This window comes from Nelumbo lutea, chromosome 1, assembly GCF_056320005.1.
Source record: "Nelumbo lutea isolate HS-2025 chromosome 1, American lotus-T2T, whole genome shotgun sequence".
Lineage (NCBI taxonomy): Eukaryota > Viridiplantae > Streptophyta > Magnoliopsida > Proteales > Nelumbonaceae > Nelumbo > Nelumbo lutea.
In genome coordinates this window covers 208603469-208675557 of record NC_142684.1, presented here as the reverse complement: position 1 = coordinate 208675557, position 72089 = coordinate 208603469, and the positions used below count along the sequence as shown (strand labels likewise).

The 72089-nt window shown below is 40.3% G+C and overlaps 5 protein-coding genes across 5 annotated transcripts; 3 read left to right on the top strand and 2 right to left on the bottom strand.

Moving 5' to 3' along the window:
- The first annotated feature begins 13393 nt into the window (after positions 1–13393).
- On the top strand, positions 13394–15319 carry MTACP-1 (mitochondrial acyl carrier protein 1). Its single transcript, XM_088962659.1, has 2 exons — positions 13394–13678; positions 14879–15319. The coding sequence occupies exons 1-2, from the start codon at positions 13478–13480 to the stop codon at positions 15053–15055; spliced, it is 378 nt and encodes a 125-aa protein (XP_088818785.1). The 5' UTR covers positions 13394–13477; the 3' UTR covers positions 15056–15319.
- A 17642-nt stretch (positions 15320–32961) lies between these two features.
- LOC148880687 (putative invertase inhibitor) lies at positions 32962–33803 on the bottom strand. Its single transcript, XM_088973008.1, has one exon. The coding sequence runs from the start codon at positions 33783–33785 to the stop codon at positions 33204–33206; it is 582 nt and encodes a 193-aa protein (XP_088829134.1). The 5' UTR covers positions 33786–33803; the 3' UTR covers positions 32962–33203.
- A 2049-nt stretch (positions 33804–35852) lies between these two features.
- LOC148880686 (putative invertase inhibitor) lies at positions 35853–36669 on the bottom strand. The gene has a single exon (XM_088972676.1). The coding sequence runs from the start codon at positions 36654–36656 to the stop codon at positions 36078–36080; it is 579 nt and encodes a 192-aa protein (XP_088828802.1). The 5' UTR covers positions 36657–36669; the 3' UTR covers positions 35853–36077.
- Positions 36670–55731: 19062 nt separating this feature from the next.
- LOC148880685 (uncharacterized) lies at positions 55732–56615 on the top strand. Its single transcript, XM_088941271.1, has 2 exons — positions 55732–56196; positions 56299–56615. Exons 1-2 carry the CDS (start codon positions 55777–55779, stop codon positions 56503–56505), a joined length of 627 nt encoding a protein of 208 aa, XP_088797397.1. The 5' UTR covers positions 55732–55776; the 3' UTR covers positions 56506–56615.
- An 8854-nt stretch (positions 56616–65469) lies between these two features.
- On the top strand, positions 65470–65871 carry LOC148880684 (uncharacterized). The gene has a single exon (XM_088976872.1). The coding sequence runs from the start codon at positions 65470–65472 to the stop codon at positions 65869–65871; it is 402 nt and encodes a 133-aa protein (XP_088832998.1).
- The last annotated feature ends 6218 nt before the right edge of the window (positions 65872–72089 follow it).

Below are 72089 nucleotides of genomic sequence, written 5' to 3'. Positions count from 1 at the left end.
ATAGATAAATAGTTTCTCTCAAAGGAGAGACATGCTCAAATGGACAAATATTATATATATATATATATATATATATAGAGAGAGAGAGAGAGAGAGAGAGAGAGAGAGAGAGAGAGAGAGAGAGAGAGAGAGAGAGAGAGAGAGAGGATGGAACTTTAACAAACTTTAATGTAATAAAATTAATGGAATTTTTTGGAATTTAATTATTAATTACTTTTTAATAATAATAATAATTTTAATTTTATTTTATATTAACGTTATTTTGGAATAATAATAAATCGACATTTTATTATTTTCTATTAAATACTAATTTTGTTTAATAAATGTTATTGAACTTTATTTAATAAAATATTAATAAATTTGTTTTTATTAATTATTGCTTGATTATTTTTTATTAAATGTTGTTAATTTTATTAGTTCTTGCAAATATATTAATTATGAAGTTAGATTTTTTGATGTACTAATTTTTATTAATAAAAACATTTTTATTAAATAAATTACATTGAAATTAATTTTGTATGTAATAATGAATTTTAAAACAATAATTTTTTTTATCTAAGATCCTTAAAATTTTGTTTAATCGACACAAACAAGGAGCATGAATTTGAAAAAGGGTTTGGATCGAAGTACGGACCGATTTATCCAATATCCAATATAAAGTTAGAAACCCATTTACATGGATTGACAACGGATGAAGAATACATGTTTACTTTGTCGTCCTTACCCGAATGTATAAACGGTCTATACCTGCAATCAATTACTTCCAATTGCCCAAGCCCAATTAATCGGAAATCTAGGCAAGTTTTATTGTTGTTACAGTCATTGGTTGGCTTGTAAAAAACCGAAGAAAATTGAGAAGTGAGAAAAGGGACGTTAAAAAGGAAAGTAAAAGTAGAAACTCCTAGTCTCCTATTTTGTCTAAGCAAAATTCCTAGCAGTATATATCTAGAAACTCATCTCTATGGTTCTAATGGAACTACCATCACCGGCAACAATTTATTCATCTCCAATTGGGTAGGCAGTAGGCTATCCTCAAGGGGGTCCTCATTACGATCTATTCATCCATCGTGAAAAAAAAAAAAAATCAAAATAAAGAATTGAAATTGGAAGAAGATTGGCATGTCCAAACGTCTGGCGTTCCAACTTGTTAAACGAATTAATAAGGAGGGTGGAATACGTCTTGGAAATTCAAATGTCTCTCGCCTTTTATTTGGGTTTAATTACAATTACGTGGAATAAAAAAGTAGAAAATTCAAAAAACAGAAAATTAGGAAGGGGGTTCCTACAAGAAGACTATACTATTTTTTCTTTATTTTAATTGATATATTTTAATTTTCTTTTAATAATTTATTAATTTTTAAAGAAAACAAGTTGGATCGTATCGGATCCAAAGATCTGACTTATCAACAATATTCAAATTTAGATCAAGGCCTATCAGATCTTCAGATCAGATTCAAAGATCTCACTTACCAATAGGATTTGAATTCAGATCAAGGCCTATCAAATTCAACCGGATTTTTTTGGATTGGATCTGATTCGAATATATCCTGATTTGAATCCGATTCAATCCATTTGTATCCCTAATGATGGAGGGTGATTTGACCCGACCCCTTGAGACGATGACACATGGACATGACTCAGCACGAACAACAACTCAGCACCAAAGCTTGACCGCAGCTAAGTAACGAGCCCGCAGGATAGCTCGCTACGTCATAGCTCGCTATAGGAGGAGCTCGCTACAACGTGAGCTCAAGGTCCCCCGAGCTACTGAAAGGGAATACTCCAAGACTATCCCAGCTCGCGAGCTAGGGTAACCAGCTCACTCCAACACTTAGGTAGAAAGACAGCCCTGAAGACAATCTTGAGAAGGGTCATCTCGAAATACCCCTAGGAGCTCGCTACGAAGTAGCTCGCGATAGGATAGTTCGCTACACGACAAGATAGCTCGCTACGTGACAGGGTAGCTCGCGGCTAAGCAACGCGATGCTCTCAGGAAGCTTCTATCTGACAAGACCGTACTCGTCAAACTACGCCACGTCTCCAGACTGACGGCGCAGTCCCTGCCCATTCAACAAACTGCATCCACGTCTCTCGACAGATGGTGGCGTGCCTGTCTTCCCGGGATGTGTCACTCACCCGATTGGGTAGTACCCTACAACAGTTACCTGCGCAGCCCTGACAGATAATGGCTGCGACAGAAGCCCAGTGGTGGTTACACCCGATTTGACAAGAACGCCTATATAAGAGCCCCTTAGTCGAAGGAGAGGGGATCTGATTTGATTTTGGATCTTGAATCATCTTACTTGCTCTCAAGCTAATCTTGAACACTCAGTAATCTAGCGTGACCTACACTCTTAGTCTCTTTACACTCTTTACTATTTTCCCCAACGTTTTAACTTAAGCATCGGAGTATTCCCACTGGGCAAGTCCCCTGAGAATTCTTCACCGTCTTCTTCTCAGGTGCCGTCCGTTGCCAGCTAAGAGCCAGTAAACAGCCAGCTAGGAGTGCCCGGATTGCGCAACATCATTTGGCGCCGTCTGTGGGATACGCTTCAAAAAGCCTTCCGCTAAGCTTCTACAGTTTCCTTTTTGAAAACTCATCATTCATGGCTTCCTTTAGCAACGCCGGACGTGGTGCCAGCCAGAATGTTTCTAGGGAGCAACCCCAACTTCCTACTGTCTGTATTGGACAGTTCACTGTCCCCCTCTCTGTGGATGGGATTCCCAGTCTAAACGTGCCTCTTGCGGTGGCACCCGCGGTCGCTCCACTCCCTTCCACGGTGGGAGCAACTTTTGCTGAACCTTCGGTTGTGCCCCCAGTGGCCAACCCGAACTAGTTGGAAGACTTAATGCAATGCATGTGAGCCATGCAAGCTCAAATGCAATAGTTCCAGTAGTTCCAGCTCTACCAACAACAAGTGCTGCACCAGGTTTCCCAGTACCAGTACCATCAATAGTTTCCTTCTTTGCCTCAGGCCCAACCACCGCTTCCCCCTCGGCATCTGACCACGAAGTAGACCAAATCCTCCTGATGGAGCGAACGACCTCGCTAGGGAGAGGCCTCCTAGGCCCAGGATCCCGCCAAGAGCCAAGCCTCTTCCCATGGTAGGAAGGAGAGGCCAACCACCCCCGCCTTGCAGCCTGTGGGCAGGTGGGTGGCCTCCCAGCCAATCAAGCCCACCTTGCCCCAGTGTTCACAGTTCAAGCTCCCACTTGTAGAGAACCCGTTTGAGGTCCTAGCCGTAGACTACAGGCAGGGCCCTTCAGTTCAGAGTCACTACTAGCAGTCCGAGCCCATTGAGCTCGGCGACATTGAAGCAACGAGCACCAACGGCGAACCAGCAAAGCAGTAGCGAAGACACCGGTGAGCTCGCCGGACTGCTACCCGGGTCTCTCCCGAACTCAGAGGAAAAGAGGAGGTAAGCTCAAGTGAAGTGAAAGCCACCCCTCTCCTCTCAGTTTCTTCCCCACTATCTCCAGAACTCCTTGTTGTCCCCATGTCAAGGGACTTCAAGCTCCCTCCACTGGACAAGTATGATGGATCCTTCGATCCAAATGATCATGTGGACGCCTTTCAGTCCTAGATGCACCTGGCGAGAGCCAGCGAGTCCTGCATGTGCGTGGCCTTTTCCACCACCTTCAAAGGGGTAGCCTACACCTGGTACCGAAACCTCGCACCCGGGTCGATAAGAAGCTAGGCGCAGTTCATGCAAGTTTTCACCTCCCACTTCGTCACCAGCAAGAGGTGCTCGAGAACTCAGGAAAGCCTCCTCGGCATAGTTCAAAAGGAAGGGGAGTTCATTCGGAGTTACAACAAGTGGGTCAAAGACGCTTGCTTGCAGATACCCGACTTGGATCCCGCAGTCCGTCTCACCGCAGCCAAGCAAGGTATCACCCACAAAGAGTTCAAGTGGCACGTAGTTGTCAATCAACCCAAAACCGTGATCGAGTTCCTCAAGCTCGCAGATCCGTTCATAGGGACGGAGGAAGAGATCAACCAGAAGGGTGAGTAGGCCCTTGAGAAGAGAAAGAGGGAACCAGAGCCCCCATCTCAGGGCGACAACAGAAAGAAGAAGGACCCAACTCGGGGGGCAAGGCCAGTTCAGCCTTTCTGAGCTCCAATAGTAGAAAACACACCCCTCAACACAAAGCGGGCCGAGATTCTCACGGCGGTCAAGGATGCTCCATACGTGAAGTGGCCATCTCGGATGAAGGCCGACCCTAATGCTAGAAATAAAAATTTGTATTGCAGTTTTCATAAAGATCACGATCACAATACCGAGAATTGTAAAAACCTCCGCGACGAGATAGAAGAACTCATCCGTCGTGAATATTTGAGAAATTCTGTACAAAATAATAGTAATAATAATAAAGCGGGTCGGCAAGGGGAGCAGAGTAGAGACGCTCCCGAGTCCAGCAAGCAAGCGGAATAGCCGTAGAAGCAGTCCTCGAAGAGAGACCAGTTCGGGGGACCATCCACGTCATAGTTGGAGGTTCGATTGTGGCGGGCTGCACCTCAGCCGCAGCTTGCGCATCAGCTCACGAGGCTGCTAGGGAAGAGCAGAACCCCCCCAAAGATGCCAAGGATGGAAGACCCCATCTTGTTCACAGAAGACGACGCATGCGGAGTCCACTACCCCCATGATGACGCGCTCATCATAAAGGTGAAGATCAACGGCTTCGAAGTCAGGCGCGTCCTCGTTGACTCAGACAGCTCAATGGACATCCTCTTCAAAGCATCCTTCGACCAACTTCAGCTCCAAGAGAGTGACTTGAGGCCCGCGAACACTCCCCTGGTAGGCTTCAGCGGAGAGGAAGTCAGACCCTTGGGAAGGATTACAGTACCCGTGGAGGTCGGCACTTTGCCTAGCATAGTGAGGCTCAAGCACGATTTCCTAGCGGCCCCAACCCCCTCTCCGTATAACGCCATAGTAGGTCGGCCGATTACCCATGCCTTACAGGCTGTGGTGTCCTCCTACTACTTGGCCTTGAAGTTCCCTATGGGCTTCGGAATCGGTTAGCGCGAGGTGACCAGCTTGAGTCTCGCAAGTGCTACGTCGCCACCCTCAAAGGGAAAGCCAAGGTGGCCGATGACCTCGAGCTGGAGCGACCTACGGAGCAGAGTGAGGTGCGAGTTGCACCCACCGAAGAGACCGTCTCCATCCTAGCCTCGATGGAGGACCTAGCCCGAATGCTTCAGATCGATGCTTCCCTTGAGAAGCCTCTGCGATCTAAACTAGTATGTTTTTTGCTTGAAAATTTAAATGTTTTTGCATGGTCAGCGACAAAAATGCCCGACATAGACCCTAGCATTATAACTCATAAGCTTAATACTGATCCTATAGTTAGGTCCGTTAGACAGAAGAAATGAAACCTAGCCCCAGAACTATGGAAGGCAGTCAACGAGGAGGTCGGGAAGCTCCTAACAGTAAATGGCGCATGTGCGTCGACTACACCGACCTGAACTGAGCTTGCCCAAAGGACTGCTTCTCACTTTCTAGGATTGTCCGTCTGGTGGACGCGACCTCGGGGCATGAGTTGCTGAGTTTTCTAGATGCTTACTCGGGCTACAACCAGATCAGGATGGATCTGGCAGATGAAGAAAAGTCTGCCTTCATAGCCGAGCTTGGCCTGTACTGCTACAAGGTCATGCCCTTTGGGCTAAAAAATGCTGGTGCAACCTTTCAAAGACTTGTAAATAAATTGTTTGAGCCATTGATTGGCCAAAAAGTAGAATGTTATGTAGATGACTTGGTCGTTAAAACCCAGTATTCGTGCGACTTAATACAAGACTTGCATTTAGTTTTTGAAATCTTGCGTAGATTTAATATGAAATTGAACCCGAATAAGTGTGTCTTTGGCATCACATCGAGTAAATTCCTGGGATACATTGTAAACTGGCGCGGCATTAAGGCCAACTTAGACAAAATAAAGGCCATCCTAGACATGATACCATCCCGGAAAATGAAGGAGGTTCAGAGGTTGAATGGCAGAATAGCCGCTTTAAGCCACTTCATGTCCAAATAGGTAGACCACTGCCTACCTTTCTTCAAGGCAATTAAAAGCAAAGGGTTTGAATGGACCCAAGATTGTCAGCTCGCGTTTGACGAGCTCAAAAATACCTCACTAGCATACCGGTCTTAACCCGGCCTGAAGAGGGTGATGTTTTAGAGTTGTACTTCTCGACAAGTGATGAAGTGGTCAGCTTGGTACTAATAAAAGAAGTAGATTAGGTCCAACGACCTATCTACTATGTTAATAAAGTGTCGTAGGGAGCAGAGACAAGATATCCAGAGGTAGAAAAATTGGCCTATGCATTGGTTATTGCAGCTCGAAAGCTCCATCCGTACTTTCAGGCTCATACTGTTATCGTCCTCACCAACAAACCTCTAAGGCAAGTCCTACTCAAGCCCGAGGTCTCTGGTCGACTGACAAAGTGGGCTGTTGAGATCAGTGAGTACGATCTCCAATACAAGCAATGAACTGCTATTAAGGCCCAAGCCTTAGCAGACTTCATCGCGGAGTGCACTTTCAGCTCCGAAGTCCCCAGGTCGGTTGAGCACGAGGCCCCCAGTTCGGGCGGCCGGTTGAGTCCGAGCACTGTGAGGTAGCAGCCAGTGCGGCATCTCTCCTAGTTAGGCCAAGTGCGAACTGGGATGAGGAGCCTTGGATCCTTCACGTAGATGGCTCCTCGAGCTAGTAGGGCTGCGGAGCCGAAATAGTTTTGCACGACCCAAGTGGCACAAAACTGGAGTACGCACTACGCTTCGAGTTTGCGGCATCCAACAATGAAGCAGAGTACGAAGCGTCGATAGTCGGGCTAACTCTAGCCAAAGAAGTGAAAGCCAAGCACATCGTCATCTGCAGCGATTCCTAGTTCGTGGTCAATCAAATCACAGGCGAATACGAAGCTCGCGAACCGACTATGATAGCCTACTTAGCCAAAGTAAGAGAGGCTCTGCTCAACTTTCAGTCGCACTTCATTAGACAAGTCCCGATGTCGGAGAACGCTGAGACCGATGCCCTATCCCGGTTAGCCAGCGCCAGTGATAACACCATGAGAACCATGTACATAGAGAACCTACCTCGGCCTAGCATTCTCGGGGAGGGGGGCAGAGGAGGTCGTTCCTGTCAGTTAAGCAGAGCCGAGCTGGATTGACCCGCTCGCGAGCTTCCTGCTACACGAGACCCTTTCTGCAGATCGCAATGCCGCCAGAAGGGTAGAGCGTCTGGTAGCCAAATATGTCATGATAGACGAACGACTGTACCGAAGATCCTACACGCTCCCCTACATGCACTGCTTGTGACCTTCCGAAGCCGAGCTCGTACTCCGTGACACTCATGAGGGCCTGTGCGGCGGACACTTGGGGGGCAGGGCCCTCGCCCAAAAAGCACTTCGACAGTAATACTACTGGCCAACAATGAAAGCAGACGCTATTGAGCTATTCAGAAAATGTGACAAGTGCCAGAAGTATGCCAATATCCACCATCAGCCCGCTGTTGACCTCGAGTATCTCACCAGCCTGTGGCCTTTCACACAATGGGGCATCGATATACTCAGACTGTTTCCACCAGCGTCAGGCCAGAGGAAGTTCCTAGTGGTAGTAGTGGATTATTTCACCAAGTGGGTAGAAGCTGAACCTCTCGTGACGATCACAACTCGAATCGTCCAGAACTTATTTTGAAAGAACATAGTGTGCCGTTTTGGGTTAACTCGGGTGCTGATTTCTGATAATGATAAACAGTTCAAGGACATTAAATTCCAGAACTAGTGCCAAGACATGGGGATCCGATAGAACTTCACTTCCGTTGCACACCCTCAAGCAAACGGTTTAGTAGAGGTCACGAACAGAGCTATCCTTCGTGGACTGAAGGCCCGATTAGACCGAGCTAAAGGACTATGGGCGGACGAGCTACCATTGTCCTATGGGCCTACTAAACCACTGAGAAGACCGCCATAGGAGAAACTCCCTTCAACCTCACCTACGACACCGAAACAGTCATCCCAGTTGAGGTCGAGGTTCCCTCGTTACGACTGGAAGCATATGACGACAAGGCAAATGAAGACGAGCTACGTACCAACCTCGACCTACTTGACGAAGTAAGTGACCTCGCATATATCAGGACCGCAGCTTACCAGCAAAGAGTAGCTAGGTACTATAACGCCAGGGTCAAGAAGTGGAACCTCCGCGTCGGCGACCTGGTCCTTCGTAAAGTTATGGTACTTGAGCCTGGCGTTGGTAAGCTCGGACTGAATTGGAAAGGACCCTACCGAGTGAAATGGGTGCTCGGAGAAAGAATATACAAGCTCGAAACCCTTGAAGGGAAACAAGTACCTCGGGCATGGAATATTGTCAACTTAAGGCAGTATTACCTGTAACTGCTGAGTAAACCATGTGTCACTCTCAAAGCCTAAGGGCCAAAATGCCGAGCTAACACGACCTCGGCGCAATAAGACCCTATCGCATCTATGGCATGGGCGAACTACATAGTAGACCATGTGTCACTCTTAGAGCCTAAGGGCCAAAATGGCGAGCTAACATGACCTCAACGCAATAAGACCCAGTTGCCTCTATGGCATGGGCGAACTACTGATTAGACCATGTGTCACTCTCAGAGCCTAAGGGCCAAAATGCTCAGTGCAATAAGACCCAGTTGCTTCCATGACATAGACAAACTCCAAGGGCAGACTATAAGTCATCCCCTCAGCCTAAAGGTTAAAACACCGAGCTAAGTAAGACCTCAGCACTGAAAGATTTAGCCACTTCATTGGTAAAGGCAAAGTATGAAGTACCAGAGATGTAAGTAGCTCGGGTCTGAACCCTACGAAGCATAGCTCGTCTCAGTACATCGGTTGAACCAAAAAAGGAACAACCTACAAACATACAGTTCGGGCATCACGGTAACTACTTCGCGGTATACTATAAAAATGCCTCGAAACAATAAGGGATGGCTAGGGGTAATAATTACAAAAAAATCCTATTTCGGGTATGTAGCTCTAATAGTTCGAGTGATGAGATCGCTTTGGCAAAAAATAAAAGAGCACACCATACTTAGTAGAAAAAGGAAAAATTTCATTACTATTTCATAAATAAAAACCGATCTAAAAAGCTCGGGAAAGTTCAACAAGAAGTAAACAACTACCCAAGAAGAAGATTTTTGAAAACCGGGTTCTGGCACCTGAGAACCACTAGAAGTCAATCAGAAGAATAGAAAAATAGAAGAGCCGCCAACCTCAAGGGTCCACCTCCCACTTCGTCCTCGTCCTCCGGGAGTCAGGCTCCTCCTCCTCCGCTTGGTCCGTCGTCTCGGGAGCCAGGCCCTTCATTGTGATGCCGTCGAGGTTGAGCCCAGAGAACTTCTTTAGGACCAACCAGCGGCAGAGCTTGAATCTGGAGTGGTACAAGCTCGAGCCATACTCCACTTGGAGGTCGTGATACTCCTGGGAGTCCTTGAAGTCCCAGATCGCCTTAGCCCGCTCGGCCTTCACCATGGTGTCGAAGTTCCGAGTTCATTCCAGAAGTGTAGACTCCAAGTCTTGAACCTGCTGGCAAAGGAGCACCCTCTCAGCTGCCACCCTCGATGACTCCTTCCTGTAGCGCGCGCTCTCCTCAGAAAGCCTGGCAATCTGCGCCTCCTAGTCATGGGCAAGCAGCTCCTGGGCCTCGCTCCCCTTGCGAGCCTGAAGGATCTCACCTCGGGCCTGATCGAGCTCGCCCTGGAGCTTCTAGACATTGTCCCTCTGATTGCAAGCGTTGCCGGAGTGGATGTTGGTCTGGAGGGTCATGGCGTGGATGGCGGAGTTCACCTGCCAACAAGAGACTAAGGTCAGAAAATAGGAAAAGAAAGGAAAGAACGAGAAGAAAGAGAAAAGACCACTTACCACCATACAGTGAGAAGCGACGAGCGCCTTAGGCTCCATCTTCCCCCACCTAGCGATCTCCTTGTGGTAGATCGCCCTTTGGCTCTTCCACGCAGCTATGAGGTAGTCATTGACACCCTCCCAGTTCCCCACTGGGAACTGCGGGTAGGGGAATGGGCGGGAAGGCCCAGGAGGAAACACCCCTTGCCTCGGGAGCTCGCCCTCCTCGTGGCCACCTTCTCCGACAACTCCTTCAGATGGGACCGGTGGATCCTCTAGCGGTGGAGAAACAAAGTCTAGCTCAGTAGACTTGAACTTAGTGCCCCAGAAGTGGAAGCTCGGTCAGGACGCGACCTCTTCGCCTTACGCTTATGGTTGCTGGAAAGAAGGCGGTGCGCGTCAACACCAGACATGATGGCTGCAAAAAAATCACAAGGTATTAGTCCAGTAATATATATATATACATATGTATTTTACAAGGCACTACATGACCTAATGGGCAACCTATATATATGTTTTTGTACATATGTATTTTACAAGGCACTACGCGACCTAATGGGCAACCTACCCGGACTCAGGCCAGCCTGCACGAGATTTTCCTCGGTCAAGTAGTCCGAACAATGAAGGCCTATTGCTACCCAGGACTGTAGCATTTTTCGAACTTTAGGGTCCAACTCAACCCCCGAATCCTGGATGGCAGCCCTCCAGGTAGTTGGGAAGGGCCACCCCTTGGGGTTACGGACCACAAAATAATCCCACTTCCAGGCTAGGACCCTGTTCGGCAGCTCGTGCAAGAGTTTGAAGCCGCGGCGAGGAGAAAAGTAGTAGGAATGCCTTTTCGGAGGTGCTCCGGGAGAAGCATTCTTGATGTAGAGAATGGTAGAAAATATATCGAGATCAAGGGGAAGACAATACTCATAGCACAGAGAAATAGTCCAAACTACCTTCCGGATGGCGTTGGGGAGGAACTGGTCAATGGTGACGTTGAAATGATTCAACACCTCCACTATTAGAGGGTGTAGAGGAAGACGCATGCCAACCTCAAGATGTTCCTGAAAAATTACTATGTCATTGGGACCATGCTCCTAGGGAATGTTACCAGAGGGGAGACTGTAGATGAGGTCCCTAAGAAGGCTAAAATAGTGAACTAGAGATCTAAGTCTCTCCATCGTCATAGAGGAGGGACCAAAGGTGTCGGGCTATCTGCCCCAAGAAGTAGAAGCCAACTCACCGGAGGCCTCCCGAGCCTCCAAAGCCTGCCCCCAAGCTCTCCCTGAGCTTGAGGGGGCGTCGTCCTGGTTACCATCTTGGGGATAAACGTGGTACGAATACCCAAACATGATTGACAGAATGATTAGACTCACTTGAAAAGATGAAACCGTGTGAATAGGAGAAGAGCTCGGGCAGACTAGAAGGATGCGCGACCTAAGAATCCGAAGACAAAGCAAGTTAGCATGAAAGAAAATGAGGCCTAGGGGGCCCTCCTATTTATAGTCACTGTGCCCCTAGTTCGCAGTCAAGCCGACCACACATCTTCTGAAATCGAAATGTGACTGGCTGCACGTCTCTTATGATTGAGGTAATGATGGCTGCATGACATCCGGAGTTAAGAGCCACTTTGGCGCGTTTCTCAGCATTCGAAAAGTCAGAAATCCTCTGGTTCCCGTGCACACATTTAATGCAAGCAGTCAATCAAGTTTGAACTTCGGTCAAATCCACCCGTCACACTTCATGAACTCCTCACGCTAAGGTAGCACTCTTAGCCTGAGGAGTGGGGGGCAATTGATGGAGGGTGATTTGACCCGACCCCTTGAGACGATGACACGTGGACATGACTCAGCATGAACAACAGCTCAGCACCACAGACTGACCGCGGCTAAGTAACGAGCCCGCAGGATAGCTCACTATGTCATAGCTCGCTATAGGGGGAGCTCGCTACAATGCAAACTCAAGGTCCCCCGAGCTATTGAAAGGGAATACTCCAAGACTATCCCAACTCGCGAGCTTGGGTAACCAGCTCGTTCCAACACTTAGGTAGAAAGATTGCCCCGAAGACAATCTTGAGAAGGGTCACCTTGAAATACCCCTAGGAGTTCGCTACGAAGTAGCTCGCGATAGGATAGCTTGCTATGTGACAGGGTAGCTCGCGACTAAGCAACGAGACGCTCTCAGGAAGCTTCTATCTGACAAGACCGTACCTGTCAGATTGCGCCACGTCTCCAGACTGACGGCGCAGTCTCTACCCATTCAACAGACTGCACCCACGTCTCTCGACAGATGGTGGCGTGCCTATCTTCCCGGGATGTGTCACTCACCTGATTGGGTAGTACCCTGCAACAGTTACCTGCGCAGCCCTGGCAGATAAGGGCTACGACAGAAGCCCAGTGGCGGTTACACCCGATTTGACAAAAACGCCTATATAAGAGCCCCTTAGTCGAAGGGGAGAGGATCTGATCTGATTTTGCATCTTGAATCATCTTACTTGCTCTCGAGCTAATTTTGAACACTCATTGATCTAGCGCGACCTACACTCTTAGCCTCTTTACACTCTTTACTATTTTCCCCAGCGTTTTAACTTAAGCATCGGAGTATTCCCACCGGGCAAGTCCCCCGGGAATTCTTCACCGTCTTCTTCTCAGGTGCCGTCCGTTGCCAGCTAGGAGCCAGTAAGCTGCTAGTTAGGAGTGCCCGGATTGCGCAACATCACCTAATTAGATGTGGTTTTGGCCCTATTTGATCTGACAAAATTCCGAGTCTGACTGTGTAATATAATAGTATATATTTCTTTCTATATAATTTATAAATAATTAACTTTTCATTTTTTTTATTTCAATGATAATATAATGGAGCCGAATTAAATTAGAATCTAAAATATCAAACCCAAATTGGATTGGGTTCGGATGCAGCTGAATCCGATCAAATCCGACCCGAGTACAACACTACGTACGCATCTACTTCACATCTGGCCTCTGTCCGGTTGATTTAGCTTGAACTGTGTAAAAAACCAGTTCGGATGGATGGTCAGATTGTATTTTGCTGAATGCCAAAACTGTCCTTGCTCTCTAAATTTATTGATAGCTCTGTCAACGGGTTGGGTATGAGTCGGGTTCAGGTAGAATCAGTCCAGAACTGATTATTAATCGCGACAATATCAATACACCCAGTCACCCTAGTTAATAGTCGGGTCTATCGGCCTTGGACCTGATAGATCTGATTATACTGAAAATTATATTTATTTATTTAAACAATAATCTAAAATTTAAAATTTGATAATATAATCTTAATAAAAATGATAAAAAATACTAAATTATTTATATATTAATAAATTAAACATTTTAAATTAATATTATTTTATTTATTATCTATCAAATTTATCATTTTAAATTTTAAATATAATAAAAATTATAAAAAATTATATATTTAATAAAATAATCAGTTCTGGATCTGAATCGATTTGGGACAAACAAGAATTACAAAATCCTGAATCAGAAGCCTTATAATCGGATTGAGTTCGTCGGATAGACCCGATCCATTGACAACCCTATTTTATATTGACAACGCCTAATTTGGAGAACGAGAAAGTGAGCCGAGCCAGAGACAGAGAGGGTAACAAGGATGGCTTTGAGAGCTGCAATTCTTCGCCACATTCGGGTCCCTGCTCGAACCCTAGCCCTAGATGGATCGAGGATGGAGGCATGGAATCTCTTCAACTCCATTCGGTCTATGTCCTCTCACGATGATCATCTCGACAAGGCAGAAGTGATCGAGAGAGTTCTCTCCGTCGTCAAGAGCTTCCCCAAGGTTGATCCTTCGAAGGTCAGTTCCTTCTTCCCAAATCCTGTAATCCTAGTTTTTCTTCATCCATTTTCTGATTTGATCTTCTTTTTCTACTTTGCTCCCTTCCCATTGGTGTATCTGTTGTTTATTTCTTTCTGGGAATTAGTTGTCTTTGCTACTTAACATTTAGTTCTTGTTCAAATGCTCAGGGAAATCCCCTTGCGTTCATTTGTAATCCCTAAGTTTTGTTGGGAACGCAATTCAGCTCAGCATTTATTGCAAATTCCCTAGCTTAGTCGCAAATTTCTAACCGAAACAAACCTACTGCTTTTCTTTTATTTCTTGAGTGGATCTGTATCTTAGTAGGCAACATATACATTGATTCCCAGGAACGAAACACAGTTTCTTGATTGCCCCCTGGAAAATCTGGTTCTCTTCAACTACCACTACAAACTCTGTTTTGTCTTTTCTTCAACTAAACTTTTCTTTGTCTTCTACTTGGGAATTTCACCCTTCCTCCCATTTTGATCCGGTATATTGCTTTCTGTATCTTTATTAAGTACCAAATTTGTTTTTTTTTTTCTTCCATTAATGTATTCACTGATTCACTATTTTAAGCGTTGATTTCCTCTTCTTTTTGTTGGTTGTGAATCAAACCTTGCCAAAGGGAAAAGATGTTTTTCCCCCCTTCATCGATCTATTTCCCTTCCTTAATTATGCCTGAAGGCCTTTACTGAAAATGTACTCACCTTTTTTTTCCTGGATATTCTTAATCTATTTTTTTTTTCTTTCTTTCCATTTTTGAGTTATGTCAGAAGTATAAACTATTCTTTCCACCTCAACATTTATGTGTTGTATGCTTGCTGCCTATTGTTCATCTTCTTCACCGCCGTAATTTTTGTCTGAAATATAGTTTTATTATTTGTAGATTTTTTGAACATCTTACATGATTTGCTGTATTATTTTGTTTTGGATTCATATTTCAGTTAAAGCTTTTAGTTCATATATATCATGTGCCTCCGTATCTACGTCTGTCTGTCTCTGCATTGTGATCATTCCTCCACATTCATCTCATTTAATACAAATGGCCTCAGCTTCTTCATGTATGTTTTTCTGCGCCTATATATCTTAATGGGTTCATTTGCCAATTATCCACATTGTCCATCCATTTCTTTCAGCATTGCCATTTGCTTAGGGTTTATGTGCCTTATTCTTCCTAACATAATTATATATCTGCAGGTGACTCCTGATGTCCATTTCCAAAAGGATTTAGGTTTGGATAGCTTGGACAATGTTGAGATTGTAATGGCTATAGAAGAGGAGTTCAAACTGGAGATTCCAGATAAGGAGGCAGATAAGATAGACTCGTGTAAACTTGCCATTGAATACGTTTATAATCATCCAATGGTTGGCTAGTTTTCTTCAGGAGAGTGGGTTAATTTCCTTTTTTTTTTTCTTTCATCTCATTTCATGATTTAAGATTCCCTTTGGAACACAACAGTTGAGAAAATCCTGCGTTTTGTCTTTGTTCAGTGGTTAAAATCTGATCTTTGTAATGGTAAAAATAATCTCCATCTGATTCAGCAAGAGATGTTGGTCAAAGTCATTGAAAAACTGCAAGGTTTCTTAAATTTCTATGCTTCTCTGTGTAAATAAACATTCCACTCTGCTTTCTGCTTAGTTGTTGGGATTCCATGGTTTCCCTATCTAGAAGTTATATGTGGTGCTTTGGTTCCTTTTTGATTTCTAAAACTTTTAACATATCTCATATTTTCTATGGTTTTTTTCATGAATTCCTTAGTGCACTGCTTTTCATGTTACCATCTTCACCTTGTAAGAGATTCCACTTCAGAATTTAGTTGCAGGTAGCTTTGAGGTGGGCTTACTTCTGGATCCTGCTACATGAATCCTGTTTTGCCATTATGTTCTTTAGTGCCATATCCATTATTAAATTATGAGCACCTAAATCATTTCTTACTTTTCTGTATATTTAAGTTTTTAATATTCATGTTTTAAAATTTTAAGGGTAAAAGACTTAAACTTCCCCTGAATTTTCACATAAATACTGAAATCTCCCCTCTCAACATGGACTAAAACCTCCCCTATTAGTTGATGTCATTGGACAAAGGCCTCCCTTTGATTAGTAATTTGTTAAGATTTGCCTACCTGTAATATTAAATTTTTTCAAAAACCCATTTTTGCCATTTTCATGATGAAGCAAGAAAAAAATATCGAAACAAATCTGATGTTCTTATTTTCTAATATTTCCAATGAATGCTGAAACTGTTGCAAGATTTGATGATGCAAATAAGATTCAATCTGCAGATTCTTTACATCCTTGCAAAATTGGAATTTGGGTGTTTTACAAATGGATCTTAAAGTAAAGATCAACATGCAAAATCTAAGAATATAACGTTTCATATAATGTAAGAAACCAAATATTATATTGTTAATGCCAAACCATCATCGTCAACAGATTGTGAAAATCAAATATTGACACATTTGACAATTTGAGTTCTACGATTTAAAGCCAAATTAAGTTATACCCAGAATAAAAACTCCAATTGAATTTACACAAGTATTTAAAGCCAAACCTTCCTTGAAATCGCTAGATCTGAAATGTCAAAAACAAGCAAAGAGCAAATAGTGTAAAACTTTTCTAAGATAAAAAATTTCAGGAACCTAGATAAACTTGTGGTAAAAGTGTTAAAAAAAACATGGTTTTCAAAACTGGATCGGACGGGATGGTTGGACTGGAAAAATTGGGACTGGTTCCATTTCCCCCCAAAACTGGATTTTCTCAAAAAGCTGTTGATTTTGGTTAGCAAACTGTTAAACCAGGCGATTAAATGTTCAAATGGTTTTGATTGTTTTTTATTTTTTATTTTTTAATTTTTTAATTTTTTTGTCAGAATGGGTTTGAATGGTTGGACCGTTAAACCTGGTATCCGGACCCTGATCGGTTTGGTCTCCGGTTTGATTTTAAAAACCATGGAAAAAAAGTGACAGTTTCGAATATATAGCTGAAACCAAGGTCGTATCAAAACTAGTAGATGTTCTATTTTATGTTTTCAAACGATTCCATAATTTTAAAAATTTAATGATTTAATAAGGACACAAGAGGCTTTTTAATGCTTTCATTGGATATAACTAAGACAAGGGAATTATTAGTCCATTTTAAAATGTGAGAGGAGATTTCAGTATTTAGGAGAAATTTGGAAGGAGGTTTAAGTCTTTTACCCAAATTTTAATAAATTTCTTAAAAACAAATAATCTCATGATTTAAGGTACAATTCATGATTCCATTTGATTCAACCATAATTTACGATATGATTATAATTTTCACAATACTACTATCAAGAGCCATGAACATTTTCCGAAAGAGGGGAGGTCCGAGAACTTTCCAAACACAGATAGGGTGTTGATTTAATTCATCCTTCTTACTAACAAGGGTGATAGTTAAATCTTATATGGTTTTTAATGGGTGAGAGAGCATGGGTTCCAGCCTCCAGGCTTCGGGGATAGCTAATACTCGAAACTCTGTAATTTTGCTAGAGGAATGGCAATTATAGAGAGATTCTTCCAAATTTGCAATTAAATCTGCAAATTGGGTAAGCCTCCCACTAGCGAAAGAGGATCAAGCAGGAAGTTAGCAGTTCTAGAACATCACCTACCCTTTGTCAATCTTGGGTATTATGAGTGTTGGTGAAGATGGGGTCACTGTAACTTGGGAGGAGAAGCTCTGAGGCGCGTCTGAAGACATTGTTTTTAGAACGTTATTTGCCCCCATTCAGTTTTACTGAGTTTGCTGTTGGGTTATAGGCAAATTCGTTCCCAGGATACAACAGAGCCTTGGGCGAGAATCTGCAACCAGCAAAATTGAAGAGTCTCCAAAGAAACCTTCTGTGAGATTGTAGCAGACTGGACTGAGAGAGAGAGATAGTGAATTTCAAAAATTGTGTTTTTGCAGTCTGATTCATGCTCCTTAAATAACTTGTGAAGAGGTATGAGGAAAAAGGTAGGTGCTGGTTTAGAGAAGATACCTTGAACAGTCACAATTTCAACCATTGTGACTATTTAAAAAGTTGTTAACAGTTGGTGACTGTTAACTTTGAATTGTGCCTCTTGATCACACCCGATCGAATCGTGACCGTTGATCTCATTAATGGTGATCAACGGTCATCAACATACCAAAACCAGAGCCGCCCATCGCAAGCCACACGGGTGCGAGCAAAGTGCGCCTCTAAAGTACCTCATTGCGCCACACACATGTGCGCACACGCGTGCGCGCGCGTTGCGCGGTATCGAATCCCCATACTCTCCTCTATTAATACTAAGGAGTGTAAATCAGCTCCTATTGAAATATTGAAAACAAAACTTATAATTTTCCAATGTGGGACAAGTTGAAAACTGGGTTTTTGTAAGATAAAAACTGATTTTTTCAAACAAGTGTACAGGTGCAATTTCTCATGTAATTGACCAATCAAACCCATTGAATTTAATCTCTTATGAGATTAAAATCCAACAATCCTCCACATTGATTGATCAATTACATAGTTCTCTCTCAATCCAAACTACTATGACACAGTTATGCATACAAAAGGTGTTTATCAACTTAAACCTCTTGTTAGTATAGTTATCTCAAAGCCTTGTCAAAGTTATTGGTGGTAAGACCTTAAACTAACTACTCTCAAGACAGACCAGAGACACTTATACACATAAAAATGTTCAGTCTCTGCAGGAGTTTCAAATTTTGCTCAGCACTGTTATGACCATGTGCTTCTTTCCTAGTTTCATGAACAATCCCGAGAGCAAACCCAAACCCTCATGAGAAGCGGCACCACTTCTATGTTCACATAGGTGAAGTTCCACTATGTGCTCCGTTATTTGACATTTTTCAGAATTTCATTAAGAGTTTATCTCAACCTCTCATCATAACGGACAACACTGTTTATGTTGTGATGGAAAATTTCTCAATGTCAGTGCTAACAGTCACATTGCTGTAACTTGTTGTTACCCATTAAACCCAATACTGATGGCTTTTCAGTTCAGGTTGGGTTACTATTATAGGTGACTAAGTAAATGGTCTTAATCCCATCTCTTTGGTTGTCATTCTTACAAATTCTCTGACTAAACCCTTGGTAAGAAGATCAACCAAGTTTTTACTTGACATCACATAGGTTATAATGATGACTACATCTTGAATCAGTTGCTTAACAAATTCATGTCTCAGACTTATATGTCTGGACTTACCATTGTAGGTACCACTGTAGGCCCTTGACAGAATTGCCTCACTATCACAGTAAATGGAAATTGGAGGCATAGGACTAGGCCAAAGTTTTATATCTAATAATAAATTCCTAATCCATTCAGCCTCTTTTCCAACAGCCGCTAAGGCTATGAATTCGGATTCCATGGTCGAGTGAGATATACAAGTTTATCTCTTGGGTGCCCAAGAGGTCGCACCCCCACCAAGGACAAAAATCCATCCAGATGTGGACTTGTTATCTCCATTACCGGTAATCCAACTTGCATCAGTGTACCCTTCTAGTACAACTGGATAATCACAATAAAACAAGCCAAGTTCCAAGGTTCTCTTGAGATACCCAAGAACTCTCCCAATTGCCTTCCAATGCTCTGCACCGGGATTACTTGTAAACTGACTGAGTTACTTACTGCAAATGCAATATCAGGTCTGGTACAAAGCATAGCATACATCAAGCTCCCTACTGCACTAGCATACTCAAGTTGTGCAATTGCTCTACCAGTATTTTCTACTAGTTTTATACTAGAATCATATGACGTGCTATATTCTTTAAACCCTAAATGCTTAAATTTCTCAAGTACTTTCTCAATATAATGTGATTGGCTTAGTGCATAGCCCCTACTATTCTTTTTAACTTTTATTCCCAAAATGGTATCTACTTCTCCTAAATCTTTCATCTTGAAAACAGAAAATAAGTAGTTTTTAGTTTCATTTATGCCAACCATATTTGTACCCACACTAAGCATATCATCTACATAAAGACACAATTACTCCATAATTTTTAGTGAATTTTGAGTAGATGCATCTATCAGCACTATTTTGTTTAAAACCAAAAGCTAGAATGCAAGAATCAAATTTCTCATGCCACTGTTTAGGTGCTTGTTTTAATCCATATAGTGATTTAACCAGTTTACAGACTTTTTTCTCGTTTCCAAGAAGAACAAATCCTTCTGGTTGTTCCATGTAAACCTCTTCATTTAAATCACCATTTAAGAAAGCAGTTTTAACATCAATTTGGTGAACAGATAAGTGATAAATGGATGCTAATGCTAAAAGTGTTCTAATAGAAGTTGTTTTAGCCACTGGTGCATAGGTGTCAAAGTAATCAATCCCTTCCTTTTGACTAAATCCTTTGGCTATCAATCTAGCCTTAAAAGTTTGCACAGTTCCATTAGTGTTGTATTTTCTTCTAAACACCCATTTACATTTTATTGGTTTTGATCCTGGAGGCAGATCTACTAGTACCCATGTGTTATTTGACATTATTGAATCAATTTCATCATTTATAGCTTCCTTCCAAAAGGCAGCATCTCTAGAGGTCATGGCCTCACTATAGGTTTTTGGATCGTTTTCAATGCTTAGGACAATGGGTATTTTATTTAAAATCTTCTCTCTATCAGCCTCAACCAAAAATACAATTGACTGAGTAGAGATAAAATCTAAACCTAAGTGTTTCTCTATTCTTTGTCTTTGACTTCTTCTAAGTCCTATTGTAGGTGTTATAGTTGTGTCATTTCTTCTTTTAGTCTCATTATTATCAACAGGTATTGAGATATGAGTTTTTCTGTCATTTCCTGTGGATTCATTTTCTACAGGTTCAGAACACAGTTTATTTTCAAAGAATTAAACATCTCTAGTTTCAATTATTATGTTGGACTCTAAGTCTAGAAGCCTATAGGCCTTGCTATGTTCTGCATATCCAACAAACATACTTTTCTTAGCTCTGAGTCCTAATTTGGTTTTTTAGGATCTGGAATTCTATAATATGCTAAGCACCCCCACACTTTTAGATATGCTAAATTAGGTTTTCTTCCTGTCCATAATTCATATGGGCATTTGTTATTAACTCTAGAAACAATTATGTTATGTAAATGACAGGCTGTTAGGAGTGCTTTCCCCCACAGGTTTAAGGGTGCATTATCTTTTAACAACATGTAGTTTATCATTTCTATAAGTGTTCTATTTTTCTTTTCAGTCAGACAATTCTGCTGAGGGGTATAGGGAGCAGAACACTGATGTATTATTCCAAATTCTTCACAGAAAGAATTAAACTCATTTTTAAAGTATTCAACACCCCTATCACTTCTAAGGGTTTTAATTTTCTTTTCTAGTTGATTTTCAACTTCAGTCTTATATAGTTTAAACATGTCAAAGACTTCATCCTTAGTTCTCATAAGGTAGACATATGTGTACCTAGAAAAGTCATCTATAAATGTTATGAGGTATCTTTTGCCTCATCTAGTTAATACACCATTGAGTTCACAGATGTCAGAATGGATTAATTTTAGAAGTTGAGAATTTCTCTCAACACTAGGGAAATGTTTCTTAGCCATTTTAGATTTTACACATATTTCACATTTTTCAGTTGATTCATTACTATAAGCAATTATACCTAGTTTGCTCTTGTTCTTTATGGATTTAAAATTCAAGTGTGCTAATCTATAATGCCATAAAGAGAAAGAATCAACAATATAAGCAGAAACTTTTCTTTCATTAATACTTAATTTGAACATACCATTACAATCATATCCCTTTCCAACAAATATCCCATTCTTGGATATGATTAGTTTGTCGGATTCAAAGACAACTTTGAATCCCCTCTTACAAACAAGATTTACTGAGACCAAGTTCTTTCTAATGTCAGGAACATGGAGAACATTCAGGAGAGTCAGTGTCTTTCTGGAGGTGAAGTTCAACTCTACATTGCCTCTTCCAGCAACTTTGGCACATGTTTGGTTTCCCATCTGTACCTCCTGGCCATTAGTCACTTCTTCATATGTCTTGAATAAGGACTTGTCCTTACAAACATGGACTGTGGCGCCTGAATCAAACCACCATCCAGAAGACGATTTTGCAATGTTGACTTCAGTAATCATAGCCACGAGATTGTCTTCTACCATGTTTGTAGACTTGGTTCCGCTTTTCCGATGTCGGTAGACTCGGGCATAATGCCCATTCTTTCCACAAACATAGCAGGATCTTTTCTTATTATTGCTCTTTTTGAAGTTCTCATCCTTCCTCTTTACTTGTAATGCAGGGTTAGTCTTCTTCGATCCGTTTTCCACAAAATTTACCTTAGAGTTCAACATACCGGTCAGGGTCTTATCCCTACTGTCTCTAATTCGAGATTCTTCTTCAATACGAAGGTGTTGCTGAATTTGCTCCAAGGTAAGTTCTTCAGCCTTGTGCAGAAGCTTCTTCCTGTAATCCTTCCAAGAGGGTGGAAGTTTGGCAATGATTGCTCCCACTTGGAAAGATTAAGGAAAGATGATGTTAAGGGATCGAATTTTATTGACTATCACCTGTAGTTCATGAACTTGTTCCAGTATAGGTTTATGGTCATTGATGATGAAGTCAAAGTATTCTACAATAAGATACTTATTCGTACTTGCTTCTTGCACCTTGTATTTGAATTCCAGGGCCTTCCAGATTTCTTTTGGAGATGCAAGTTCCTTGTAGAAGTTGTAGAGCCGGTCTGATAAGGCATTCAGTATGTGTCCTCGGCACAGAAGTGAGTCCTCTTTCCGTTTTGCTCTTTCATTCTTTAGTTTCTTAGAGTCTTTGTCAGTGGGTTCAGGAAGTGATTGCAGATTCGGGTCCAACAGATAGTATAGTTTCAGTGTGGTCAGAAAGAAGATCATTTTGTCTTGCCATCGGCTGAAATTTTCTCCACCGAACTGGGTGGAGAAGCTCTGAGGCGCGTCTGAAGACACTGTCTTTAGAACGTTATTTGCCCCCACTCAGTTTTACTGAGTTTGCTATTGGGTTACAAGCAAATTCGTTCCTAGGATACAACAGAGCCTTGGGCGAGAATCTGCAACCAGCAAAGTTGAAGAGTCTCCAAAGAAACCTTCTGTGAGACTGTAGCAGACCGGACTGAGAGAGAGAGAGATAGTGAATTTCGAAAATTGTGTTTTTGGAATCTGATTCGTGCTCCTTAAATAACTTGTGAAGAGGTATGAGGAAAAGGTAGGTGCTGGTTTAGAGAAGGCACATTGAATAGTCACAATTTCAACCATTGTGACTGTTTAAAAAGTTGTTAACAATTGGTGACTGTTAACTTTGAATTGTGCCTCTTGATCACACCCGATCGAATCGTGGCCGTTGATCTCATCAATGGTGATCAACGGTCATCAACGTACCAAAACCAGAGCCGCCCATCGCAAGCCACGCGAAGTGCGAGCAAAGTGCGCCTCTAAAGTGCCTCATTGCGCCACACACACGTGCGCATTGTGCGGTATCGAATCCCCATACTTTCCTCTACTAATTCTAAGGAGTGTAAATCAGCTCCTATTGAAATATTGAAAACAAAACTTATAATTTTCCAATGTGGGACAAGTTCAAAATTGGGTTTTTGTAAGAGAAAAACTGATTTTTTCAAATAAGTGTACAGGTGCAATTTCTCATTTAATTGACCAATCAAACCCATTGGATTTAATCTCTTATGAGATTAAAATCCAACAATGAGTACTAGAAAATCCATCATATCCAGGAAAAGAAAAAAAAGAGAAAAACCATCATATCCGGAAGAAGAAAAAAAAGAGACAAACCATCATATCCATCAGTGACGGGGACGGTCGGACCGTTCTGTTTGGGAACCGTCCAGATTGGTTCTGATTCACCCTTAACCCGTTATTTGGCAAAAAACTGTTGACTTGGTCAGTGATCTGTTGATCCGGGTGGTCAAACCATCAATCCATTTGACTCGGACAATGGTTTTAGTTATTTTTTATTTTAATTATTTTTTATTTTTTAAATTTAGAATAGGTTGTCTGTTTGAATTAGACGGTCGAATTACTGACTCAGAAACTGGTGGGCAAAGCGGTTCCGATTATGATTTTGTTTTTAAAATATTGATATTTATAATTGAATCATTATCCATGCTTGCAACTGGGACTATTGGTGATTCCTTGAGAGTTTAGATTGGCACCCCACACATGCCCCACATGCACATCTCAACCTGCATTGGGAACATCTCTCATACTTGTCATGGGGAGATGTTTCCATTACATGGTTGGAATGTGCTATGGAGCAGGCATTGTTGGGTACCAATGTGAATTCATCCCTTGGACAGTTGGACTGACCACAACCCCAAGACTCCTGTTTCAATCATCTCAACCTCGATCAATAGTTTTTACTGTTGCTCTGCCCTAAGTTGTGCTGCAATTTAGTTCCAGTGTTCACTTGCTACTTTGGATTAATTGAATGTGATAGGGTGAAGTTGAAATAGCTGAACACAATGTTTATCTGGCTGTGTAACCAATGACAATGCCCCATGCTAGGCATAAAATACATAGGACACAAAAAAAAAAAAAAATTCAGTCTCCTGGGTTGTGGTATCAATGATTAAGCTTCATGTTAGCCATAAGACTATTCGTTTAGTGGTAAATAAAAGGTGAAAAGTTGGTCGATGGGTATCTCTTTCCCATTGAACAATTTTACAGTTTTTTTTTTTTTTTGCAACAAGTAATGGATCGCGTGGTAAAGAGAGTTTCATTTAATTAGGTAAAAATTATCCATCTCATAAGTGGAAAAGTTACTTATCCACTTGGGGGGAAAACTTTATAAAATATAATGAGACAAGTTTATTCATTTTAACATTAGCTTTTTATGGGTAAAAGGATTATTGGGTAAGTGTTATTTAGGGAACAATTAGTAGGGTAAATGAGAAATTTGTAAATGAATGAGGCCTAAGTGTTATGCGAGAAAATGGGTGGTTGTGGACCATGTATATTTCCTGACCCGTGTGCAGTGTTATCATTGATTTCACAGCCTATTACATAACCATTGCATTCAGATAGGGGTGAGCATAATTCAGTTAAAACTGAAAATTAGAATTGGGGTTTTGGTTTTTGTTTAATTGGTTCACTTTAATCGGTTTCGGTTAACTGAAAAATCTGATTTATTTTTAAAGTTATATAAATTTTTTAATATTATTTATAATTGAAACGTAGATCGATGCATACTTGCATAGGACTTAATAGAAAGTGGAAGCTGCCCAACCCAATATAAGGAAACTTAAATGTCAAAGACTATAAAGTTTAACTAAATGTCTGTAGAGTCCTTTTCTTCTTGAGCATGTCAATCTCTACTCTCTAGAATCTAGTTTATACTCACTAAACTCTAACCCTCTCCTCTTCGTCGTCTTCTTCTCTTCCTCAAGCTCCTCCAGTTCCAAGCCTCAAACTCTCAAACTTTCAAAGAATTCAAGTCTCCCAAGTCCTAATCGGTTTAGAGTGATGAGTGAAGATTGCAGACAGACCATGAACGAGAGAGGTTGCAACCTGCAACCATCTTCAGGGATTGTTTGTTTTGGTTGGGGGTGGATTTTTATTTCGGGTTTTAACCAAAATAACTGAAATAACCAAATAAAAATTTGGTTCGGTTTGATCGGTTTCAACCAATTTTGGTTTTGGTTCAGTTTTAGCCTATGATAGATCGGTTGTAAAAATTTTGGTTTTCCCGATTCAAATTTGAATCGAACAAACCGAATGCTCACCCTTACATTCAGCTATTCCAATTTTAGTTGTTATACATTATGCTCATTTTACTGTGGTCTGTAGAACCCTCCAGTGGCCCTTAATTTGCTACATATTCGCAACTCACAATTACACAAACTACATTTTGCTTTTTGTGGCCAAACAAGCAGATGTGACCTTACACTCCAGAAAGAATTCACATTCTTTTTGTGGCCAAATGGCAGAGAGCCATCTCCGCACAGGACCTCTATCTACTACACTAATGGTTTAACCTTTAAATCATGTCAACAAACTTGGAAATTTCACTGGAAACATCAACTTGTGAGTTGATTGTTTGAGGTGAGACTGAAACCCATTAAATTCTACAATCATGGTTGATTCCATTTTCTACATGTACATAGAAACCCAATAATCTCATGAAAAGTGCAACGATGGAGGTGCTTTAACTATCAATAAGGTGCTCTCAAACATTTTCCTTCTTTCTTATTTTTTGTGACAAACTAGATTTTTCTTGTCTACTTTTTCTCATGAAACTAAAGGACTGTCTTAGGCTTGGAGAAGTAATAAGATCAAATATAAATGTTATCATCATCATCATCTAAGCATTGTCCCAATTATATGAGGTTGGGTACACAAATTCTGTTTCGCCACTCTGTTATATTGTGTCATCCATGGGTGCTTATATTACTTTTTATTATTTTCACCCAAGTTATATTTGGTCCACCCCTACCTCTCCTCTTCAACAATATAAATTTTAAAAATAAAAATATAAAATAAAATAAAAAGGATTATATGTGTGTGTGTTTTAAAAGATAACCATAAACAAATTCGTGAGTTTTCCCTTTGTTTAACTTGAGTCTGAATGGTGCTCTAGCCAAGAGAAGGGACCCAAGTTCAAAACTCTCTTTTATATATTCTTATTGTTTTGATTGGAGAGATTACTATTTCAAATGTCTTAGGTTTTCACCAAAGAAATTAGGGCTTATTATAGATAATAAGTTCTTATCCAATTAAATATAAAACAAGGATGGGGAGGGCGGATTGATGGCACTATATTCTAGTCCCATAGGTGTGAGAGAGTCTCTAAGAGTTGAAATTATGGCTCTATTACAAGGCTTGAGATTGGCCCAATAATGGGGATTTCGGAGCTTTGAGGTGGAGGGAGATTCTAAATTGTTAATAAGATGACTACAGACAAAAGTTTGGGTCTATGGACTTTTAGACAACAAATAAGGGAAATACTTAGAGGTGTAAATGAGGCCGTGTAGCCCACAGCCCGACACGATTTTGAGCCGGCCTGACCCGATGGTCCATGGGTTGTGTCGCGGCATAGCATGATTGTATGGGTCGTGCTGGGTTTGGGGTTTTAGGTCGACAGGCTGAGCCGGCATAGCCCGCACTGTCGTGCCATGCTGCCTGTGGCCCATGGGCTGGCACGACTTGGCCTGTGCCTCAGCCTAGCCCGACATGGCCCATATATATATATTTATACATAATATATAATATTATATAAATTATAATTATATAATAATATATAGTATATAATAAATTAATAAAATAAACAATTTTTTCAATTTTATTATACTAATTTATTTAATTGTTGTATATATAAACAATTGTATACATCAAAATTCATATAAAATTTAAAATTAAATTTTTTTTTCAATTTTTTTAAATAAATAGCTTTGGCCTGGTTTACAGTTAGGCCTACGGACCAGCCTAGCCTATGGCATTCTCCATGATGATTTTACTCCGTAGAATGAACTCAAAAAATACATGAGAAGATTATTTTTGGCATTATGTAATATTTAACTAATGGAATACTAATGGATGGACCCAAGTGTCTATTTTTAAGGGTTCATGGTATCAAGTACTGCAATTAAAAGATTATGGTACCTATCTATCACTACCCCTAAAGTACAAGGTACCTATGTAATCTATCCAAAAAATTAAATATAAAACAAAATGATGACTATTCTTTAATCATGAATTAAAGAAAATAACAGAAAATACAACCGACTCACTAATCACCTCTCTATCAGATAAACAACTCATGAATTAATTAAAAAATTGCTCTCCTAAACAAAGATACAAAATTAACCAACCAATATTAAATGAGCTACTAATAAATTGCTAGGTATTAAGCATATAAACAAATCAAAGAGCTAAATCAGCAAACTTTTCTGCAATATCATTCTGTTTTGTCAAGGGGATCCTCCTGTTATTCTGTCTTCTATGAACTCATCTTCATATTCTGATGGGGTGTCAAAGACTGGTGTCATATCAGAAAGAGCTCTTCCAAAGATATTGTTTGTACTTTGTAGTGCATATATAATAACAGATTATATGCACTTTGTGTTGAAAAAAAAAAAACAAACAGAGGCAATACAGTAGGAAATATCTGGTGAATGAAAATAACTCACTACATAATTTCATTAAGGAATGACCTTTAAATAGGCACCTACATCAACAGATAGAAGCATAAAAAAAATAGGAACCAGTAACCACTAAGCTAAAGATTTGGTAAAATCACAACCACTTAACAAACTTGCTGAAGACTAGTTCAACAATTCTCCAACTAATAACTATCTTCCTAAAAACTAGGACAACTGACCAACAAATAACAAAAATAAAGATTTTTTTCAACAAACCCTCCCTTAAATTGATGTCTACAAACATCCAGTTTAAAACATTCAGAATCCCCTCAAACTGAGTCTTCCAGACTACAAACTCCAAGTAATTTTCTCAACTTTAGAAAAACAGCTAATTTGAGGGGCTTACTAAAAACATCAGCAACTTGGTCCCCACTTCTACAATAAACGAGATCAATGACTTCATCCTTTGTGAGATCACGCAAGAAGTGATACCTCACGTCTATGTGCTTGCATCTTCCATGAAGAACAAGATTTTTGGAGAGCTTAATTGTTGAATTATTGTCACAACAAATCTGGGTAGAACCTGGTTGCTCAAACTGCATCTCCTTGAGAATTTTTCTCAACCAAAGTGGTTGACAAGCACAAGAAGCTGCTGCTACAAACTCGGCTTCTGTTGTTGACAAAATAACTAATGACTGCTTCTTTGATGACTACGAAACAACTGCAGAATCCAACATAAAAACATATCCAGATGTGCTTTTTCTGTTATCCACATCTCTAGCATAGTCATTGTCTATAAATCCAATCAAGCATGATTGTTCACCCTTCTTGTATAAAAGCCCGAGTTCAGTAGTACCATGCAAATACCGAAGAATCCTCTTTGCAGCTAGAAGATGAATTTCCTTTGGTTGCTCCATATACCTGCTAATAACACTTACAACATACATTAAATTAGGTCGTGTTACTGTCAAGTACATTAAATTTCCAACCATTTGCTTGTAAAGAGTGCTGTCAACCCCTTTTCCTGCTATATTTTTCACAAGCTTTAATCCTATCTCGATTGGTGTAGTGGCTGAGTTACAGTTCTTCATATCAAACCTGTCCAAAATTTCTTGGGCACATTTCTTTTGAGACACAAAAATTCCAGCATCAGATTGCACTACTTCTATGCCAAGAAAGTAATGCATTATCCCAATATCAGACATTTCAAACTCAACCATCATGGATTGTTTAAAGTTTTCAAACATTGCTCTATTATTTTCAGAGTGTATCAAATCGTTTACATATAAGCACACAATAAGCAATTTTCCTCCATTTTCATTTTTTGTGTAAAGTGTATGCTCGTATGGGCATTTTTTTGAAACCTTCCTTTAGTCTGGGTAGAACTTGGTTGTTCAAACTGTACCAAGCTCTAGGTGCTTGTTTTAGTCTGTATAGAGTCCTTTTTAATTTGTAAACTTTATGCTCACTGCCGAGTTTCACATAACCAGGAGGTTGATCAATAAATACCTCTTCTTTTAAATCTCCATGTAAAAATGCAAATTTCACGTCCAATTGGAAAATGGGCCATGAGTTTTGTGCTGCTAATGCAATCATCAATCTGATTGTATCATGTCTGGCTACAGGAGCAAATACTTCTTTGTAGTCCACACCAAACTCTTGCTTATAACCTTTGACCACCAAACTTGCCTTGTACTTGTCAACTTTGCCATTCTCCTTCAACTTCGTCTTGTAAACCCACTTAACACCAATCGTCTTTTGTCCCTTTGGAAGGTCTGTCAATTCCTAGGTTTTATTTCTTTCAATAGCTGCAATCTCTTCATCCATGGCTTTTTGCCATTTTTCTTCTTTGACAGCAACTTCAAAAGCTGTAGGATCACAATCTGAAAATAGGGCAAAATGTGTAAGTGGATCATCAATATCATTTATGTTGGGTACTTCGTAGTCTGACATCCATGCTGGTCTTCTTCTGACACGTTGAGAACAAGAACCTGCTGTAGCATCAAGTTGTTCATTTGATTCTGTTGTTGGTGGTGAAGTTTTAGAGGCTGTAGGGATGTCATTTTGAGTATTTTGAGGGGCTGTAATTGTTGGAGCATTTTGTTGTTGCTGCTGTTGCGTTTCATCTGCATCTCCCTCATCAAAATCTGATGGAAGTTGCTGTCCACTTGTATTGTTGCTCCATAACCATGTCTTTTCTTCATAAAAAATGACGTCATGACTAATAACAATTTTCTTGGTGATAGGATTATACAATTTGTAGGCCTTTGAATGATCACTAAAACTAAGAAAAATGCATTTTCGCCTTTGTCATCTATCTTTCTTCTTCTTTGATTTGGAACATGGGCGTATGCTATACACCCGAACACACGTAAATGATCTACAACTGGTCTATTCCCACTCCATGCTTCTTCCGGAGTTATATTTTGTACAGCTAGTGTGGGGCTTCTATTCAAAATATAAACACTCCAATTGACTACTTCAGGCCAGAAACTCTTAGGAAGACCACTTCTTTGTTGAAGGCTTCGCACCATATTGAGAATCGTTCTATTTTTCCTCTCGCTTACACCGTTTTGTTGAGGCATATAAGCTGCGGTCAACTGTCTTTTAATTCCATGTTTGCCACAAAAATCAGCAAACTCTTGTGAGTTGTACTCTCCACCTTGGTCAGTAAGTAAAATCTTAATTGGACTGCCAACTTCATTTTCAACTAGTGCTTTAAACCTTTGAAAGGTTGCGAAAGCCTCCGACTTTTTCTGTAGAAAATACACCCAGGTTTTTCGGCTAAAGTCATCAATAAATGATATAAATATCGTTTACCTCCATTTGATGTTGGTATAATTGGCCCACACAAATCAGAATGTACTAGTTCCAGCGCCTTCTTAGCCCTCCAAGATTTTCCTTTTGGAAAAACATCTCTATGTTGTTTGCTAACAACACATTCTTCGCAGATTTCTGAAGGAGACTCAAATTTGGGAAGGCCTGCCACCATGTTTTTCTACTGCAAGGTCTTCAAACCACCAAAACTGAGATGACCATAGCGAAAATGCCATAGCCATACTGTGTCTTTTAGTTTTGCAGTGAGACGTTTGTGGGTTATGTGATGGAGATACAAAGGAAACATCCGATTTGCTGTCATCTGTACTTGGGCAATTAAACCCAACTTGTCATCTTGGATTCGACAAACTCCATCCTTAATTGAGATCTCATATCCCTTTTCTTGAAGCTTGCCAACACTAAGCAGATTAGTTTTTAGATTTGGAACAAATAACACATTGGAAATAGAATGAGACTTTCCTTTGGTTTGAAGTATAACACTTCCTTTTCCCAAAACAAATACTCTAGAGTTATCACCAAATTTAACAGTATCTCGGAATGATTCATCCAAATAAGAGAAAATTGATTTGTCTCCACACATATGGTTGCTGCAGCCCGTATCCAAGTACCATAAATTCGGGTGAGTTTCCTCCATAGTATGACACACCATTAGGAGAGAAACTTCTTCTTTTTCCTTTTCTGCAAAGTTAGACTTTTCCCCTCGATGTTTATTTAAATTTGTACAGCAATCTGAGTGATAGTGACCATACCTGTGACAACGATAACATTCCACCTTGGATTTGTTAGCTGACTTTGGTTTAGATCCTATTGAACTCTGAGCATCACGAGCCTTCCAGTTTCCTTGAGATTCAGCACCTTTCTTGTCTCCTTGTCTTTGGTGTGTATTCTTGCCTATCCATCCACCCTTTCCATGTCCTCTTGAGCTTGTTGCTGCCTGCAGTGCCTGTTCTTCATTGTCTTGCTGGGTTATTTTCTGCTCATGAACTAGCAAAGAGTTTTGCAATTCATCTATTGAAAGCGTATCAATGTCTTTAGACTCTTCAATAAAACAAATCACAAAATTAAACTTGGGTGTCATTGAACGAAGGATCTTTTCAACAATGGTCACATCCTCTAGCTTCTCTCCATGAATCCGCATCTTGTTTGCAATTGCCATTGTCCTCGAAAAGTACTCTGAAACTGACTCCCCTGACTTCATTTGAAGAAGCTCAAACTCTCTACGAAGAGCTTGGAGTTGCACACACTTCGCCCTTGCGTTCCTTTGATACTTCTTCTTCATGGAGTCCCATATTTGCTTGGAGGTGTCCTTGCAAAGAATTGTTTCCAAGATTGAACGATCAATAGCTTGAAAGAGATAATTTTTTGCCTTCAAATCTTTCAGCTTTTGTGCCTCCTGTTCTATCTTTTGTGCATCTATCAAAACAACTCCAGCTGTTGCCTCCTTTATGCCACTTTCGACGACCTGCCAATATTCTTTGGACCTTTAGAAATTCTCCATCAGCAAGTTCCAATGATCATAATGACCATCAAAGTGTGGGATGTTCGATTAAGGCAAGACCCTTTTCAGGTTTTTCTTTTTCACCATGCAAGAAGAGAGCCCGATTGAAAACAAGGAGAAATAGAGTGGGAGAGAACAGAAGTTGGCTCATGTTTACTTCAACAATCTAATTAACAGGGACTCTGAGTTGTGAACTTTGTTTGTTTTCTTTGTTTCTATTTTAAATAAGGGTTCATGCAAATTGACTTCTCCCACAAATCTCTCAACTAACTTGCTGTTTGAAGAGTCAATAGCAGGGACTCTTCTCTGCTGTTAAGTACCTGTAAACTCTGCTAAAACTTGCGATCTGTCGTCTATTAATAAGAAATTGGTTAAGACAGCATCAACATTTGAACATAACTTATTGCACCCTATTCTCTGTGAGTCGGTCTGGGTTGATGGGATTTATTGATTCTCCACTTCTCATCAAAGAGTTCCCATGCCATTCTGCTGATGAGCCCCGTTTTTTCTTTTTTTTTTTTTTTTTTCACAACACACCACAGCTGCACGTTGGAAATATCACTTCATGAATGACAAGGGAGATGATCCTGTTGTGCGGCTATAATGGAATGTGGGTAGGAGATCTGCCTAAAGCTTTCTTTTGCTGTCATTTTTCTCTCTTTGTAACATTCCATTTCTTTCATTATAGGCTATTAGGCCTAGAGTAGAAGGGTGCGAGTTGGGTTGGGTTGGGTTGCGAATTTGTTAAAATTTCAAGAAATCCGAACTTTATCTTTCTAACTGTAAAAGCAACCTCTGTAACTTGTTCATACCTTTATGGCTTTATCAACCTTTTAATGTGAAAAAAGAGCTGATTTGAACCAAAGTGCCCCTCAAAGAATATTTCCTAAAATCTATTCATATTCATAATTATTGTTTACTAAAATAGAGATTATCAAGTTATGAAAAAATAAAGAAAAAAAAAACTCACTAATCACCCACCTCCAATGCTGAATCCAACCATCGCTCAATAAACCCATCTGGTCAAGGAAAACACTCACCGAAAGAAAAAAGCAAAAAAACAAAAAACAAAAACAAAAACAAAAACAAAAATAGAGATATTAAATTGCTATCGAATCACAGCAGTAAACCAAATAGCTAAACCAGCCAACTTGTTGAGAATATCATTCTGTTTTGTCAAAGGAGACCCTCCTGCCCTACTGTTCTCACTGAATCCTTCTTCACAATCTGATGGGGTGTCAAGAACTGCTGACATATAAGCATTAGCTCCACCGTAATCCTTATTCTTGAACAACATCTTGGCATATTTTATGTTGTAAATTGCATCTGAGTATTGGTCTCTGCAGTCTTTCAACGCCATCTTCGCATATTTGTTGAACTTCTTCTTGTCCTTCAAAAGCTTCTTCACGTATGCCTTCACATGCGTCATGTTTGTCTTGGTTAGCTCCAGGGAGATTAAGCCCAGTCCTTTGAAACTCGCCTTGTAGCTCTTTTTGACGGATTCTAGAGTAGTGAGACAGAACTTCTGGGATCCATCTGGTACCCCTGGGCTCTCTGAGTATTGTTTGCAGGTTTCTTCGATGAGGGCACGCCCCTTGTGGGATTTTGCATTTGAAACATGCAAAAAGATAAGAGAGAAGGTAAAGAGAAAGAGAGGAAGAGAGAACTCGGAGAAGAATCGGTTGCTCATGGTTACTGCGACCTAATAATTAATGGGGACTGTGAGTTGTTCTCTTTCTTGGTTGGTTTAAATAATAATTCACGGGATTGGCTTCTTCCACAAATCTCTCAACAAACTTCAGTTTTCAAGAGTAAATAGTGGAGCCCTATCATCAATAAATCTTCTTTCTTAACCATTTTAACCCATGTTAATAAAACCTTATAAACTCTGCTATCTAAAAATGGCACATGTAAAGGTATGTAAGGCTCAGTTTGGAAGCAGTGCAAATGCAAATTTACACAACGTAAATACATACAAAATATAAGGTTTTGCACTTTCTACATATTTGCATTTGTACTCCTTCCAAACTCAGCCTAATCTTTTTTAGCGGCTCTCACTCAAACCATGACGAGGGGTGCAACTCCGATAGGTGGAAGTTAGCATTTTACATTGTTTTGGGCTGGGTCGGACCGGACTTTTAGGGATGCAAATAAATGGATCAATCCGATTCAAATCTGATACCGATCAATCTGTAAAGAAGTAAATTCGGATATTCCTCTTGAACCTAATAAATCGGACCGGATCAGAAAAGCTGATCGGTTAAATTAATGGATCGGATTCGGACATTGTTTGATCCGATCCGCTGTGACCCGACCTGATCCATTAATTATGAAATATTATATATTATATATTATATATTTTAATATATTATATTATATAAATAATATAATATAATTCATATTACATATTATAAATATAATTCTAATAGAATCAGATTCAAATCGGATATTGGATAATATGTTCGAATTCGAATTCCAACCATGCTTCTGAAAATCCGACGAATCCTTATTGGATTCGGATCAGTTGGATTTTCTTAACGGATCGGATTGGATATGCCTTTACTGAATCTGGTCTGATCCGTTTGCAGCCCTACAGAGGTCAGACTGAAAATGATCACCGACAGATTATTTGAAGAATTGTTTTTCCATTTATATAGCAATGAAAAAAGGAAAGCAAAGAAGAAAAAAAACTAAATAAATAAACAGAGAGAAGATGAATAGGGAAACTGTTGAGATTGGATCATATATCTCTCAATCGAACCCCACCCACCATTTTATAATTTACAAGACAGTTTGGAAGGAGTACAAATACAAATATGTACAGTACAAATGCATACAAAGTAATACAAAATGCAAGGTTTTGCATTTTACAAAGCCTAAAATGCTAGCTAAGTAGATGAATCACGGTTTATTTGATAAACAGTAAAACCAAACAGTTCTTTCATTTTACTTCATATGTAATAAACGCCAACGGAACCAAACACATACATGGTCTAATATGAATCCGTTACAGATGAACCAGGTCTAATCCAATCCAATGAATATTCTGGACTGGTCCAATCTGTTAAAATTGGTTGTTATTTAGATTTGTTCAAACCCAAATCAGGTCCATTGACACCTGTGTTCTCTCGTCTTCTATCAATGAATGAGATATTAATTCAATCCCACCCAATCCACTATAAATCCATTACGGATGGACCGGCTCCAATCCAGTCTAATAAATATTTTGGACCATTAAATCTGGACTTTACGTCCAATTTAATACGTCTTATTGATCTATCCAATCCCTCTTTCGATTTGAATGAGTCCAATCCAAAATCGGTCCATTGACACCCCTACTTGCCAACTGTGCCATCTCACGGTCTCACCTGTATCTATGGGTCCTTTTTTGATGATCAGCCGAGGGAAAGTAAAGATATACAGATATTCTTGTCATAAGGAACAACTGGCAAGTTATGGAGCCACAAACCCTCACTTATTTTTCCATTTTACCTTGTTGCGATCATTTAGGGCCCCTCAGCCAATATATTTTGCATCAATAAAATATATTTAGGGGGCCACAAACCCTCTAACTGTGTTTGGCATGCATTTAGAGATTTAATTTAGATGAATTTTATGATTTTAAGAATCAGTATTAGGTCTGAATTTATGAATAAAATTGCTAGCATCAATTCTTTTTTCTGGGTTCAGTAATCATTATGAGAATTTATAACCTCAAAAAATTGACATAGCTACAGGAAAAAAAATCAAATAACGATTTTTGGAATACCAAAGGGTTTTCATACATATCTGAAATTCTCAAACAACTAAATGAACCAAAATTAAGGAAACATATAAATCGTCATTGTCATACAATCTCAAACCCTATATAAATGATGAATTCAGGAAGAAATATGTTATTTCCTTCGTTGGTATACAAACAATTTTTGAGAAGCAAAAGGAAAAACCCAGATCACAAACCAAACATTACTAATAGTATCTCTTATAACTCCTCTTTCAAAATCAATTCCTTACTGACCATGTTAATGATAGATAGTGCTATTGCACATAACTGAAACATATCTTTATTTCTCTTCGTCAATGGAGAGACCCCACCTTTGGTCTCCTGAAAACCTTCATCACAGGTTGAAGGTGCATCCATGGCGGAGCTCACCTCAACGTTGGCCTTTGAATAATCCTTTGATTTGAAAGCCTTGACCGCAGCTTTTAGCGAGTCGGCAGCATCTGAGTACAGCTCCAAGCAATCCGTCAAGGGAGGCTTATCGCGAGGGTTGAGAGTTTTGCTCTTCGAGAGCTTTTTAACATATGATCTGGTGCGGGTGGCGTTGGTTTTGGCCAGCTTGATTGAAATGCGGGCAAGTGATTTGAGACTCATCGCGTTGTGGCTTTTGGGAACAGCTTCGAGGGAGGTCACACAGAATTTGTAGTTGATGTTTGGGTCTTTCTGTGCTGATTTTTTGCAAGTTTCCTGAATGAGATCGGCAGCAATTGCACCATTGAAGCAGCAACACAGAAAGAAAGAGAGAGAGAAGAGAACGAAGATGGCGAAGGGAGGAGTCATCTTTTGCCCCTTGGTTGGTGGTGTACTGGTGTGAGAGAATGTCTTTTAATCAAGGTCGGAGGTTGATTGAGAAACAATTAACAATCTTGTTTTGCTTGAAAGCTCATCCACGACTGTATCCTAGCTTTGCCATCAAACATACACAATGGGTCAATGAATAATGACAAATGATTTAAGTGCCCATGATGCTGCAGCAAAATGGGTCAATTGGTCAGGTTTGGCTCAACCCAAATCTGGTTTTTAGTAATTCCTATCTGACCCGGCTAAATAAAGAAGGGTATCAAATTTGACCTAACCCGTCCCGTCCAGTACATATACACCTGTACCCAATCAAGTCTATGTATACAGTTATATATCTCAATGCTGCAAGTGATGTCAATAAATCCCGTTTAACATGGATTCACCTCAACCCAAACCTAAAACCCGATTAAGGCTAACCCATGACTCCATGAGTGTTTACCACTTAATCCAATTCCAACCCACTGATGTCCCAAGATGTTGGCTCACATTTAGAGTCCATATATTAAACGAGAATTAATATATATAACCAGGTAATAAAAAAAAATCAAAACCAACGAAAAGGCATCATTTGATTAATACAGCTTAACTAAAAGAATTGATGATCAAATATGGTATTATGCCGTATTCATATGTGTTATTATGTAATTCTGTGTCTTACCATATATCTTTCTTGACCTGTTCTTAGGGGAAACCGAAAAATCGAATCGAATCGAGAAAATCGAATGATCGGTTCGGTTTTCGATTAACTTATAAAAAAATTGACAGTTAACTAAAGTGACCGATATATATATTTTATATATATTTTTAATATATGTCACAAATTTTCTATATATTATATATAAATATATACTTATATATATCTATAATGATCTATTTATAAATATATTATATATATTTCAAATATTTATAATATATTATATATCATTTATTATTTATTATATAATATTATAAATATATTTGTATAATATATTATAAATATAAAAAACCAAAAAACCGAAGAACGGTACTGGTCAAAAATCAAAACCGACAGACCGGTTAACCGGTGGTACCAGTTCGATTTCGGTTTGGAAAATTAGAAAAACCGGTACCACTGGCTTGGTTTACAAAAAAGTGCCCTGGTTCGGTTAACCGAACCGTGGACACCCCTACGTGCTCTTAATCAATCATGAATGAATATGCTAGTATTGGTAGGGGTGTCAGTGGACCTATTTTGGGTTGGACTCCGTCAAAATCAAAATCAATTTGGGCGAATTTGATAAACCAATAAGACATTGAATTTGGACGTACGAACTGGATGGACCAATGCAACATATTGGATAGAGCCAATATCTTGTCCATTGATAGAAACTAAAAACATAGGTGTCAATGGACGAGGTTTGAGTTGAACTTAAAACCAATCTAAATTAATAAGAATTTGAACAGACTGGACAGTCTCTGAACCAGTCCAAAATGGTCTAAAATATTCATTGGACTGAATTGAACCAGGTCCATTTGTAATGGACTCACATTAGACTGGATCGGATTGGACTAAATCCACTCCAATTGACACCCCTAATTACGAGATCCATATGTGGGTTTTTTATACACGTATTTATTTGTAGAAAATCCAGACGTCACTGTAAATCTACGTAACAAATCTGAGAATGATTTTGGAGGCCAAGGTTAATTAATTTGAGCTTTAGATTTTATGTTCAAGTCACAACTTTTTTAAAAAGGTTTTAAAATTTCCTTTTCAACTCTAGAGATTTTAATGGATCGGGCATACCCAACAGACTCAAACCATACCGGTCCAATTATGGGGGTTCTGGGTCTGCAGTATGCGTCCCGACTCCCGATCATAATGATCGAGTTTGGATCTGGTTCCAAATTCGGGTACGGGAATTTAAGTACGAATTTTCCACCTAGCTAATTTTTCCTGTACTCCAATTTCTCTTTGTCTTGTCCATCTCAAACAAGACATGATTCTTAATAGCTTTACATATTGGTTAATTGGTTTGGAAGCCTAATCTATGATATTAACCGCAGATCATAATAACCTCAATTCAGATCCATCATGTCTGTTTATAACATCATATCTTATTGGGCCTTATAATCCAGGCCCAGGCCCAGGCCATACGCAATTAATAAATTGGCCTTAAATCTAAGCCCATCCCAGAATTTAGGGGTGTTAATTGGACTGGATTTGGTCCAATCCAATCCAGTCCAATGTGAGTCCATTACAAATGGACCTGGTTCAGTCCAGTTCAACAAATATTTTGGACCATTTTGGACCGGTTTAATTTAATGTTCGGATCATTCAATTTGTTCAAATTTATTTTAATTTAGACTGGTTTTAACCCAAACCCGATCCATTGACACCTATATTCTTATCTTATATCAATGGATCATATATTGGCTTAATCCAATCCAATACAATATAAATTTATTATGGACGGACCAGGTCCAGTTCAATCTAATAAATATTTTGGACCGGATTGATCCAATTCAATATGTCTTATTGGTCCATCCAATCTGTCCAAATTGACTTTGGACTGGACTGGTCCAGTCCAAAACCAGTCCATTGACACCCTTAATTGTAATTTAGGCTCTAACAAGAACCCTTAACTGACTCGGTTAGGGAACATTTTTGCATATACCAAATTACTGGATATACCTCAACTACTTCGCTATTCTTCTCTCCAACTAATTTAGAGCAGATTATTATTATTATTTTTTTTTTGAGAGAAGAGAACAAAAAAGCAAGTCGTTAGATGGACCATGTCCAATTCAATGTTGTTCACTCCAATATGAGTCCATGATAGATGGACCAGGTCCAATCCAATCTGATGAATGCTTTGGACAATTTTGGACTAAGCCCAAGTCAATGTCTAGACCATTCAATCCAAGTTTTTTCAACCCATCATTGACCTGCCCGATTTAACCATTCAAACCGTCTTCCAGGCAAAAAAGCAAGTCAATTTCATCCTAAATCCGATATTTGAGAGAAAACCGTTGACTTGGGCAGTTAACCGGTAAACTGCTTGAACTGTTTGCGGGTTGTGGTCTATTCAGCCCAAAACATGATGTCTAAGTGCTTATGTTAAAAATAAGTGCTTATTAAAATAAACACTTATTTGCATCGATACCCAACTTTTTCAAGTGCTTATTTTAAAAGACAAGCACTTATTTCATATTAGGAGTTTGGTTAGTCTTTTTCTCCAATAAGCACTTAAATAAACATTTGTAACTATTATGTCCATTTTGTTTTAATTTTACGAAAACACTCTTATGGAAGTACATTTGTGAAGACACTTTTATGAAAGCACTTTTATAAATGTACTTTTATGAGAGCACTTTAATAAAAGCACTTTTATGAAAGTACTTTTATAAAAACAGTTTTACAGAAGTACTTTTATAAAAGTATTTTTACGAAAGCATTGTTATGAAAGCACTTTAATAAAAGCACATTTACGAAAATACTTTTATAAAAGCACTTTTAAGAAGCATTTTTATAAAAGTACTTTTATAAAATTTAACTAGGGATAGTTTTATAAGTGGTATTTTAAGATTCAACTAGAGATAATTTTGGAAGAAAAAGATTGAATAAGTGCTGATTGTATAAGCAGTTAAAAAAAAAAAAACTGAAAATTTGGGATTAAAAAATAAGCCTTTATTTTTAATATAAACACTTATTTCGGACTTACTTGCCAAACACCAATAAGTGCTTAATGATGTGGTCCCGACGCAAATAATCACTTATTTTTAAGCAACCAAACATGGCCTTCGTCTCTTTTTATTTTTCCTCTTCTTTCTCTCCCTTCCTTTCACACCAACATGTTGCTTCTTTTAAAGAAATAACCATCATATTTTATCTCATTTGTATCCATAATAATCTAATAATTATATTTTCCCACCACTGTAGATTTGTTGTCACTACCGATAGAATACGAGGGGTGTTGCCGGCGTGAGTTGGGCAGAAATGTCTCTAAGCATGAAGATACTTGGCTGTTGCTGCTTCTCTCTTTTGTCCTTTGCTCCTGCTCCATGAAGATACGAGGTGTTGTCCTACTACAATTGTAACTATCGAAGAAGCCATTCTGTTAGCTTCTGGCTGTGGCCTTTCTCCTCCCTCCCACCTTTGTTAATCTCTTTCTCCCTTCGATCTCCCTTCTCTTCCCCTCATGTTTTTCTTATATATTCAGCAAACCTAGCTAGATCGAGAGGATGATATTCAATGTTCCTAATCTAATGGTTATAACATAATTGCATGTTGAACCATCGATCCAGATGGTTGGACCGTTGATCTGTGATCCGGAGGGAAAGATGGTTCCATTTCCGGATTGGGTTTTAAAACACTGATTCAATTTGTTTAAATTGATTTTAATTTAGATTGATCCCAATGCAAACCTAGTCAACCGACATTTGTATTCTTATCTTGTATGAATAGATCAGGTATTGGTTAAATTCAACCCAATCCAATATAAATTCATTATAGATGAATCGGATTCAATCTAATTCAATCCAATAAATACTTTCGATCGTTAAGCCTGGACTGGTCCAATTTATTATTGTCTTATTGGGCCGTTGAAGTTCAACATTGTTAACTACCTGACGCACGCTTTTCTCATCTCTGTCCTGCAATGGGAGATGGGGTCTTCACTCTTCACGGGTATTTGATTCTATTTTTTAGTTATCTTGTTTTAATGTAATTAAATGATTATATATTAATGTAATTGTTTTTTGACGCCATTAATGTAATTAAATGATTTTAGATTCAGTAACGTTGTATGATATCAAAATAAAAAAACTAGTTGCTGCTGAAACTAGATTGTGTCTGATTGCGTTTTCAATGGAAGGGATTATTGACAACCAGCTATTTATGAAAAGTCATGAAAGCAGCCGGCAAGAACTCTGTAGCTCCAAAAGCTCCTACCAATATTCTGGACTCGGAATAGACACAAAACTGTTCTGATCACTGGGTCATGGGTCAAATGTTCCGATCCATGCCCAGGTAAGATCAGGATAGGAGTCACGCATTGCCAAATGCTACTCTTATAGTCTTATTATTCCAAAACTTGGAAAAAAATGAACAAACAAAGCTATCCGAGTTTGCTGGTATGTTGCTGGTTTGCTCCAGCACTACAGGAAAGTGGGGTTATAGCTACGGCACTTTAGTTACGGTCAAAAAACCGTAGCTAAAGCATAGAATATAATCACAGACAATTTGATGTTCGTGGCAAAAAGTTGAATTTTAACTATGGACAATTTGTCTGTGGTTAAAAGTTATTCTGTCCGTGGCTAAGAGATATTTATAATCACGGTTGTAATGTATCTGTGGTTATAAGTTACAAAAGTAGAGGTTCAGCTTTAGCTACGGACAATTTGTCTATAATTAAAAGTTGAGCTTTAGCTATGGACAATTTGTCCGTGGTTAAAAGTTATTCTATCCGTGGCTAAAAGATATTTATAATCACAGTTATAATGTATTTGTGGCTGTAAGTTATAAAAGCAGAAGTTGAGCTTTAGCTACAAATAATTTGTTTGTGGTCAAAAGTTATTCTGCCCATGGCTAGAAAATATTTATAACCACCGTTATAATGTATCTGTCGCTATAAGTTACAAAAGCAGAAGTCGAGCTTTAACTATGGATAATTTTTCCGTGGTTAAAAGTTATTTTGTCTGTGGTTAAAAGATATTTATCACTATAGCCACAGATAACTAAAAATTTCGTGGCTATAATTACGAAGTTAATCATCTTTAGCTACAATCATTTTATTCCTAGCTCATAAATAATAATCATATAATATTCATTTAAAATATTTATTATTTATTAATTACTTTTTATAGTAAATTAATAATTAAGAATTTATTAAAGTAAATAGATATAATTAATAATCATATAATATTCATTTTTGATGATTAATTAAAACTAATCATCAAAAAATAATTTAATTATTTAAGTAAATTAATAATTAATAGAAAATAATAAACTAAATATGAAAAGCACTAATAGTAAATTAATTAATTACCTATGAATAAAAATAATATTGACAATTAAACTAAATTATTTAAATTCATAAATAAATTATTAATAAAGTAATAGTTATTGATGGTGCGTGATTTGGAAGCTCCTAGCTGGAGAATTGCCTAGACGTACTCGCATGGCGAGCTAGATCAATCTACAAAATAGGGCTCAAAGAGACCGGGGTGGAAAACCTAGTGAGGCCGCTCCGATGCTTAAGTCATAACTCTGTTGTATTTGCGAACTAAGTATGAATGCTAGAGAGCTTGAGTGCAAGTAATCACACGTACCTTTTCATGTCATTGGGGTTGGTGCCTTTATGTAGGCTTTGTTTGGCGTGGGCTTCACACACCGCATCTGAGATTTCTGGGAGGTTGCCTAATTGGTTCGAGATCCCCGGAGGTAACTTCCACGCACATTGGCCATCCTCCAGAACACTTGGTATGTGGGCCAACTTCCGAGAAGCTTGGGAGTGTTAGGATATCCATACCAAATTTGTCGGCGAGTCCAACTCACAAATCGCCTCCTGGACCTCAGTCAGGTCGGCAAGCCCTTGAGGGAGGTCGCTCCTTGCGTCAAGGTCACATTGGCCAGTGACGAGGTGCTACAGGTCGGCCCTAGACGAGGTGCTCCTATCCGGCCTAAGTTGTGGTCGAAGTCGCTAGGTTGGTGGTAAAGGCATGTTGCCAGGTGGCATCTGGGTGTCGTCCAACTGTTTCGGGATGCCATGTGTCACAATGCCATTGGAGGGCCAAATCCACCCTCATCAATTGCCCCCCACTCCCAAATTGAAAGTAGCTCGACGAATGGAGTAGATCGCTCCTTTTGGCCCAGAATGACTGATTCGATAAGCTTGTAGTCATAAGCGTCGACCCAATTTGCTTCTTAGGTCGAAAGAGTCCAAGTATTTGCAGCCTTATGTAAGACCTTGCCGTCCTGATTATTGGGGCACGAGAGCGAATTCATCCACTCGAGGAGAGGTGGAGTAGGTGCCCTGAAGACATCTACCTTATTAGGGATGGAACCGTCAAGGGGTTCTACAATCCAACCGTTACCGCAAGAGCAAAGTTTATAATGCCATCCTCAATAGGGGGTTCTGTGTGACTACTTTATCAGGTCGCTCCACCTAGGTAGACTTTGACGCAGCATCCTTTGGGATGGTTCTCAAAAGAGTAGCCAGTGAGTTCGATGCGGAGCCTGAAATCGAGGTGGAGGTCTACTATGAAGAGATCAACTAAGTTTGTGTCTATCATGGTGCTGAAAGCGAATTAGTCTTTCCTTTGTTCTCTTTCTTGTGTTGAATGCGAACTGCTTTTTATTTTTCCCATGCAAAAGAGGCGACTAGGTCTTATGTGGTGCTGAGGTCTTTCATCAGCTCGACACCTTAGCCCTTAGGCTCTAGGAGAGACTCGCGGTCCACTCTCCTTATCCTTGATTTTCCCCATGCTGAAGAGGCGAGTAGGTCTTAGCACGCCTATGATGAAGAAGCGACTAGGACTTATCTGCCCATGCCGAAGAGGCGACTGCGTCTTTTATTGTGTCGATGTCTTTTGTTAGCTCAACACCATAGCCCTTAGGCTCAGTGAGTGACTTATAGTCCTCTCTCCTTATCCTTAGTCTTGCCCATGCTGAAGGAGTGATTGAGTCTTATGTAATGCTGAGGTCTTTTATCAGCTCGACACTTTAGCCCTTAAGTTCTGGGAGCGACTCGCAATCCACTCTCCTTATCCTTATTTAGCCGAGGTGTGGCCTGACCTTTCCACCTAAGTAGGTGGTCATTCTATAGTAACTTCTCATATGGTTGTTTCTACGTCATCCTGTGGGATTATCTTCTTGGATGAATGCTTGCAAGACCATGGCGTACATGTTCTGCCCCCCCCTTGTGAGGGCATAATGTTGTTGTCGGTGTGAGTTAGAAGTTTGGGGCCACGGCTGCACTGCATCAGCCTCGTAATGACGCCGTTCGTCCACTCCTACGGGAAGCCATAGGGAGCTCAACCTATGGGGGCAGCTCTACTAATTGTAGGTTGCCGACTCGCTTGGGAGCCTTGAGGGGCTTGACCCGCAAGGGCATTCACATAGTTCGTAGGCCGCTAATGCGAAGGGTTCAATCTATAGGGAGACCTCGTGAAGATGACTAATGAGGCTTATCCGAGTTAAAATAAAGTCGGTAGAGTTGCTTAGTCTGTTGGCCTTCAACTTCCTGTGGGAACCATGACTGGCTCGACTTGCGGGGATAGCCTTACTCTGAGGTGCTTGTCACCAGACTGTTGGTTGTTAAGGTCATTCTATTGCTGCCTATTTTGCATCGATATGAATACGTCAGCTGCTCGCTCACATATGGAAATTCATGCTTCATCTCATGGAACACCCGCACTTTGATCCGGTGGGAATTGCTAATGGCTCTTCCGCGGGGAGAGGGGCGTTAACATGTGGTAGCGGGGTATTTATCTGGGGCACTGGGGATGTTGAGTTCAGCCTAAACTTATTTGATTGTCATAGGAGAGTTCTCCAGGTTCATCACAGATGCTTTTGCCCCCTAATAATCGGTATTCGTTTTGAGTGTTGATGTTGCTCAAAAGTTCCTTTGAGTTCATAAAAATGGAAATTAGAAAGTGAGAACTTTAATTTCTAAAAGGTGAGATCTTTAGTTTTTTGGAAGATGAGGACTTAGCCTTTTAGAAGGTGAGAACTTAGCTTATTGTAGCATTTCCCACAGACGACGCCAATTGATGGTGTGCGATCTGGAAGCTCCTAGTTGGAGAATTGCCTAGGTGCACTCGCATGGAGAGCTGGATCAATCTGCGAAATAGGGATCAGAGAGACCGGGGTGGAAGACCCGGTGAGGCCGCTCCGATTCTTAAGTCAATATTCTATTGTATTTGCGAGCTAAGTATGAATGCTAGAGAGCTTGAGTGCAAGCAATCGCGCGTACCTAACCAGTCCGAGATCCTCGGAGGTAACCGCCATGCACATTGGCCATCCTTCAAAACACTTGGTACGTGGGCCAAATTCTGAGAAACTTGAGAGTGTTGGGATATGCATACCAAATTTGTCGGCGAGCACAACTCACAGGTCGCCTCCTGGACCTCAGTCAGGTTGGTAAGCCCTCGAGGGAGGTCGCTCCTTGCGTCAAGATCATATCGACCATTGATGAGGTGCTACAGATGGGCCCTAGACGAGGTGCTCTTAGCCGGCCTAAGTTGTGGTCGAAGTCGCTAAGTTGGCGGTAAAGGCAAGTCGCCAGGTTGGGGTGAAGACGAACTACGATCTGAGACTCCAAATCATCGCCTAGGTGGCGCCTGGGTGTCGTCCAACTGTTTTAGGATGCCATGTGTCACAATGTCATTGGAGGGCCAAATCCTCCCTCACTAGTTATAAAGTTATAGATAAATAATTATTAATTATTATTTTATTAATTAAATAATAACTATTTTTTTGCCTCAAAGTGTAATTTTTAACTTTTTTATTTGTGAAAGATGAAAAACTAAAATAAAATATAAATAAATAAATAAATAAATAACTTTCTAAACATTGGTTAGTGTTATATGTTTTATTATATATAGAGTAAATAATGTTGTTTCGAAATATGTAGAATATATATATATATATTTCGAAACAACATTATTTACTCTATATATAATAAAACATATAACACTAACCAATGTTTAGAAAGTTGGACGAGACTAGTAAGTTAGATTATTGTTAAACCATGACCCAACCCTTAACCAATTCAATCATACACCTAACCCTATTTACTCCAAAAAATAGCCAAAACCATCCATCAAACTGGTCTAACCCAATAACTAATGAATTGGTCTTGGGTAACTTTTTTGCTACCTATGTGTTTTAAAGTACTGAAGGCACCTTACCCTGCTATTTTTGCTATAAAACAAGGGTGATCATTTTAGTGAGTTGGAAAATTTCACTCTTGGACCTAGATTTTGTGTTTAAGCCCTGGTCGAGGCCCAGACCCTCATTAGAGCCCCAAAATTTAGGGTTGGGCATAGGCCTAATACTTTAAACCCGCCTAGGGCTAAACTTGACCCACATATATTTAACTATATGTATATTATAGATAATATATATGTTATTTTAAATTACAAAGAAATAGGGCATTCAATGGGTTGGGTTTGACCCGACGAACCCAATGTTCATGAACTGATGATTAGGTTGGTTATGGTTATAGGAATTGGAACCAATGAGTTGACTCTGGTTCCGGATATATTGTCCCGATTATTATCAGTTTGGAATTGGTTCCACTTAGTCTTGAACCGATTCAAACCTGACCCAATAGTCAGATTTCTTCTCTTATCCCCTCTTAGTGAAACCTTTTTGTGTTGCAGCATTATCTTATCCAGCTCATAGTGACCAAAATATAATGTTCAATCTTTAACACTGATGACCAGCCATCCCCATTGACCTTTATTCACTAATGACATAGAGACAACAAACACACTACAACCAAAGGCATGGGTCACATCATATTTGGTGTTTCATTTTTCATCTCAAAAAGCAAATGTCATGCCACAAACAATGAAAGCTTGGGGTACTCAAATTTGGTTACCGAAATGAAAACCAAATTGAACCAAACTAAATAAGCAAATTTAGTTTGATTTATTTGATTCTTGGTTTGATGGTGGCTTACTTGGTAGGATCTCTAGTTGTTGTAGCAAAGACCTAGGATCAAATTCTGTTGCCACAAGGGTTAGGGGATATGGTACCTCCCATTGTGTAGCCCCTTGAAGCATATATATATATATATATATATATATATATATATATATATATATATATATATATATTACGTTTATAAATAATGACATATATTATTATACGTATTAATAATAATATATTATTCACGTGTTTATAAATACTAATATAAGTGGGTCCAAACCGAACCAAATTATATTAAATTCAGTTTGGTTATGCCATCTAGTTCGATTCAATCTCATTCATAAGAATGGATAAATTGAAATGCTAGTTAGGTTCTTAGTTCTGGCCAAATTGAATTGAACCAATTGAATGAAAACCACTAGAGATTTGTAGTTAAAAATTTATTAAATAACTAGTAAAAATCATTAAATAATTAAAAAAATTAAAATATAATTAAATAATTAATAAAATGATAAAATAAAATATTCAATGAAATTGTTAAATAACTAAATGATGGAATGATCAAATAATTAAATAATTAACAAAAACTATTAATTATTGCTGAAATAATTTAATAACCATGATAAATGATTAATCAATTAATAAGACATAATATAATTAAATGACTAAAACATTAGTGGCTTAGTGCAATTATATTAAACAAATTTAATTTTTCTTTATAAATTATTGAGATGGAATGAAAGTAAAAAATTTGAAAGACCCGCAAAAATAATTGATGCTGAACTCTCTCGCGCGCACAAGAAACCCTTTCCCTCTCTATTCTGCTTCTCTCATTTGCACCGAAAACCTCCTTTTCATCTCCTCCCTTTCTCTCATCTGCCTCTCTTCTGCCCCTCCCTTTTCTCATCTCCTCCATCCCCCGTCTTTGTTGCCCCCTCTCTCTTCTTCGAGATGCTTCTTCTCACTCTTCTCAAATTCTAAAAAAAGTGGTTTCTCGGTTTCCCTCTCAAATTGTGGCAGTTCTCATTCTATTTCTAGGGTTTTAAAACTCTTATCTCTTATTTCAATTTCTGATCGGTTTCTCTGCCCATCTACGACTATGAGGATTTACTCATTGCTTATTTAAGATCCTCTTCATTTCCAGTTGCAGAGATTGAAACGTCGACAGAAGAAGGTTGCTTCCTAAACTCTACTGTATCTTTATGTTCTTCTGACGGATGGTGCCATAGCCATGCTTTCTGATGGGGAGGCGCAAGGAGCTGACTTAAAACCCATTCTTCAAGTTGTCAATATAAGGTTAGTGAACACCCAACAACAAATCAACAACGAGCGGTACCGGATATTGCTGTCGGATGCGACGCATTTGCAGCAAGGAATGCTTGCAACCCAATTGAATAGTTTGGTTAAATCAGGGAAACTGCAGAAAGGTTCGGTCATTCAGCTTACCCGGTTTGTCTACAATGTCATCCAAGGCCGAATGTGAGTTCAGAATCCTTTCTTTTCTCACTAGTGTTTAACTTTATGAAAGTCCATCAAGTTAGATTTTTTTCGTCTTTTTATCTAATTGTTTGTTTCTTTGTTTTCCTGCAACTTGCTCCAATCGTTTCTCGTTGTTAGCAAGCGCCCGTGGTTGTTAAATAATGGAGAAAAGTGAGCAAAGATAGAATGAAGAGAAGGAAAAGCTGTGTAAAATATTATTCCAGAAGCTAATGAAAAAAAAGGTCCTTCTCTCTACATATATATACAAGTTGACAAAAAAGAATGATGTAGAAAATAACAAACTCTCTAACAAACTTGCCACCTCACCCTATAAAATAAAACAACAATATAAAACTAATAACTAACTAAATGATGAGCTGAGTAGCGCTGAATATGCAGGAAGAATATACTGGTATTGTACATCCCCTCCTCAAGTTGGACTATGATGGAAATCCATCATGCCCAACTTGGACAGCATCAAATGAAATTGCGGAGGAGCTAAAGCTTTGGTAAATATGTCTGCCACTTGCTGTTTAGTAGAGATGTGTTGAGGACGATCATCCCTGTTTGAATTGATTGCGAACTAAGTGGCAGTCAATCTCCAAATGTTTGGTTCTCTCATGGAAAATGGGGTTGGCAGTGATATGAAGGGCGGCCTGATTGTCACACCACAAAGGAATGGGAAGGTGTAGTGGAATTTGCAAATCTTTTAGAATATAAGTTATCCATTGCAACTCACAGACTGTGGAAGCCATGCTGTGGTATTCAGCCTCTACTGAAGAACGTGACATTGTGGTTTGTTTTTTTGTTTTCCATGAGATAAGAGAGTGACCAAGATAAATACAGAATCCAGTGAGTGAATGACGAGTGTCAATGCAGGAAGCCTAGTCAGCATCACTGAATGCTTGTAACTTGAAAGAATTCTAGACAGGAAAATAAAGACCCTTACTGAGTGTGCCCTTTAATCATTTAACATGTAGAGCTGCTTCCTAGTGGCTTTTGCAGGGTAAATTAACGAATTGACTTAGTTGTTGAACTGCATAATTCAAATCCCATTGAGTAAGATTCAAATACAATAATCTTCCCACCAATCTACGATATTTGTTAGGATCAAGTAAAAGATCTCCTGCTTGAGAAGAGAATTTATGGCCTTTAGGTAGAGGATTTGCAGTAGGCTTGGCACCCAATAATCCAACATCTGTAACAATATCTAAGGCATACTTTCTCTGATTAATATAAGTGCCAGTATCATCTCAATTCCCAAGAAGTATCTTGCAAGACCAAGATCTTTGATGGTGAATTCAGTATCCAAAAACTTCTTCATAGCTAAGATCTGTTCTTCACAAGTTCTTGTAATTAAAACATCACCCACGTACACAAGTAGAGCTAGAAAATAGGTTAAAGATTTCAAAATAAAAAGGCAATGATCATGTTGTGATTGCAAAAAATCATAAGTTTGCAATTTTTTTGCAAAATTCTAAATTCCATTCTCTGGAATCCTGTTTAAGGCCATAAAGAGATCTCCTTAACATGCAAACTTCTCATTCTTTAGCCTTTGTATACCCTTCTAGAGGCCACATATAAACTTCTTCTGTGAGAAATCCTTGCAAGAAAGCGTTATTTATATCCAGCTGGTGAATTGGCCAAGAAAATGCAATTGCCACAGCTAAATAAATTCTGACAGTAACCAACTTGGATACTGGAGAAAAGCTTTCAAAATAGTCTATCCCAACAACTTGATTGTACCCTTTGGCCACCAATCTTACCTTGCATCTGTCAACTGTCCCATTTGGTTTCAGTTTCACCTTATAGATCCATTTAGAGCCAATAGGTTTCTTCCTTGCAGGTAATGGCATCAAATCCCAAGTTTGGTTTGATTCTAAAGCCTCTAACTCCTTGTTCATTGCCTGCACCCATTATGCTTTAACACTGGCTTCTTTGTAAGATTTTGGTTCCTGAATAGTTGTAACAATTGCTAGAAAGGACAAGTAATCACATGTAAACAATGGTGAGTGAATGAAAGGAAAAGTTTGAGGGGTGCGCTTGGAACTTGTGGGTGTGGTTCTGAGTAAGTAAGTATTGGCAGCAGTTGGATCAGTAAAAGATAGATTAGTAACAAAGTCTTTCATCTAGGTTGGCTTATTCCTGATCCTAGTAATGTGTCTGGTTTGTTGGAGGTCTAGATCAGGTTGAAGTGGTAGCATTTCAATTGCAGGTTTCGACTTGTAACGGGGGCATATTGAGAGTGTATTGGGGTGTATCGGTAGTGTATTGATGAAAAAGATACAACGAAAAACTAAAAAAAGAATTAAAGGGGGGAAACAAGCTTAATTTCCCAAAAATAAACCTTCTTTCACCCCCAAATAACTCTAAAACTCCAAACTTCATTCTTAGAATACTACATTTGCAAAAGTTTGCAAGAAACAAGTGTGAATTGTTAATTTTTTAAAGATTTTTTTAAAATTTGAAAAAACATTGCAAAAATTGGTAAAAGAATTGTTAATTTTTTAAAGATTTTTTTAAAATTTGAAAAAACATTGCAAAAATTGGTAAAACTTTTCAATCTTTTATAATATATTGTGATTTCTTTTTTTTTTCTTGAATGTTTAAATTTATCTTGATCTACATTTCTTACATTCAAAATCACAATTGTTTTTTGTGTTATTAGCAAATTTATGAAAATTTCATTAAGATATTTGGGGAAAATATAAATTAACAAAAAATTTGGAAATGTAATTTTTTTTTCTCTACCTATAAAGACTAAATATGTTTTAGATATATGGATTTATCTATCATATCCATAGAGCAATTGGAATTTCTTTTTTAATATTTTTTTTGATTTTTTATATTTTTGGAATTAAAAAAATAAATAATAATTAATTATATTTTATCATTTGATCACAGCAATTGAATATATTATAATTCTATGGATGATCTATCATATCCACAAACAAATTGAAATTTCTTCTTTAATAATTATATTTTTAGAATTAAAAATAAATAAATAAATAATTAAATTTTATCATTTGATTACAATGGTTGAATATATTATAATTCTATGGATGATCTATCATATCAAGAAAGCAATTGAAATTTCTTCTTTAATAACTATTTTTTGAATATATTATATAATGTATATTTAATTTTTATATTTTTTGGAAATGAATAATAAATAATAATTATTAATTATGTTTTCAAATAGAATTTGTGACAATGCATGTTTTATGGTTGGATAGGAGAGTTTGGTTTTTTAATGAAATTATAATTAGCTATAATATATTTTTTGATAAAACAATTAAAATATATTAATTCAATGTATATACATCTCATTGAAGTCATATATTTAGTGTTGTTGATGTATTTTTATGATTTATTAAAGTATTTATAGTGTTCCCAAGCATATCTACATGTATCTTAGTTTTTCTTTGATACGCATGTGTATCCAAAGCGTATTCCAATACGTCTCTTAAAAGTGTCTTTCTAATACACTTGGTGTTTCCGATACTTTGAACCTTGATTTTAAGCACCATTTTCTGGTGCTTATTTTTTGTTTGTAACCGGTGCTGCTACATAGGCATTTTTTGAGAAAAACAACACTGGTTTTGTTTAGTATTAGTGTTAACAGCAACATTTTTAATATTGATCTATATTATCCAACATCCAAGTTGATGCCACATTGATGCCACATCATTGCATTGTTGGCAGCAATGCATTGTTTTATAGAAAACATTGAATTTGGTGTTGCTCTAGACCACACTTTTCCGATTTCCAAGGTATGATTTGGGGCAACATTTGTTTTAGAAAAACTATGTACCAAACAAGAGGGTTTGTTTGAAGCACCGTTTTCTCAAAAAGCGGCATTGATGCTAAGCATCACCTTAATAGATAGTTTGCCTTCAACCCAAGGTTTAGAATATCGATACGCCTGATACACCGATAGGGGCGTATCGGGCATTTTGATACTTATTTTTTTTACTTATTTTTTTATTTTTTTCAAAACTAGTACAGGTGAGCCGGTCTAGGACCCCTCCACCCCTGAATCAGTTAGACCCCGATACATCCACTGTAAGAGCATATCGGAAGGATCCCAAAATGATACGGGCCAATACATAATGATACTTTGAACCTTGTTTCAATCAAATTACTATATACCCATTTGTTTCATTGAGGGAGGGGAAAAGTCGGTCAATGGAATTATGGTTTCCATTGACTGATTTTTTTTAATGTTATTTTGGTGGATTCATACAGGATTTACAAAAAAGTTATTGCCACATACGATAGGAAGTTATTGAGAAATATCATATTGAGAAATTCTTTTGGTTGTCAAGATGAATTAGTAATCAAAGATAAATAAGCAACTTATCCAGACACGAGATGAGGGAGAGAAATTAGGAGATAAAAGAGATTGCGGTGAAAAACAAATTATGGTTTTTCACAATATGATATTGTGGTTTTTTATTTTTTTATTTTTATTATCTATACATGTTTTATACGGGAAAGGGTAAATTTCTATTATGGATATAAATTAAACAGAAAAGGGTAAATTTCTAAAATGTCTACTGAATTTTGATAATTACTATTACCTCGCCTAAACTTTGTGACATAGTTGCAATTAGACCTGCTTTGTTAGAATACTCTACGGATAAAAATTGATGGAATCAGATTCGAATAAGGATATATCAGTATCCGATCTGACATTATTACGGGGGGATCCGATCCAATCAAATCTCATAAATGTGTATTTGAATCCGGATCTGATGAGACCATTGGATCTTTGGACATATTGGATTGGATACGGGTGATCATGATTTCTGATCAGATCCTATTATCTGATCTGATTCGAAAATCCAAATTGGGCAAAATAGGACGACAATGAATCATGATTTGATTTATTTGTACCCCTAAAATACACTAACAAGAAGCATGAAAATGTCCAAAATACTTCTACAGTTACTTTTATCCAAAATGTTTTTCTTCCATTTTTTTTTTGTTTATATCAATTATTACCCAGAGCCTCTGCATTCCATTTTTTCTGAAATTGATTTATTTTTCAATTTTATCCAACGTATCAATCAGTAAAAGGTAAGTATCATTTCTTTCATTATTTAAAAAAATTGTATTATTTTTTCTGTAGAAATCTATTTTTTTATATAAAAATCAACCTTAATGATAATTACACGGATATTATTAATGCAAATCTACTTTCACATGCCCCTAGTTTTGGCAACTAATCAGCGGCGTGTCCACTAATCACGTGCCATACCTTGATATATACCAAATTCCTTCATCAATTGACATTTTTTTTTTTTTCATTTTAAGGGAACGAAACGGCATCCAACCCTTAACTGATTGGTAGTCTCCTCTTAATTGCATGGGGCGTGGGAACAGTGCAGAATCAAATGACTGGTAGTCTCCTCTTAAAACTCATCATCAAAGTAAACTTTTAGGGTTTTTGTCATTTAGGATAAGTATACTGTACTCTTCATAAATGTGACAACTATCCATTTCCCGAGAGATCAGTGGACCTCGATGACCTTTTTCTTGGACATCTCTTTTGCTAATTTCACTACAAACCTAACCCTACGATCAGAGAGCTTCCTGCACAAAACCTTCAGACCCACTCGCTTTGCTGCCATAATCAAGAGTTTTAAGATTCCTAATGAGAGTGGCATGTGACTTTGCCTTTCTTGGAGCCGTTATCACTTTGATACGCTCCCAAACTGTTGCAACCGGCACCATGGATCCTTCTACTCCAGCCCTCTCTTTTGTGAAATAGGCCCCTGCCTGATCCAAACCTTGGACGTAGACCAGATGTCCATTGCCAGGCCCAGCCCATGAAGAGAGACGGGCACGACCTGCGAGTCTGTGACCGCTTCAGAGGCTCTTTACATCGGTTGGAACGACCTCTACGGACCATCCCCAACCTACCTCTTGTAACCTATCTTGAGCTTTCGAGTCTTAGATGTAGAAGATTATTTTCTTTTGAATTGGAGAAAATTCCTTATTAATATTTTGTACTTTGGTTTGACTGACAATTTAGTCCCCGAATTTTAAAATGCGACAATTCAATATCCGAAATTTCAAAATGTGATAATCTAATACCCGAAGTTTCAAAATGTGACAATTCAGTACCTGTCATTAAACATTATTAATCAACCGTTAAATGACATTTGAAAAGTAAAAAATGTTTTAAGAATACCATCTAATTCTCTTTATCAATTATCCAAACATTGACAATAAAATAACAGTTCCAAATTCTAGATTCTTCTAAACAATCACCAATTTTTTTGAATAGAAGAGGTTAGTATTTGGAATGTTCAGTATTTTGTCAATGATTGATAAAGAGAATTAGATGACATTGGAAAGACATTTTTGATTTTTCAAATGCTACTTAACAATGATTAAAGCAAGTACCAAATTGTCACATTTTGAAAACTAAATGTCACCGGGCCAAAAGACAGGGTACTGGATTGTGGCATTTTAAACTTAAGACTCGCGCCCTACTGTTAACGAGTCCCGATCCGTTACTCAGCCACAGGGTGCTCTTCCCACCAACCTCAGAGGCACAGACAATACATTGTGCAGTCTCGTTAAAAAATTACGTCCGATGCCCGAGACTGTGCAGCGAAAATTTTCCCCTGGTTTAACCGCTAACACTGAGGCCCAATGAGATATTCTGGTCTTTAATCCCTTCCGAGTCTGACATTATTATCATACACAAATCACTACAGACCACATTTTCTTGCGTTACGAAAAATCAACTATTTAAGCAGCTAATTCGTTGGTTGATTTACTTACCATGCACCATTTGGCGTATAAATAATAAGGACAAGTGGGTTGATAGATTATTAATTGAAAAATCATCATTTTGATGTTTATAGAGTATAAATAAGGGACAAACACAGACATACAAGCACATCACATTTTCAGAGAGAGAGAGAGATGGAGGAGATACGACAGGCAGCCTTGTGCTATTACAGAGACAGCGAACCAGATATTAAGATGAAGGCGGAGGAACAATTCTTATCAATGGATGGGGATGGAGATGGGAAGGTAAGCATAACGGAGTTTACAGAATACCTAAAGAGTGCGGGGTGCAATGTTGATAAGAACCTATCTCGAATCTTATTTGAAGAATTGGATCGGGACAAAAATGGGGTTCTAGATTTCGAGGAAGCCATAGTCTTCTTTTACATCTCAACAAAGAGAATGATAATCTGTGGTGGGTGCGGATCATTTATAAAGGATGTTTATTTTACATGCATCGAATGCTTCCGCAACAAAAGTCAAGATGCCTACAATCTTTGCTGCGACTGCTACGCCTCTGGTCAAGGCCGAAGCGATGAACACAAAGTTTTTCTCGATAACTTTACCGCACTGAAATTCATAAGGCAGTCCATAGAAAAGGGACAAACTTCCAAGGTAATTAATTAATTACAAGCCATACACAGTCTCAATGTTTAATTATTTTGTTAATAAGTCTTTAATTTCTTTCTCGATCCGTATGGTATTTTATGTTTGCAGAGAACTGGGGTCGTAGCTGCTGTAGCAGTATTTGTTGCCAAAGCTGCCGCCCGTCATGCTGCACTTCATGCGGCCGCTGGGGAGGCGGTGGTAGGAGCTGCCGTCGCCGGTGCTTTTGGACCCGCTGTACAAGGTGCAGCCGTGTTAGGGGTTGCGAAAGCTGCAGTCGTGGTTGCAGTCGCCTCTGCAGCCTGCAGCATCGTGTGATAGATTAGTGATGCTTGTGTAAAAATTAAAAAAAAAAATCTTGTTTTTTGTTTCAACTGTCTTATTAATTCAGAAAAAAAAGATGGTATGTAATTAATGGTGGATGTGTATCAATGTAATTAATGGTGGGCTACCCTCTGCTTCCACCATAGGTTACTATAAAATTTTACCTTCATATTTTTGTCATGAGGCACCAACACAACTAATAAGATAAAAAAAAAAAAAAAATTAAAACAACTCTTAATCAAGAATTTGCGATCATATCTCTTATATTAAAAAGAACAATTTAACTATGAACCGGGTACCTCCCTATACAACAACTTGGCCTACTTGTCAATCCTTCACAAAGAATTCGTTAGAGTGAAAATAATGAAAGAAACAACTATTGTCTCTTGTTAACTTAGATACACATAAGGCATTATCACATAGAATATGCAAGGTATGCTATGAAAGAAATGAGAAGGAGAATATAACTTAGAATAGAAATACAAGTATGATGTATAGACAAACCCAGCTTACACCATTCTCATAGTCTGTTTGGTTCAGGAATCAGAAGAATGGGAATGGGATTTCAATTCTGCCCAACCAAACAGTTGGAATCGAAATAGTCCATTTTGGTTCTCATTCTGATTTCAAACCTCTATTCCTACAAACCAAACAGGCCCTAAGTACATGTTACAACAAATCTAGGCTATTGGAGATTTATAATTATTGCCATTGCAAGTAATCCATGCAATCCCCATTGATTGGGATTTAGTGACTTAAGTGGCGTTTGATAACACTTTTCAGACCCTTGAAATCTAAAAGTATTGTTTTTTATACGCCAAAGGTGTTTGGAAGTGTATCTAAATTTGGGTCTAAAAATTATTTTCAGATCTGAAATAATAAGACAAGGGCCAGGCGCTGAATGCGTCCAGATGCATTTCAGACCTGGCCAAAAGTCCAAAGTAGCCATGAACTCTCTCTCTCTCCCCCCCCCCCCCTTTTCTTCTTCTTCTTCTCCTCTCGCCACTACAACTCCTCCAGCGAACTAGCGACGGCGAGTCCCAGCCTTTTCTCACCCTTCCTCTCTCTCTCTCTCTCTCCCCCTCTCTCTCTCCTTTTTTCTTCTTCTCTTGCTGCTACAAGTCCTCCTTCGACGAACTAGCGGCGGCGAGTTCTGACCTCTCTCTCTCTCCTTTCTTCTTCTTCTTACCTCACCACTGCAACTAAATAGTCTAATTTAGGGATAAAATTAGTGAATTTCAAATGTTGAAGGTTTGATCAAACATAAACAACATTCTTTATTCAGAGCCTCTAAAAAGTCAAAAAACAGCCGTATCTTTTTAGAATTCAAACCCTTTTAATATATTTTTTAACTTTTTTAGATTTCAAATTTCATATTTATCAAATACCACCTTAGTGAGCAATGGATTCAGATTAATGATTGCATTTATATATGGTCATCCGTAGCTAGGTACCTGTGAAGTTCAAGAGGCTGTTGACATGCATGATCAGAGATAAAGTAGAAAGAAATGAAGTTTACAGGGTGAGCATTCTTTGTTTTTGAATGATTTGTGTTATTGATGCAATGTTAGGATTAGGGTTGTCAATGGTTGAGGTCTGGGCTGGAATAAGTTAGAATCGGAATCGACCCAACATGAAATGTTGAAGATCTGAACTCGATTTTGGAGTCGGAAGCGAACTAATGGTTTCTCAGGACAATCAAGGTCTAACCCGATAGAGCCGATTATAATAAATAAATAAATAAATAACCACTTATGCTTAATATATATTAAATATCAAATATATATATATATATATATATATATATATATATATATATTATAGTATATATAATTTATTTAATACATCAGGTTGGGTCTGAATAAGTTTGGCACTAGGTCAAACCGCTTCCGAATCAATAGTAACAGGGACCCTATATCAAGACCCAGAACCAGCCAAATCTATTTTTGGGTCCGTCGGGTCAGACCCGACCCATTGACAGCCCTAGTCAGGATGATATTGGTTCCCATATATACAAGACGAGTATAAAAACATAAGGATAAAATTAACATTCAATCATAACCTATTAGTTAGGAATTGAAGATTTTCTTTTTTTTTTTTTTGTTTTGAATGTCCGAAGGCTAACCCATTCAACAGTTCAAGAGTTTTGCTGATGTCACGTCGCATGGGCGCATTACATGAATCCTTATCGAGAATGTGAATTACTTTTTGTTGTCGGTTTTAGAAATAAATCCAAACCATCTTGTGTGAAAATAGTTCGTTTCTTAAAATAAAAATACAAAAAACATGTTTTTGGTTGTCTGTACATGTTTTGTTTTCAAAAATCAAAACAGAAACAAAAAACATGTTATTGAATTTGGTTTCAAAAACATGTTTTCGTTTGATCATCTAAAAATATGTGTTGTTTTTTAAATAAAATCGACTTATTTTTTCCTTTTAAAACAAAAACAGAATTGAAGAAGATATTTTTATTTGCCCCATTAATTGTGATTAGTCATGAGTTCTCCTTCCCAATTCTCTGGTTTCTGGGTGAACAATTAATGAACAGTTACAAATTTACACTCTTAAGTGACGGTTAAACCGCTAAAACCGTGACCCAATGAACTTCCCGATCTTTAATCCGGCCCGAGTTCAATACATGATTTTATAACTGAATAAAGAAGATGGTTATATAACGGGTCAATAACAATATGGCTGTTATTTTATTTTATTTTTATTATTAATTTTTGTGATAATGCGGTTGTGGTCTTATTTAATTGATTCACGAAGGTAAGATGCTTGCCACTTGTACTTCTTTACACCAAAACATACTTCTTATTTTAAGTGGATTTTGGTGAACAGATTCAGGGAAAATTTTCAGCTTCCTATGCATGACAAGTGACTCACTCAGTTCCCTTCTTTTCTTTTTATTCAAACTATATATAAATCATTTGACTTCTTATCCAATTATCCAATTAAGTAGTATTTGTGATCTCAAATTTGCACCTTAGGCTGTGTTTGGAAACGATTCAAATAGAGTGTTAATCTCGGTTCAGGGTAAATTTTTACTCCCGTTCACTTTTGCTTGTGATTGGCAACATTACATTTTTGCAATGACAAATGAAAGATCAATGCATATTTACATTGATAATAAGATGTAAAAGTACATTAATAAAAAAGAAGTAAATTTGCATTCAAGTGGGTTTTTGATAAAAAAAAAAAGCATATGCTTTATTGAAATTCATGTTTGCATCCATTACAGCTAAAAGTTTATTTGGTAAGAAGGTAAATTTGTCGATGCAAAACTAAACCAGTTTTACAATTTATATGAACCGTTTTACACTCTACATATTTGCATTCACACATATCTGCATCGTTCTTGATGTTGTGCGATCTGATTGCTCCCTACTGAAGGATGATCTGGCTTCTAGTCAGACGACAAAATAGGTAAATCTGCAATATAAGACCAGAGAATCTAGGGTGGCTAGCCCGGCGAGGTCGCTCCGATGCTTATGTTAGTAAGCTGTTTGCAAGCTGAAATAGCTTTGAGAATATAGAGAGCTAGAGAGCAGAGAAATCACACGTACCTTGCGCCCTCAGGGTTGGAGCCTTAATATAGTTGAGTATTCGTGGGGCACACGAAAGAGATCCAGGATATACGGGATGTGGAGATGGAGTTCACTTTGCTTCCGAAGGAACAACATATAGGTAAGGCATATCTCGTTCCTCCTCCAATTCTAGTAGAGTGAGGATAAGTGCTTATCGTGATCCCGGAAAGGTCGGGGTCTGTTAACTTATCGTGATCTCGAGGGATTCAGGAATCATTGGAGAGACCTTTGGAGTTGGTTACGCGGGAGTTGGTTATGTATCAATTCGAGTTGTTGGTTCTGAACTGGTACTTTGACCTTTTAGTTCCGAACTGGCTTGAATACCAGGGTGCCTCGATGCCAAGGTGAGACCAGCATCGAGGTGGCTTTGCTCCGAGGTGAACCTTAAGCCATGGCCTTTGTGCCGAGGTGAATGAATACACGAGCTCCATTGTTGCGAACTAAACATGTCAGGCTGAATTGTGATCTCTTGGTTAGGTCGTTCCATGTGTCCCCTTTTTACTAGGTTAGGCCAAATCACCATTCATCAATTGTCCCCCACTCCCTAAGCCTAGGGTCCCTAACCGGTGCGGGGAGTTCATGATGAGTCTAGGTGGATTTGGCTCGAGGTCCAGGCGGCTTGTCGGGCAAATCACTGGTTGGAACTGTTCGGCCACTCGGCTCAACCAGGAATAACCCACATCGTGTCTAGTCTATGCGTGGACGTCACGTGATCTATAAACTCCACAGACGTCAAAACACATACTAAACCGATTTCAACCTCGGGGGTAGCGCAGCCAATTTTTCTAAGAGTCATTGGATCCCTTCAATCTCGACCATAGATTCTTGGACACAGTGGCTATAAATAGGGGGCCTGAGACTCATTTGCTCCACCACAAATTCGCTAGCCTTCGATCTGAGGTCGCATTCAAGTTCCTTATCTCGGTCTCTTCAGTTCGGTGTCTTCCTGAGGTCGTCTTCCTTCAGTTCGGTCTCTCGTTGGTGAGTCTTACCTATCTCTCCTTTTCGATTCCGTGTCTTTTCCATGTCTAGCTTTATTTTTGACAGTCTTTTAGATAGGAGCGGTGGATCCACTGGGGCCGAGGTGGGTACCTCAGCTTAGGTCGTAGATCGCCATACTGAAAAAGCTACTTCAGGTCAAGATGTGGTCCACGATCCTCCTGAGGTGGAATCACCTCGGGAGGCACGAGAGGCCTCAGGTGATCTAGCGTCCACCTCGCATCGAAGTCAGCAACTAGATAACTTTGTCTCGTCGACAATGACAGTGGACAGGCTCCTATCTTTAGTAACTCGGTATAGGCTTCTGGAAAACTTTTTCTATAGTATTCTCCTAGGTAACTTTCCTTGGAAGCACAATCACGACGAGATCGTGATCTTCGAGGAGCAGCTCGTAGATGGTCTTCATCTTCCACTTCACCCCTTGATTGTTGAAGTCATAAAACATTTTAACATTACCATAGATTAGCTGCACCCGAACTCCATTTGTAATGTAGTAAGAACCATCTCCCTCTTCCATGACTATAACCTTCCTCTTGACCTTGATATCTTTTCTTCCATTCTCTCAATAAAGAAGAACTCCTCTTGTGTTATGCTCGAACACAGGCAAACTTACTACCTCTCCCCTCGTCCGGGCTATAAACTCTTGCACGATCTCCCAAATAAGGTCCTGGCCTAGAAAAGGCATTACTTCATGGTCCGTAACACTGAGGGGTGGCCTTTCCTGACCTACTGGAGGGCGGCCATCCAAGATCCTGGTGTCAAGCTGGACCTGAAGACAAGGGAAGCGCTCTGATCTTGGGTGAAGCTCGGTCTCAAGTTCGTGGACTACGTGACTGAAGATAAGCTCGTGTAGGTCGGTCTGAGTCCTGGTAGGTCGTTACTTGTTGTGTTGTCTTTGTTTTATTTCAGTGTTGTTTCTGATAGTTTGATTTTATTGCAACAACCATGAAAATCCCTGTGACCGAACTCTTTGGTAGCATGAAGAAGGGAAAGAAGAAGTGAGCTTCCAAAAGAGCTAGTATTGAGTCTCCGTAGGCTGCCATTCCAGAACCCGAGTAGCCCTTCGCCAAGCAACCTCCCGTGATCGATCTGGTTGAGGAGGAATTCGGTAAGGTCTCCCTGCCCCACGCGCTCAAGGAGGCAACATCTTCAGAGCCTGCCCTTGCAACTGCTGCATCTTCAGGCAGCGATAAGGTAGCTCGGAACATACTGACTCGGAAGCATAGCCTTCTCAAGAGCTAAAACGTAGTATACACTGAGGAGGTTGCTAGTTCGGAGCATGAGCGGATACCCATTACATGGTGGTAAGTTCTGTCTTGACTTCTTCAATTTTGTACTTAATTGTTATTGTTCTAACTCTTGTTCTCTTCTCTTGGGAAGTGAACTTTGCTATACATGCCCTGGCTTACCAGTTTGAGGTACACCTGAAGTGAGCTCTTGCAGCTGAGTCTTCTTCTCGCGGGGCTCACGTCGAGCTAAATTTGGCCCGCAACGAAGTTAACCAGTTAAAGAAGGATGTGCGGCCTCAAAAGGAGTTGATCACACTACTAATGTTTGAGATGGAGGAGCTCGCGGGGCAGAAAGCGGCACTAAAGAGGGAGGTGGAGAACCTCGAAGCCCAAGTAGAGGAGCGAACTAAGATACTCCTTCAAGCTGTGGAGGAGGCCAAAGTCAAGGCCATTGAGGAATACAAAGCCTCGGAGGAGTACCAGAGGAAAATGATTGAGGTGGGGGCGGAGAGTTACCGCAAAGGCTTCAAGCTTAGTAGGTGGCTGACTCGACGTGAATTCCCTTAGCTCTACCTTAGTGCCATTACTACTTTGAGGGTCACAAAGGAAATGGCTGCCGAAGCTACTAAAGATCCGGACTCCGAAGCGGAAAGCGATAGCGAGCTGCTCAGTGAGTGTGTGGACCCTCCTGCTGAAGCCTCGGACAAGGGCGAAAAGCACCAAGATGAATAGAGGCTAACATCCAATATTGTATAACCCGGGCCTCCGAGCTTGGTTTATAGTGAATTTCTTCTTTTCTTTTTGGTACTCGAAGTTTGATATCAATGAAATACACTTTTTGACTTATCCTTGTCCAAAAATGTTTCAAGTGTAAATAATTCTCGAAGTGACAAAGTAAACCAAGTAGGAGTAGTAATGTGTAGGTTACCACAAACTGTTGAGCTACCGAACTAGACCACAAGTAGGGATAACTGAAATAAAATTTTTCCAAGTGTAGGTTACCCTGAACTACTGAGCTAATATGCTAGACTAGGAGTAGGGGTAACATCACATAATGTACGCCGAGGTGAGCGGACATTGTAGGGTATATACCCGACCTGTCTGCGCATGGGCTACTCGCTTAGATATCGGTTGTCCCTTAGAGCTAGTGGGTCCAACTTGTTATTATATGCCGAATTGGGCTAGACGTCGTAGGGTTTATACCCGATCTGTCTATGCCTTGGGCATGAGGGCTGACTTGCATGTGTTTTTGAGGTCACCTTAGGTAAATTCTTGGGATACATAGTAAACCGACATATCATCGAAGCCAACCTAGAAAAGATAAAGGCCATCTTAGATATGAGACCACATTGCAAACTAAAAGAGGTTCAAAGGCTGAATGGCCCCATAGCTACTCTGAGTCATTTTATGTCTAAGTCAGCAGATCGCTGCCTACCTTTCTTTAAGGCTATAAAGAAAAGTAAAGACTTCGAATCGACCGCGGAGTGTCAACTTGCCTTCGACGAGCTAAAAAGATACTTAGTTAGTATCCTGGTTTTGACCCGACCCGAGGAAGGGGATATGTTAAAGCTGTACCCCTCCGCGAGTGATGAAGTGGTCAGCTCGGTACTGATAAAAGAGGTAAATCGGGTCCAACGACCCATCTGCTATGTTAGCAAGATTTTGCAGGATACTGAAACAAGGTATCCAGAGATCGAGAAACTGGCGTAAGTGCTAGTCATAGCAGCTCGGAAGCTTTATCTATACTTCCAGGCCACACGGTCATCGTCCCCATCAATAAGCCTCTGACATAGATCCTACTCAAGCCCAAGGTGTTTAGTAGATTGACAAAATGGGCCATCGAACTTAGTGAGTACGATATCAGGTACGAACCTTAGATGGCGATTAAAGCCCTAGCCTTGGCCGATTTCATGGTAGAATGTATGTTCAACACCCCAATCCCCAAGCTAGACGAGCTCGAGCACATGGAGGAGACTTCAACCAGTGCGACACCAATCCCGATTAGAGGAAGTCTGACCTGGGACAAGGAGCCCTAGATCCTCCTTGTTGACGGCTCATCCAACCAACAAGGAAACGGTGCGGGAATAATTCTATACGGTCCAAGCGGGGTGAAGCTAGAATATGTACTCCAGTTGGGGTATGCAGCATTGAACAACGAAGCAGAGTACGAAGCATTGGTCGCCGGGCTCACTTTAGTGAAGGAAGTAAAGGCTAAAAACCTTATCATCTACAGCGACTCCTAGCTCGTGGTCAACCAAATCAGTGGTGAGTATGAAGCCCGCAACACCACCATGGCTACTTATTTGGCCAAGGTCAGGGAGGTACTACGCGGGTTCATCTCCTATTTCATCAGGCAGATTCCGAGATCCGAGAATGCAAAGGCCAACGCCTTGTCCCGGTTAGCTAGCACAAGTAGCAACACCATGCGTACCGTGTTCATAGAGGACTTACCTCAGCCCAACATTCTCAAGGGGGTAAGAGAGGTCGCTCCTGTAGCACAAGCAAAGCTGAGCTGGATCAACCCGCTTGTGAGTTACCTGCTTCATGGGACCCTCCTTATAGAATGCAATGTGGCCCGAAGGGTAGAGCGCCAGTCGGCTAAGTATGCCATCATAGACGGATAGCTATACAAGAGATCTTTCACGTTCCCCTATTTAAGCTGCTTGTGACCCTTAGAGGCCGAGCTAGTTCTCCACGATACCCATGAAGGCCTATGCAGTGGACATTTGGGGGGCAAAGCTCTCACCCAGAAGACATTATGACAAGCTTATTACTAGCCCATGATGAAGGCAGATGCACTCGAGCTCGTCAAGAAGTGCGACAAGTGTCAAAGGCACACCAACATCCACCACTGACCTACTACCAATCTCAAATACCTCCCTAGCCCATGGCCCTTTGCACAGTGGGGAATCAACATACTTGGCCCATTCCCGCCTACAACAGGACAGAGGAAATTCCTGGTTGTAGCACTGGACTATTTTACGAAGTAGGTGGTAACGGAACCCCTAACGATGATGACGACTCCCAACATACAAAACTTCTTATGGAGGAATATATTATGTTGCTTCGAGAAACCTCGGGTACTCATCTCTGACAACAGAAAGCAATTCAAGGACATCAAGTTTTAGAATTGGTGTGTCGAGATGGGAATACAACAAAACTTCACCTTGGTGGCACACCCCCAGGCAAACGGGCAAGCGGAAGTCACCAACAGAGCCATACTCCATGGACTGAAAGCTCACTTAGCTCAAGCAAAAGGACTGTGGGTGGACGAACTTGCCAATGTGCTATGGGCCTACCAAACCACTATCAAGACCATCACGGGTGAGACTCCCTTCAATCTCACTTATGGCATAGAAGCGGTGGTCCTAGCAGAAATTGAGGTGCTTACGCTATGCTTGGAGGCCTACAACGAGGAGACAAACAATGATGAACTCCGTACCAACCTTGACCTAGTGGAAGAAGTACGAGACTTGGCATACATCTGGACTGCAACTTACCATCAGAAAGTAGCTCGGTACTATAATGTCCGGGTCAAGAAGTGACACTTTCATGTCAGTGACCTACCCATAATTTTAATAATTATATTATTTTCATAATTATAGTATTTCACATGGGCTTGGTCCGTGCCAAGCCAATCCCCCAAAAAGTAAACTGAAATTCTCTATATTATTGTTTTTTGTTCAAACAAATAACATAAACTTTGCTCTTTTTGTTCCATTTGTAGTTATGCACATTATAATATTTTTAATTCACAACTCATTCACAACTCATTAATATCCTTTTAAAATATATATATGAAATGCTGATATTTTTGGGATAATTAAATGCACATAGGTCTTATATATATATACATATATATATGAAATTAGGTAAAATTATAAAAAATGATAGTGTTCTAACTCCCTTTTTTTTCACTCCTTTGGATATTGATAGAGGGAGATTTGGCCCAACCCCTTGGCCGCGCGACACGTGGAAGCAATCGGGTGTGACCTGGTAGGAAGAGCCCGAGCTTTCCCTTAGAAACCCGAGAAGAAGCCTAAGCCCCCCAAGGAAGAGACCGAGCTCCCCCGAAAGGAACCCACGCTTCACAGGAGGAAGAGCCTGAACTTTCCCTTAGAAACCCCAAGCCTTGCAAGGAAGACCGCAAAGGGCAAAAGCCCGAGCTGACCCACCTCTGGTCAGTTCGGGTCACACTTCTATCCTAACTCAGGACTTCACCTCATGCACCACTCCGGCACTTCAGCTCTAGGTCGCATGAATGAATAACCGTACTTGACACCTCCGTATTCTGAGGTGGTGCGCCTGACTGATATGGAGTCTAAAACACGACAGCCACACTCCAACGGCCACCTGCTACCGCCATCTCAAGTCTTTTTAGAGATGGCCCTGACAGGGAAGACAGTGGCGGTTATGACCATCCCCGCAGAGGTGATGACACCCGATTTGGCAGAGGTTTGGGAGTAAGTGCATCAGGGTGATTATAAAAGACCCTCTTCACCCAAGAATAAGGTAAGCGATAATTTAGCACCTTTTGGTCTCTCATCTTCCTTCTCAAGAGTACTAACTTGAGACTTCAAGCTCCCCCCTCTAGACTAGTACGACGGGTCATTCGACCCAAAATGATCACGTAGACGCTTTCCAATCCCAGATGCACCTAGCAAAGGCCAGTGAGTCTTGCATGTGTGTGGCCTTCTCTACCACCTTCAGAGGAATGGCCCGCATGTGGTACTGGAACCTCGCACCTAGTTCAATAAGAAGTTGGGCCCAGTTCGTATAAGACTTCACATCCCACTTCTTCACCAGCAAGCGGTGCCCATGAACCGAGGAAAGCCTCTTTGGCATAATTCAGAGAGAGGGAGAGTCCATCCGGAGCTACATCAAGCGATTCAATGATGTGTGTATGCAGATGCCGCGCCTAGACTCGGCGGTACGGCTCGCTGCAGCCAAGAATGGTGTGACCCATAAAGAATTCAAGTGGTACATGGTTGTCAACTAGCCGGAAACCATTACTGCCTTCCTCAAGCTTGTAGACAAGTTTATAGCCACAGAGGAGGAAATCAACTAGAGGGGCGAAGGCGCGTCCGAAAAGAGAAAAAGAGAAGAACCCCCCAGCCAAGGGGATAACTGGAAGAATAGGGATCCAGCTCGGGGACCAAAGCTGAGCTCGCCATTCCGAGCTACTGTGGCAGATTGAACCGATTATACCCCACTGAATGCAAAGCGAGCAGAGATCCTGATGGTGATCAAGGACGCTCCCTACGTGAAATGGCCACCCCGCCTGAGAGGGAACCCCAACGAAAGGAATAAAACTCTGTACTGTTGCTTCCATAAGGACCACGGTCATAGCACTGAGTATTTTTAAAAACCTCCGCAATGAGATAAAGGAGCTCATTCGTTGTGGGTATTTGAGAAATTTTGTACATAGTAGCAATAATAATAATAATAAAGCAGGTTAGCAAGGGGAGCACAACAAGATGCTCCAAAGTCCAGCAACAGGCCGGTAGAGCAGCCACAGAGACAACCTCCGGAAGAAAGGCCAGTTCGGGGCACCATCCACATGATAGTTGGATGCTCGATCGTTATAGGCTGCACCTCGGCGGCAGCTCAGACCTCAGTCCGGGAAGCTGCCAGGGAAGAACTAAATCCCCCAAAGCGGCCGAAGACAGAGTAATTGATCTTCTTCACGGAGGACGATGCGCGAGGGGTTCACTACCCCCATGATGATGTGCTCATCATAAAAGTAAAGATCAATGATTTCGAAGTTTGGTGCGTCCTCGTCGATTCAGGCAGTTCGATAGACATCCTTTTTAAAGCAGCTTTCGACCAATTCCAGTTTTGAGAGAGTGACTTGAAGCCCGTGAACACCCCACTGGTTGGATTCAGTGGAGAGGAAGTGAGGCCCCTAGGAAAGGTTACATTACTTATGGAAGTCGGCACGTGGCCCAATACGGTGAGGCTCGAACATGACTTCCTAGTAGTTGCGAGCCCCTCCCCATACAATGCTGTAGTAGGTCGGTCGATCACCCACGTATTAAGGGTTTTGGTGTCCACTTACTATTTAGCCATGAAGTTCCCCACAGACTTCGGCATTGGGGTAGTGCAGGGCGACCGGCTTGAGTCTCACAGATGCTACGTCGCCACCCTCAAGGGAAAAGCCAAGGTGGCTAACGACTTTGAGCTAGAGGGACCTGTGGAACAGAACAAGGAGCGGGCTGCATCCACGGAGGAGACTGTTCCTATCCCTGTCTCAGCAGAGGACCCAACCCAAACTCTCTAGATCGACGCTTCCCTGGAGGAGCCCTTGCGATCCGAACTAGTACGCTTCTTACTCGGTAACTTAGATGTTTTCGCTTGGTCTGCGACAGAAATGCCCAACATAGACCCTAACCTCATAACTCACAAACTCAATACTGATCCTATAGTTAGGCCCATTAGACAGAAGAAATGCAACCTAGCCCCAGAACGATGGAGGGCAGTCGACGAGGAGGTCGGGAAGCTCCTCGCAGCAGACTTCATAAGGGAAGTTCATTACCTGAGCTAGGTGGCCAACCTCGTTCTAGTGAAAAAGACCAATGGCAAGTGGCACATGTGCGTCAACTACACTGACTTGAACCAAGCTTGCCCAAAAGATTGCTTCCCCCTCCCTAGGATAGACTGCCTAGTGGATGCGACTTCGGAGCATGAGTTGCTAAGCTTCCTGGATGCCTACTCAGGCTACAATCAAATCAGGATGGACCTGGCCGGCGAGGAAAAGACCGCCTTCGTAACTGAGTTTGGCCTGTACTGCTACAAGGTTATGCCCTTCGGATTGAAAAATGTTGGACAACCTTTCAAAGGCCCTTGATTGACACTAAGATAGAATGTTATGTAGACGACATGGTCGTCAAAACCCAATTTTTGCCTCAGTTATTACAAGATTTGCATTCTGTCTTCCAAATTCTGCACCAATTTAACATGAAACTATACCCAAACAAGTGTGTCTTCGGTGTCACCTCGGGTAAATTCTTGGGGTACATTGTCAACCGTCGCGGTATTGAGGCCAACTCGGACAAAATAAAAGCCATCCTGGATATAAGACCATCTCGAAAGGTAAAAGAAATTCAGATGTTAAACGACAGAATAGTCGCTCTGAGTCGTTTTATGTCCAAGTCGGCAGACCGCTACCTGCCTTTCTTTAAGGCAATGAAAAACAAAGGGTTCGAATGGACCCCCGATTGCTAGCTCGCATTTGATGAGCTCAAAAGATACCTAGCCAGTATCCCAGTTTTATCCTGGCCTGAGGAGGGCGATGTCCTCGAGCTGTATCTCTCAGCTAGTAATGAAGTGGTCAGCTTGGTACTAATAAAGGTTGTAGATCGGGCCCAGCCACCCATCTACTATGTTAGTAAACTATTGCAGGGAGCTGAGAGGAGATATCCGGAGATAGAAAAACTAGCCTACGCATTGGTCATTGCAGCCTGCAAGCTCCACCCATACTTCCAAGCCCATACCATTATCATCCTCACTAATAAACCTCTGAGGCAAGTATTGCTCAGGCCCGAGGTCTTGGGTCGACTAACGAAGTGGGCCATCGAGCTCAGTGAGTATGACCTCCAGTACAAACCGCGAACTGCTATCAAGGCCCAAGCCTTGGCGGACTTTGTTGTGGAATGCACATTCGGATCCGAAGTCCCTAGCCTGGTTGAGCATGAAGCCCCCGGTTCAGTCGAGCTCAATGCTCCCAGGCTGATGGAATCTGAGCACCGTGAGGTTGCACCCAGTTCGGTATCTCTCCTAGTTAGGCCAAGCACAAACTGGGATAAAGAACCCTGGATCCTTCACATAGACAGCTCTTTGAATCAGCAAGGCAGCGGAGCCGGAATAGTTTTGTGCGGTCCGAGTGACACGAAGCTAGAGTCTGCACTACGCTTTGAGTTTGCAGCATCCAACAATGAAGCGAAGTACGAAGCGTTGATAGCTAGGCTAGCCCTGGGTCAGTAAGTAGGGGCTAAACACATTGTCATTTGCAGCGACTCCTAGCTCGTGGTCAATTAGGTTACAAGCGAATACGAAGCCCGCGAACTGACTATTATTGCCTACTTAGCCAAAGTAGAGGAAGCTCTACTTGACTTCCAGTCACACTTCATCAGGCAAATCCCAAGGTCGGAGAATGTCGAGGCCGATGGTCTGTCCTGGTTAGCCAGCACCAGTGATAACACCATGAGGACCGTGTACATAGAAGACTTACCTCGGCCTAGCATTCTCGGGGGGGGGGGGGGGTAGAGGTTGCTCCTGTCATCCAAGCAGAGCTGAGTTGGATCGATCTACTCACGAGCTTCCTACTACATGGGACCCTCCCCATAGACCGCAATGCTGCCAGAAGGGTAGAGCACTAGGCAAACAAATACGTCATAATAGATGGACGGTTGTACCGAAAATCCTACACGCTCCCCTACTTGCGCTGCCTGCGACCTCCTGAGGCCGAGCTTGTACTCCACGACATTCATGAGGGCTTGTGCGGCGGACACCTAGGGGGCAGGCTCGCTCAAAAAGCACAAAGACAAGGGTACTATTGGCCAACAATGAAAGCAGATGCCGTTGAGTTAGTCAGAAAATGCGATAAGTGGCAAAAGCATGCCAATATCCACCATCAGCCCGCCACCGATCTCAAGTGTCTCACCAGTCCATGGCCCTTCGCGCAATGGGGCATCGACCTACTTGGGCCATTCCCGCCAGCAACAGGTGGGAGGAAGTTCCTACTAGTAGCGGTAGATTATTGCACAAAGTGGGTAGAAGCTGAATCTCTCGCGAGTTACCTTGGGTACTGATTTCCGACAATGGCAAGCAGTTCGAGGATATCAAATTCCATGAATGGTACCAAGATATGGGGATTCGGCAGAATTTCATGTCGGTCGCACACCCGCAAGCAAACGGTCAGGCAGAAGTCACGAACAGAGCTATCCTCCGTGGACTGAAGGCCAGGCTAGATCGAGCTAAAGGACTATGAGCGGACGAGCTACCTAGCATCCTATGGGCCTACCGAACTACAGAGAAGAACACCACCGGAGAAACTCCCTTTAACCTCACCTACGATACGGAGTCAGTCATCCCAGCTGAAATCGAAATCCCCTCATTACGACTGGAAGCATACTGTGACCAGACCAATGAAGATGACTAGACCAATCGAAATCCCCTCCAATCAGAAGGAAACGACCACCCCATAGCACTTCGGACTACAAAGTAGTCTCGCTTCCACGCCGGGACTTTATTCGGAAACTCGTGGAGAAGTTTTAACCTTGGGCGGGGAGACAGGTAATAGGCCCATCTGTGCTCGGGGAGGGGACCTGCTTGCTTCTTAAGCATAAGGATGGCGGAGAAGATTTCTAAGTCTAGTGAAAGGCAATGAGCACAAAAGAGGAAGATGGTCCCAACAATGTTACAGATAGAGTTTGGGTGGAGCTGACCAGTTGTAACGTCGAAGTGATTCAAGACCTCGGCGATAAGGGGATGAAAAGGAAGGCGCAGCCCGACAATGAGCTACTCCCGGAAAGTCACGATCTCGTCCGAACCGTGCTCCCAAGGGAAGTCGCCTGTGGGCAAACTGCAAGTGTACTCCCCGTACAGGTCGAACTGATGAACAAGAGACCAAAGTCTCTCAAACGTCATAGTGGATGGTCCGAACTTGTCTGGCATCCGAACTCGATGAGAAGTGGATGCTAGGCTACCCGAACTGACCTGGCCTGGAGGCTCTGCCTCAGGCTCTACCTCGGGCCCACCCAGA

Coding starts and splice junctions, on each gene's coding strand:
- LOC148880684 (XM_088976872.1), top strand. CDS start 65,470: ATGGGAATACAACAAAACTTCACCTTGGTGGCACACCCCCAGGCAAAC.
- MTACP-1 (XM_088962659.1), top strand. CDS start 13,478: ATGGCTTTGAGAGCTGCAATTCTTCGCCACATTCGGGTCCCTGCTCGA. Junction 13,679..14,878: donor CCAAGGTTGATCCTTCGAAG/GTCAGTTCCTTC, acceptor ATATATCTGCAG/GTGACTCCTGATGTCCATTT.
- LOC148880685 (XM_088941271.1), top strand. CDS start 55,777: ATGAAGGCGGAGGAACAATTCTTATCAATGGATGGGGATGGAGATGGG. Junction 56,197..56,298: donor AAAAGGGACAAACTTCCAAG/GTAATTAATTAA, acceptor TTATGTTTGCAG/AGAACTGGGGTCGTAGCTGC.
- LOC148880686 (XM_088972676.1), bottom strand. CDS start 36,656: ATGACTCCTCCCTTCGCCATCTTCGTTCTCTTCTCTCTCTCTTTCTTT.
- LOC148880687 (XM_088973008.1), bottom strand. CDS start 33,785: ATGAGCAACCGATTCTTCTCCGAGTTCTCTCTTCCTCTCTTTCTCTTT.